Genomic DNA, 72089 nt, shown 5'->3' on the forward strand with positions numbered 1-72089 from the left:
CACAAGTCACAAACACATAAAAAAAATATTTTTTTATTTTTGGAGCACTTTGAGGGTTACACCACCCTTTAACAGACAGACGCTCGCTTGTCGCTGCTGCTTTGAGGATGCAAGTGCGGCTACAGCCCACACAATTCACAAAGACAGAAAAAAAAAGAATATTTTTATTGTTTGTGGAGCGCACTTTGAGGGTTACACCACCCTTTAACAGACAGACGCACGCTTGTCGCTGTTGCTTTAAGGATGCAGGTGTGGCTACAGCCCACACATTTCACAAAGACAGAAAAAAAAATAAGAATTTTTTAATTGTTTGTGGAGCGCACTTTGAGGGTTACACCACCCTTTAACAGACAGACGCACGCTTGTCGCTGCTGCTTTGAGGATGCAGGTGGAATCTAGACGGGATTTTAACCAGGGACACACTACCTCCATCAATTGTCTAAATCCCACTGCACTAATGGCGGATACCGGACCCACGTCTAACACCAACATAGCAGTCAAGGCCTCAGTTATACATTTTGCTTCAGGATGACTGCTGTCATACTTCATCCTCATCGCTAGGGACTGTTGGAGGGTCAATTGTTTAGTAAAAGTGGTGGTGTTCCTACTTCCTCTCTGGGATGATGAACAACTCCCAGCAGCAGCAACAGCACTAGGAGGAAGTGGTTCTTGATCTTTCCCTATTTTATTTTTATCGGAGAAAGTTTGGTCCTCCATTTATGTTATATTGATATATACGTGCGGCTAAAGCGCACACAAACACAGAAAATATTTTTTTATTTTTGCTGGAGAGTAGTGCACTTTGTGGGTTACACCACCCTTTAAGAAATGAGCCACCCGGCTCTTTACTTATGGGACACAGGCGCACGCTTGGCGCTGCTCCTTTGTTGATGCACATGCAGCCACAGTACACACAATTCACAAACACAGAAAATATATATTTTTTTGGTTTGGACTGGAGTGTACTTTGGGGTTTAAAGCACCCTTTAACGGTCAAGCCAGTCGCCCTTTACTTATGACACAGGCGCACGCTTGGCACTACTTTGTTGATGCACGTGCGGCTACTGCGCACACAATTCACAAACACAGAAAATATTTTTTTATTTGGTTTGGAGTGTACTTTGGGGGTTACAGCACCCTTTAACGGTCAAGCCAGCCGGCCCTTTACTTATGACACAGGCGCACGCTTGGCACTACTTTGTTGATGCACGTGCGGCTACTGCGCACACAATTCACAAACACAGAAAATATATATTTTTTTGGTTTGGAGTGTACTTTGGGGGTTACAGCACCCTTTAACGGTCAAGCCAGCCGGCCCTTTACTTATGACACAGGCGCACGCTTGGCACTACTTTGTTGATGCACGTGCGGCTACTGCGCACACAATTCACAAACACACAAAAAATATTATTTTTTTAGCACTTGGGGGGAGCACCCCTGATGGACAGAGCACCCCTTGGACAACACTACAGCACCCCTTTAGGACTGGGACACTGCACTGGACTTTGGAGTGGACACAGCCCCTATGGAGAACTGACTGCACAACACAGTCCAGCCAGCCCCTATGGACTTTGAAGTAGTGGACACAGCCCCTATTAACAACAGCAGCACAGCACAACACAGCCAGCCCCTATGGACTTTGAAGTAGTGGACAACAGCAGCACAGCACAGCACAACACTACTCTGCACTACACTACACTACACTACACAGCCCAGCCAGCCCTAACTCCCACCCTCCCTCTTCACTGTCCACAGCCGAGTGAGAAAATGGCGCCGACGCGGGTACCTTATATAGGATCCAAAACCCGCGAGACCCGGAAGGCGGGATGATGACATTTTGCCTCGATTTCAGATCCGAGTCAGGCGGGAAAAGTTGAGCCTGACTCGGATCTGACTCGGATCGGGTCGGCTCAGGGGGGGTTCGGATTTCAGAAATCCGAACCCGCTCACCCCTAGTGTGTACCCAGCTATACATTTAAATCTCCCCCAATCAGAAGAAATACATTTTAGCACCATCTAAAGTAACCAAGATCGATCATGTACACCTCAATTCTACTTTACATTTTCGGTACTTGTGTACTTTATGGACTTATTGCAAAGAGAACCCAATGAATGTTTTAAATGGCACCTGTGTACTTTACGTACACAAGTACTGAAAGTTGTCCCCACCTAAAGAAGAAGGTTGTCCCCTCGCGGGCTTGCTGCACTCGCCATGCTTCGGAATCGGTGGCTCGCTACACTCGCCACTAGTTGCGGTCTGGGCCGGGGGGCAGGGTGCCATGTGCCCTCCGGGCCGCAGCGCCATGCGGGCCGCGGGCAGTCTGTGTCTGTGTGGCACAGCTGCACCGTGCGTCTAGTGCTGACCGGCGGAGTTGTGTTTGTAACTGCTACACAGTTACAAACACACAGCCGCCGGCTCCAGCAGCTGTGTGTTTGTTTTAAGTGGCAGCCAATGAGAGTCTGTCAGAATCTCACTGACTGCCGCTGCGCCCACTGCAGGAGCTGCTCCATCTTCCAGCTCCTGCAGTGGGTAATGGGAGAGACGCATGACATCATATGACGTCTCTACCCATAATGCAGGGCGGCCCGACCTGGAAGGACAGACGGAGGAGTGGATGGCAGCGGCGGGAGCAGGGATTCAGGTAAGTGTTCTTTTTTTATTATTTATTACGTGTGTGTACTGTGGGAGGGGGGGACTACTACTGGGGGCACTACAAGGGGGGAAACTACTACTGGGAACACTACAAGGGGGAGAACACTACTGGGGGCACTATAAGGGGGAGAGCACTACTGGGGACACTACAAGGGGGATTACTACTGGGGGCACAACAAGGGGGGCTACTACTGGGGGCATTGCAAGGGGGGGACTACTACTGGGGGCATTACAAGGGGGAGAGCACTACTGGGGGTGCTACAAGGGAGGGCTGCTACTGGTGGAACTACAAGGGAGGAGACTACTACTGGGGGCACTACAAGGGGGAGAGCACTACTGGGAAAAAACTACAAGGGGGGGACTACTACTGGGGGTGCTACAAAGGGTGGGACTACAACTGGGGGCACTACAAGGGGGGCACTGCATAGGGGGTACCACTACTGGGGGCACTATATAAGAGGCTTACTGGGGGCACAAGGGGCACTGCACAGTGGGGACCCCTACTGGGGACACTATATAAGAAGCTTACTACTGGAGGCACAAGGGGCACTGCACAGGGGAACCACTACTGGGGGCATTGTATAAGGGGCACTGCATAGGAGGATCACTACTAGTGGCCTGTATAAGGGAGTCCTCTCCTGGGGCACAGGGGGCACTGCATATGGCCACCACTACAGGGGGCTGCTCCATATCTTTTACATTAATTCCATATGGACCCCTCTCCTCCCTGGAACACTTGAGGGGGGGGCGCCTAAGCACGCACATGCTCCGGGCACCATGTCTACACACTACTCCTCTGTCAGGGCCACCTGCATGCATTTGCCCCCCAGGCTAAAAGTTGCCAGCCAGACCCTGCTCGCCACAAGGTTGTATTCCCCCTATGTACCCACTTGGATGGTAGGGAATGACGCTGGGCACTGGCTGATGACGTCAGGGTCCTCTCCGTGAAGGGGATTTAGATATTACCATGATTGATAATAATAATGAGTGTAGGACACTTGGGTTCTCTCTGCAATGAGTCCGTACTCTCTGCAATGAGTCCGTAAAGTACACAAGTACCACATTTTTTAACAGTACCAGGTCCTTGGGTGTTCTTTTGTATGTTTTACTGGTTCATCTTAAAATCAGAACCTTACCATGATAAAGATAACTTTTGGGGGCTTGTAATAGGATTAATTGGGATTTAGCATAACATGTTTTGGGGCCACTAGGATCATTGGTCTCAACAGCACTTTCTTCTCTTGATTCCTGGAAGTTATGTCCCAGTTCCTTATGTCTGAACCAATGTACTTCATAAGTGTTTTCCACAGCATAAGTTGCTAATTATTTATTCTCATTTATAATGATCCATTGCAAACGTGTTTTGTTTGCACACTAGCAAAAAGGAACCTTTCTTTTAGTTTTATTAAAACATTTGTTTTCAAATACATTATACAGTAACTCCTGTTTCAGGGCCACATTAACAATGTGGTGGTTGGGACTACCTACTTTTAATACTTTTACGTATTTAGGGAGGCATTGTAGCTGATAGAGTTAGTGATGTACATGCCCACATAGTACTGGCCACTTCTACACAGTACTGGTCAAACCCACATGGCACAGGCCACACTCACCCAGTACTGGTCCCAGCTCCAGGCTTCTCTCAATAGGTCCTTGATCATTTTCAGCCTCAGGCCCAACAGGCACTGGTGATAACATTACCCTAATGTATATCAAATGATTTAATATTATAAGTTCCCAGGGAGCGCTTAATTTTTATAAATTGTCCATGGTACGCACCACCTATAGAGTGTCCAACCCAATAACAATTTGAATCTTTTCCTTTTTGTTGATGGTTGAAGGTAAATGTGATCTACTTCTGAAAAGAAACCCTCACACCAAGAATTCACCTGATAAACAGCAATCAGTCTAAAATGCAACCAATATATTTATTAATTGACAATGTTAAAATGTATTATTGAAAATGTTAAAATTCCAACCTTACATGACACAACATTGGTGTGACCTCTCTTTAAGGGGTCTATTCACTAAGCCTTGGAGAGAGAGAAAGTGGAGAAACATAAGCATACCTCCCAACATGACCCTTTCCAGGAGGGACACAATGCTCTACCCCTGAACTTCCCTGGTAAGAGGTGGGGCTGCAGCGCAGTTCAAAATTCAAATAGGGGAATCACAGCAACTGTCATTTCACACACTGCCAAACATCACTGGCTGGGACTCACTGGCAGTTGGTGTGACTCCCCTATTTGAATTTTGGACTGTACTGCAGCCCCAACTCTGGAGCCTCCACCAATCATAAATTACCAGGGAAGTCCAGGACCAGAACATAATGTCCCTCCTGGAGAGGGTCATGTTGGGAGGTATGCATAAGTACCAACCAATCAGATCCTGTCATTTTTCAAACACAGCCTGTAACATGACAGTTAGGAGCTGATTGGTTGGTACTTATCTTTCTTCACTTTATCTCTCTCCAAGGCTTAGTGAATAGACCCCTAAGAATGATGTTATCTCTTCAGCTACATAAACAATGCCTTTTCCAGAATAATGGAGCACCTTGATATAAGGCAAAAGTGATAACTAAGTGGCTCGGGGAATAATACATCGACATTTTGGTCCATGGCCAGGAATCTCCCCAGATCTTCCCATTGTGGTCAATCCTCAAGAGGCGGATGGACAAACAAAACCCCACAAATTCTGACAAACTCCAAGCATTGATTAGGCAAAAATGGGCAGCCATCAGTCAGTATGTGGGCCAGAAGTTGGTTGACAGCATGCCAGGGCGAATTGCAGAGGTCTTGATAAAGAAAGGTCAACGCTGCAAATATAACTCACACAGGCCAGGTACCCACTGTTGTTTAGTTTGTATGTGAAAATGCAATTTCAAATGACAATGCACTTGCAAGATAAATGCAAACACCTTTGCTATGTGATTGTGCTACTAGCATTCCAGGGATCATTGGAGGTCACTCTTTTGCACTTTACATCCGTGGCCAAAAGTTTTGAGAATGACACAAGTATTGGTGTTCCCAAAGTTTGCTGCTTCAGTATTTTTAGACCTTTTTGTCAGATGTTATTACAGTATAGTATACTGAAATAAAATTACAAGCACTTCAGAAGTGTCATAGGCTTTTATTGACCATTACATTAAGTTTATGCAGAGTCAATATTTGCAGCCATTACTTATACTACAAATGTTAATTTGCAGTAATGCTGCTGAGCCTGGGACTAACGTAAAATGTTAGCCTGTCACTATCAATTGTGGGGTCTATGTGTAACTCCTACCTGATATTACCCCTAGGTTAACCACTTTTTTGAAACCCAGGGGTAAATTTACTAAAGTTAGAGTTTTTAAAGTGGAGATGTTGCCCATAGCAACCAATTAGATTCTAGATATTATCTTCTAGAAGGTGCAAGTTAAATGTTAAGTAGAATCTGATTGGTTGCTGTGGGCAACATTTCCACTTCTAAAAACTCTCACTTTAGTAAATATACACCCCTGTCTCATCAACCTCACTTCTCCAGCAGCACCCTGGCTCGGTGGCTGAATTGCATCACCATACTGTAGTATGGTGAATGTGATTCATTAAAGCAGGGGTGGGGAACCTTTTCTCTGGCGAGGGCCATTTTGATATATAGAACATTATTAGCGGGCCTGGTGCAGGCTGCGCCCCCCTCTGTGTGACATCACATGGGGGCAGGGCCACAATCACCGGTGATTACAGCAATGCCCGCAGCATCCTCAGGAGCTGTAAGGGCAGCGGTGTGACCATCTGAAGCATCCTAAGGGCTCTCCAGGCAGCACTGCTGCATAGATTCTGCCTGTAGGGTGCCATTCTAGGCACCCTGCTAGCCAGATGAGGCTAGCAGAAAAATGCTCAGAGGGCCAGACCAAATGATTTAGAGGGCCTTGTACGGCCCCCGGGCATGAGGTTCCCCATCCCTGCATTAAAGGAAGGAAAGCAGAGCTTTTCGTATCTCTTAAGCAATACTTGTTGGTAGCTGCTCAATCACTTCAGTAATATCACTCAGGTGCATGTAAGGGAGGGGTTAGTCTATACAAGAAACAAAAATAGTAATCCCCCAGAAATCAGCAATAAGATTTGAAAAACTACATGGTGGTAGTAATTTCAGAGATCTCAGTTGCATATATTTGCAAAGATATGGCTAAGCCTCCGGGCCGCGTCACGGCGTCTCTGATACCAGAGGTCCCTATCAGAGTCCAGGGTGCAGAACCCCCAAAAAGCCGGCGAAGGTCAGCCACCCCAGTGAAGCACACCAGTGAGAGACTAAAGTGTTAGTATGGATTAATAAGCATAAAGCAAAAACTATGTGTAAATGGGTGATACATAAGTGAAAGGTGTAATTAAAATACTAAGAAAAAAAGAAAAATAAATAAATATATATATACACAATAAGAGAAAGAAATAATAAATATAAAATAAAATAATAATTTGAAGGTGTTAAAGTGCTAAATACAGTGTTAAAATGTGCCACCCCCGAGCATCCCAGCCATACCAACTCCAAGGGGCACTGCACCCGAAACTCATCCCCCAAACTATATCCAATTTGGGTCATATAATTGCCCAATATAAGGCCACATGATAATGGCACAATCAAATATACCTGAATTGAGAGACAGCTTACCTTGGAGTCACCCCTAAGTCCTCCTAATGGCACTCCAAGAACCAGCATGCCCTCCAAACGCTGGTCCCATCTATGCCTCTCAATATAGCAATACATGTTGGTAGCTGCTCAATCACTTTGCCAACTCCTCACTTCCCAGAGAGGACCACAGCTGAAGACAGCATCGCCGGTGACCGGGATTTCGGATCGCTTCACAGGAAAGGTAAATATACATGAATTGCTAGTTAGTCGAGCTACTGTATATATCGCATCAAACTGATGCGATATATAGTGAAAAGTAGCAATTCATTAATGCAAATCTACATGAATAGACCCCAGAGCTCTTAACTGTATTCTTCAAACAACATTGTTTCAAATAGCATTTTACATTACAAATCTCTTCACATTAAAACTATCATCAGGCTTATCAGGTGCTTACACATTCACTGTTGGACTATCTCTCTCTGCTTGACTTTATCCTTTCATTTTCTCATTCCTCCTATATTGCTTTAGAGTAATACCACTTTCACACAGAGAAAAGAACCTCCAGCTTTTACCCGGCATTTGATGCATGGGTTATTTTGCCTGTACCCCCTTCACACAGAAAAGCAAATTGCTGGGTCAAGTATTTGGACATAATAATTTGCAGATCAACCTGGGTAGTTCTTCTGTGTGATGGGGTCAACCCTGGTCACAATTCCCAGGACTTTGACCCTGGTAAAATGCAGCGTCGAAGTCCCGGGAATTTATATTAAATTCATAATTCATCGATGCATATTAGGTGATATTTATATCTTTATGATAATTACTCTTTGTTGAAAAAGTATTCTATTAATTTTTCACCCGTTTATATGTGTTTTTTATGATTTATGATTATTCTTGTTTGGCATTTATGGATTTTTAAGTAAATTCATCGTTTTTACTCATCTTATTGTTAATCAATGGGATGTAGCTGGCATCCCGGCGCACACAATGCTGGCAGTCAGTATCCTGGGAAATAGTATACCTGAAGTACTTGAATACTATTCCCAGTAGACTGGCCATGCTCTTCACTACTCAGCAGCAGTTTTCTGTCTGGCTTCTATGACCCTGTACTCAGCGGCGTCACTAGGGGGGTGCGGGGGGTGCGGCCCGCACCTGGTGTCACCCTTCAAGGGGGTGACACCAAGAAGAGCAGCACGTCACACCCGCGGGCCGCACACCCCAGGCACCACCGCCGACCATGCTGCTGGAGACACATCACTGTGCAGATCTGCCGCGCCGCGTGATGTCCGTCCTGGCTGCTGATCCTCTGGTCTGCCCGGCGGGGTGAGCTGCACTGCACAGATATTCTTTCACCGCGGCCGGCGTCCAGAGCCACACACAGGCACAGAGGATCTCTCTGTGCCTGTGTGTGGTTCTGGACGCCGGCCGCGATGACGTCATCGCGCACACCAGCTTTGCTTTCTTCTGGGAGCCGCTCAGCCTGCTGGAGAAGGAGGAGGGACTACGGACCTGAGCGCGCTGCGTGTGAAAAAAGAAGAGGCCACCCAGGAGTCAAGTGCACAGTGCGCACCCCACCTGGCCCGGACACACCCAGAGGTAGGTACTGAGTCACTGCACGGGGGGGCACAGTATAAGGGGGATTACTGGGGGCCGGGCCACCAATGGAGTTCCATGCTGGGACACTGTATAAGGGCACTACTGAGGCCATGGGACACAATATAAGGGCATTACTGGAGGCTATGGGACACTGTATAAGGGCACTACTGAGGCCATGCGACACTGTATAAGGGCACTACTGGAGGCCATGGGACACTGTATAAGGGCATTACTGGAGGCTATGTGACACTGTATAAGGGCACTACTGAGGCCATGCGACACTGTATAAGGGCACTACTGGAGGCTATGGGACACTGTATAAGGGCACTTCTGGAGGCTAATTTAGGCATTGAGTTTAGTTTGCATAACACTTATGTAAATATTATAATGTTTTACCTGTGATATTGTATTCTAAAGGTATAACGTTAGTTTTATTAGCTGTTTATTTTATTACTATTGCCATTGCATTTAGTGATAGTACAAAAACAGTACTAAGGATGGGGGGGGGGGTGACACCATGAGCTACCACACCGGGTGACACCAACCCTAGTGACGCCTCTGCCTGTACTAAAGAGTTGATTATGATGGCAAGGATCCTTTCTAGCTTACATGCAATCTTCATATATGTGTACTGCCTCATAGGGTTGTCTAAACAGCAGTGTGGACCCTGGGCAAATCAATGCACTCGGGCCACTACCCACCCATTCACGGGAAAAAAATTTAAATGGTCAATAAAATTAAACCCTCTACTACTAAAGTGAGAATTTTTAGAAGTGAGTTTTATAAGTGATGTTGCTCATAGCAACCAATCAGATTCTACTTAACATTTAACTAGTACCTTCTAGAAGATAATAGCGAGATCTGATTGGTTGCGATGTGCAACATCTCTTCTAAAACTCACTTCTTAAAACTCTCACTTTAGTAAATTTGCCCCCAGATGTTAGACAGCTAATAGGTTCACTGGGACAAAAGGTCATCAGGGACAAATGGTCGAATCACTAAAGGTCGACATGTAAGAAGGTCGACAGGGTAATAGGTCAACATGAAAATGGTTGACATAAAAAAATGATCAACACATGTTTTTTTTTGTGCCTTAATCTTCACCCTAACCCTCCCCTTGGTGCCTAACCCTAGCCCTCCCTCCTGGTGCCTAACCGTCGGGGTAGGTGTCTGACCCTAACTGTCCCTTCTAGTGCCTCACCCTAACTCTCCAGAAAGTGCCTAACCCTAACCCTCCCTCCTGGTGCCTAATCCTAGCTGTTGGGGTAAGTGCCTAATCTTAACCGTCGGAGTAAGTGCCTAACCCTAGTCCTCCGGTCCCTGCCTCTTTCTGATTGGTCGGTTGGAGCGGTGCTCTGATTGGTTGAACAGTGATCCCCACAAAGAGAATCACTAGCAGCATCTCCACCTGAAAAGTGAACCCACTGAATTCTTCACCAGACGGCACCAAAATACCTGATTGGCAACACTGTCGTCCACTACTGCATGTCTTGCAACCCAAGCAGCACCACATGGCCAAATAGAAAGCACAGCAGATAAGAGGGATGCCACTTACTGCACACAATTATGGTACTGTTAAACTTTACTCTTCCTTCCGGGTAGTGACCACCATTCGTCAACCTGGAGACTATACTTACCATGACACAGAAACTTTAAGGCACACAGATGCCCAGCAGTTCTGTGAAGATTCAGTGACTTTCCTCTAAACTACAGGAACTGCTTAAACCTCAGACCAGAGGTCACATTGTTCAGTTCTGTATCCAATGTGGAAAGTTTTTTACCCCATTGTTTCTCTCACCGTTATGTTGCTTAAAACAGGGCTGCAACATTGTATACACTGTTTGTCAGTGAACACACATATGTACGTATAACATTACCCAATGAAGATACTATTCAGCTATTCCAGTTCTCATCCGATTTTTGAATACACCCACACATGCCACAGATAGGGCTTGAGCTCAGTAGACTTGCTATACAATTGAAGTACAATCTGATTAAATAGGGTGGAACCCGTGAAACGTGTCATGAACTTGAGAACATAGAAACTGTCAAAAGTATGAAGAGTAATGTATTATTTTGGAAAAATAAATATATAATTGTCCAACACATGGTTGGATAATATTTATTGTTACCATAAAGATAAATATTAACATTTTCTTCCTGGTTTACCTGTGCCCAGAGTAACCATACTCCTGCTATTTCATTGTCAAGGGGATACTGGATTCTCTTTATTTCTATGAGGCTGCTTCTAAACTGTTTACCTCCACATTGACGAGTGGCACGGATCCCACTTAGCATGCAAATGTTTTTTTTTTAATGGTAATTAACTGTAGACTGTAGTCTAAACACATTGCAAGATCCAAGGCAACATGGATATGTTCCTGGCAGATCATGTCATACAAATCTAGTGGATTTTTTTATAGCAGGTAGCTAAAGTCATAGATCACAGTGTATCATTGGTTATAGCTTATATCGATTTTGATAAATAATTTGATACAGTTGTCCATGATAAATTAATTCAGAAACTGAAAACATTGTATGTGACTCCAAGATAATGGATCAAGATTTCCTAATGTACTGGAGAGCAATAGTTGTAATCACTAATATAATCTCATAAAGAACCGGAGTACCTCAAATATTGTTCTTGTTTTGTTTTATGCATTTATTAATTATATTACTTGTGGTATACAAAGGGAGGTATGTCTTTTTGCAAGTTACTATATAAAAAGTTTTGTCTACAGGTTTTGACTACAGGTCTTCAACTATAGCACGTCACCTTTCCTATAGAGCAGGGGTTCTCAAACTTTTTTGCTCTGGGACCCCGTCTAACAATAAAAATGATTACAGGACCCCAGCAAGTTACTGCAAAATGACTGCCACACATGCGTGGTCAGCAGACCGCTCATGCACAGTAGCACTATGGAGATGCAAAACTGAAGTGAGGTATCTGCTAATGCAGGGTCAGAACTATGGGAGACAATGGAGGCGCCTCCTCTATTGCCCACAATATAGTCACCCCACTTAAGGCTATTCTATATTAGTGGTTTTGTGCATAAGTGATAGATAGATAGATAGATAGATAGATATGCACTACATTTATTTTCCCTTTTGCTTTAGGAGGGCACCAAATTATAACTTGCCTCCGGGTATCTGGTATGAACTTACGCCACTGCACTAATGCGATCATTTCATTTAGATATTTCAGGGACGAGCTCCTTTTTGAAGCCCCTGTCCCTGCAAGGTGAGGCAGAGAGTGAGTGGGGAGACAGTGGGTGACTGGGGAGGCAAAGGGTGACATAGGAGGCAGTGGATAACATGGAAAAGCTGTGGGTGATAGGGAGAACCAGTGGGTGATGGTGGCAGAGGGTGGCATGAAAAGGCAGAGGGTGACTGGGGGGGCAATAGGTGACATAGGAGGCAGTGGGTAATAGGGAGAAGCAGTGGGTGACGGGGTAGGCAGAAGGTGTCGTGTGACGGAGAGGCAGTAGGTGGCAGAGAGAAGCAAAGGATGGCAGTGGGTGAGGGGGAGGCAGTGGGTGGCAACGAGAAGCAGTGGGTGGCAACGAGAAGCAGTGGGTGACAGGGGGAGGAAGTGGGTGAAAGAGAGAAGCAGTGGGTGGCAACGAGCAGCAAAGGGTGTCAGGGAAGACAGTGGGTGACTGGGGAGGCAAAGGGTGAAATAGGAGGCAGTTGGTAACAGGGAGAACGAGTGGCTCACATGGGGAGGCAGAGGGTGACAGGGAGAGACAAAGGGTGTCAGGGGGTGACTGGATGACAGGGAGAGACAGAGGGTGATAGGGTGGAGGCAGATCATGGCATGGAAAGGCAGAGAGTGACTGGTGAGGCAATAGGTGACATAGGAGGCAGTGAGTAATAGGGAGAAGCAGTGTTTGACAGAGGGAGGCAGAGGGTGTTGGTGGGTGACAGAGAGGCAGTGGGTGGCAGGGAGAAGCAGAGGATGGCAGTGGGTGACAGGAGGCAGCAGTGGGTGGCAAGGAGCAGCAAAAGGTGTCAGGGAAGACAGTGAGTGACTGGGGAGGTAGTGGGAGGCTAAGGGTGACATAGGGCACAGTGGGTAACAGGGAGAACCAGTGGGTGACAGGGGGAGGTAGTAGATGAGAAAGACAGAGGGTGCACTGCGTTTCAAGGGGGAGGCAGTGGATGACAGGAGGGAGGCAATGGGTTTTTAATAAATTATTTTTTTCTGTTCCCCCCTCCAGTTCCCACACTGTGTGCTCCCCTGTTCCCCCCGTAGGGTCTGTGCTCAGCACTCCCCTCATTCCTCCTCCTGCTGAAGTTTCTTCTCCCTACACAGCAATCAACACACATTCTGTGTCCTCCCACCCTGGCAGCAGCGGTCCCCCAGGCTGCACTTACTTAACAACATCTGCACAGACTGCAGAGAGAGTTTGGCAGCTGGCTCCTTTGAGTCTGTCTGCTGCTGAGGCTTGCTGCCTGTGTGGCAGTTTTTGCTGCTGGGCAGGAGGACAAGAGAAGCTGAGCACTGTGATGGGACGGGGCTGTCTGATGACTCCTTGGATCTCAGCCAGTGATCCGAGGAGTCTGAAATAACAGACAGTTCAACTGGTTTCACTCTCCTCAGCGGGGTCATCAACCTCACTCCATGTGAGTCGCGACCCCAAGCTGAGATGGCCGCGACCCACTTTGGGGTCATGAGCCACAGTTTGAGAACTGCTGCTATAGAGTACTAATTACTGTTTAATGCTTTAGAATGCCCCAAGGACTTCTAGGTCAGAGTAGTAAGAACTTATCTACTGTAAGTGTCAGCTAATGAAGAAATATGCAACTTGCAGTGGGTCAAAACATCAGGAGCAGTAACAATTATTCTCATTAGCAGTAAACAAATTCAAGAATGCATTAGGACCTAAACATTTTCAGAAAAATGAGCACAAACCGCCTTGAAAAGCAAGCATGCACATAAAAGTGCTCTCTAGCTGGACCTGCAAGTTTAAGGCCACCTGGAAAATAAATTAATTGTTATTTATGGAACCAGTAATGATCAAATGTTTCAATTAATGTATGAACATCAATTACAATGGCCTTGTTGGGATTTCTGTTTTCTCTTCGTTATCCACACAGCTACTACAGAACCTTGATAACAATGTAGCTATGTTAGCTATCTTTTCTAAGCATACCTCTGAATGATATTAGAAGTTTCAGAGGTTTACGAAGTGTCCTCAACAATATACATGGAAACTCTGTCTAAGAACTACTTGAAATGACAACATTGTGTAGTTACATTGAGCTTAAGCAGTAAAAAAATATATGACATAAGGCAATGGATGAGGCTCTGGGAAGGCGTAAAATGATTAAGATTTTCCCCTTCTCATGAAAGCCTATGTGATGCTATATACTGAAGTCAAAGTAGGCCAAGGAAGATGTAAAAACACCTCTGACTTCTGGTAACTGTCTGAAGCTAGTGTCTAAAAACCACAAAAAGGTCTCCCCGATGTATTTTCTCTTGCTGGTTTGTTCAGTCTTTCTATTTTTGACATTTTGTGATATAGTACAGGGGATTTCTAATTTTGTGAAAGATCCTAAACTATATTCCAAGGCCTTTAATAAGACTACTTAGGTAGTGTTAATGCCACAACAACTTTCACATATAGCTTGTATCTCATATTTACTTTACTCTGAGGAGACTGGAGTGGATGCAGAATGCTGGGGGAGTGGACACTATCTGTGGGACAAAATCTGTGTAATGGGTGGCGTGGCCTTAGGAGAGCATAGCTCCCAAGTGTCATGATCTTTGTGGGACAGTTCCAGTTTTAAGGCTCTGTCCCACCATCCGTCCCATGGATATAGACAACAAGAATATATAAAAATTATATAGATCATGCGCATACAAATTAATCACTTTTAAAATAATTCCCTTAGTAACGTTTAAACTTGCTGCTCCCACGGAATATTTCTAAAATATTCTTAATAAAGTTACTAGAAAATGTTATTTATGGAATAACTAGGAGCGCACATAAATACTTTAATCAATTTAATAAAAATATGTATTAATACATCAACATTTAAAAATACTTTACAATGTAAATTAACAGAAACATACAGTCTGCTGCAAACAGTTATCACTTTTCTATTGCTCCTATATTAGATGCTGTAGTGAAAAAAGAGGAAAAAGGCAGCGTTATAAAAGCCCATTTCAGGGCAGTTATTCAGTATCCTTGTTTAATTATAGTTCAATAGCTGATCATCTGTAACCCTTGTCTCCAAGCAAATGCCAAATAAAGCACCTGACTCAACCTCCTTTTGGGGAGATGTAATATCCACACTCAAATGCCCATAAGGTATCGTAGTGTTAAAGAAGTAAGCTTTAGTAAGGAGCACTTTCAACACTCTCATTCTGATCTTAGCACTCCTTAGTACATAGTCAGTGTGGATTAGTTCTCCCCATTGATTTGATACTGAGAAGCAATATGACGATGTCTGGCAAATACAATCTCTAAGAGGGAGTATACAGGTGGTCACGCTTCATCTGGCTGGTAGCACAAAGGGTATAGTAGACGGCTGTAACAGTTCCTGTAGGTAATAGCAAATAGGCAGAATTTCCTTAGATCCTTGACTAGTTTCTCCGCTGTTGTTAAGAATTTGTTTCTTCAGAAGGTGGAAAGGTATAGGCTTCTTAACAACAGTGGAGAAACTAGTCAAGGATCTAAGGAACTGTTACAGCTGTCTACTATATTCTTTGTGCTACCAGCCGGAGAAGCGTGACCACCTATATACTCCCTCTTAGAGACTGTATTTGCCGGACATCGTCAGTTTGCTTCGCAGTAGCAAACCAATGGGGAGAAACTAACCCACATTGACTATGTACTAAGGAGTGGTAAGATCGGAATGAGAGAGTTGAAAGTGCTCCTTACTAAAGCTTACTTCTTTAATACTGTGATACTTTATGGGCATTTCAATCTGGATATTATATCTCCACAATAGGAGGTTGAGTCAGGTGCTTTATTTGGCATTTGCTTGGAGACAAGTGTTACAGACGATCAGCTGTTGAACTATTATTAAACAAGGATACTGAATAATTGCCCTGAATTGGGCTTTTATAAGGCAGACTTTTTCTGCTTTTTTCACTATAGCATCTAATATAGGAACAATAGAAAAGTGATAACTGTTTGCAGCAGACTGTATGTTTGTGCTAATTTACATTGTAAAGTATATTTAAATATTGATGTATTAATACATATTTTTATTAAATTGATGAAAGTATTTATGTGCGCTTCTTGTTATTCCATAAATAACGTCCCATGGATATGTCTGTCCCATGAAGGCAATGTTGGGAGTAACTTCCCTTCTCTTCTGCTCTGCATATCATATTATTGGTTTACGTATAGTACCGTTTGTCACAGTAAACCATTTTTATGATAAAAATAAAATGTTTCATGTTCAAGTTGCCATTTATACATACTGTATATATGTATTGTTAAAACCATTATTTATCATACCCATTATGTGGATATGATATTGCTCCTCATATATCATAAACTCTATATAATTAAGAGGTGTTATGTAGGTTTAATAAATGTGCCCTCTATAGACCTAATTCTGAGTGGTAGATGCATATCACAAATTTGGCCACAAGTGCGGACATCCGCAGAAGCCAGATTTGCTACCTTATGCTATAGTATCCATCTGTCTATGTGATAATCCATCCATCTTTATTTGTATGGTCGCACCACCCACTGTCTGTTGCCAAAGCTGTGACTAGATCAGGGGTTCCCAAACTCAGTCCTCAAGACACCCTAACAGTCCTGGTTTTCAGGATATCCATACTTAAGCACAGGTGACTTAATTAGTACTTCAGTCAGTTTGATTATATCATCTATGCACAAGCATGGATATCCTTAAAACCTGGACTGTTAGGGTGCCTTGACGACTGAGTTTCGGGCCCCCTGGTATAGATAGATGCACCTTTATTTTGATAAACCAAAACTTTTTTTTGTGGCTCATCATGTGCTTGATGTACAATGCTGAATGTGCAAGGACTGAGGCGCCCACAATGAGTATCCACAAACCCGGAAATCCCACTTGGTTCGCCTTTAGAGACCAACCCCGTGCTAGGTGCAGCTTCTCCATCTGAGTATGGCCTCCTATATGATTGATTATGGGCCTGAGGGCTTGATTCAGCATGGAACGCACGGATGCAGATGCACACACCCGTCCACTGCAAATCAATGCATGTGCACGGAGACCGCAGTAAAAGTTGCAGATGCCCAGCCCCCTACTAAGCTGCACATCTCCCTTTACTCACAGCCTGATCAGCATTCAAGATAGCGTAAACATCGAGAACCATCAGAACCATTAGCATAATAGTGGTTGACCTGACCTGCCGCAGGATTTTGCCCACTTCCTATGTACAGCTTACGGTATGGCTGTATATGCCGCCGCACTGCTTTAATTATGCACGCCCCTATAACAGCGTTATAATGCCTACGTTTGCCTGACCACCCCCCGTCACCAATCACAAACAGCACTTCCTGTCAATCAATTTAGGAAGGGTCCACGTACACACTGCATGTAGTCTGCGTACCATAACCCGATCCCACTGGCTAGTTCCCCCACGCGCAGTGCGATGCATACGTATGCGCAGTGCAAAAACATCGGCCAAGTACGTGCGTTCTCTCCTTTTGCGTTCCTTGCTGAATAAGGCCCTGTGTACACAACCACTTTCAGTTACACTCCCATAAGAGAAAGCATCTCTGTGTGTCTGTATAGCCACTGCACTGGAATGCCTAATACATATCTAATACATACTTACATGTCTCATTCAGTAATACGACTCCATGCACAGACAATCGGGGACGCATGTGCAGTGCGCCTTAGATGCATGCGCAGTAGAAAAACATTGCTACACTGCGTCTGACATCGGGCCCCATGTATTGATCTGCTATACTACTATTCTGTTCATCTTGATCTTTTATTGATATTCAAATCTTAGTGTAAAACTGATGCACCAGTCAAGTGAATAACTTGCATTTGTATTTAGAGCTGCACATATCTTACAGTTAACTAAAAGATGTACATTTAGGACCTATATAAATCAGGTGCAAGGTTTGGAGCCGATTATGATAATTGTCATGTCTCTGTTTTAGATGCATCTGTTAATGAATAAAACAAACGTTTACATGGTTGTATTTTGCATTTCATACAATTTAAAATCAGTGCATGCAACTTAAGATTCCAAATAGGATATATGTATGCTGGACTCCAATATACATTTAACCATTTAAAATTTATAAAAATTAGGTTTAAAATATTTAGCTAAGTGTTTAAGATTCTTCTAGCAAAGACAGACGACCACATATATTTTAAAATTGTATGTATTGCATGATCTCCCAGTGATAAGTTACTAATACAAGCAGCAAAAACTACAGTGCAAAGATGTAGCTCTTTATCTTATACGAAAGGAAAGATTGGGGTGAGAACTAGGAGGCGGAACACAGAGGAGGTGTGAGGAGGGAGGGAGTAGTAAATATAGTAACATTATAGGTGTAAAAATGAGCATCAAACCACACTTCTGCTTCCTCCAGCTAAACACATAATACATGAAGATTAAATAACCAAAACCTATTACAAAGGACAGTTTTGAATCTTTAGTTCCCAAAATGCAGCACACCATGGACTATGGACAGCATCCAGTTTTTTGGATTAACCAGCATGAAAGACCTACAATTCTGACCAGTGCATCCATGCAACCACCGCCACCATTTCCAAATTTCAAGAGAAAGAAGCGCAAAGATGGAACGTGTGTCTGCCTTCTGATCATTTTCCTCCTGGTACTGTTGGCTTTGACAGGAGTTGGATTGGGTACTTATAAGATCGTAGAACTGCAGAAAAAGCTGGACCATGTGAAAGAGGTACTGGGCGTTGTGTTTTGTTGTTAGTAATCTAGTTACATCATGTATTTGTGTTACCAGCATTTTACAGAGTCTCTCTGATATAGCTAATTTACAAAACTGCGCTAATCACTCCAACATGACCCATAAGTGTTGTCCATCTGTTGGATTATCTGCTAAATCGTACCTGTATCTGGACATGGTCTTGGATCATTTAAGTTTATTATTAATTTATATTACTTTGAGAACTAAAAGGTAATCACAGTACCTTATCGGTTTAAAGGACATGCAGGAGTTGTTAAATAGGACTCTAAGTAAGGAACAGAAAAGCAGTTTTATAGAAAGAACACAGCAATTATTCCCTTTTTATTTGTCCTATATGTTTTTTCTTTGTATGCACATTTCATCATCATTAGGCAAGCCGTGGCTCTACAGCTGTTTTGGAATGAAACATCTTAAGGTGCCTACACACTTGGCTATGTGCTCACGATCCGACATTGTGTCCGATTTCCACTTGAACTCTCCCCAGCAGCTCCCTGGCAGTCGTGGGCATGATTTGGTGTTAAAAACTGTCCAATGTGACAAACGATCTATCGTGCCTCCTAACTATTCCAGTGCATCATGACTGAGATTGTCAGATCTGCCCTACAGCACGGCAGATCGGAAGATGCGATGTACGACCTGCAGGAACGCGCATCGGCATCGTGATCATGAGTGGACACTCACGATTTATGCATATTTTAGATGATTTGTCGGAATCGGGCAAATTGTGTAAAATATTGCTAAGTGTGTAGGCACCTTTAGGGGCTGTCGGGGCATGCTGGGACTTCTGGTTCTCCAAAAGTTGGTGTATTGTTTAGTTTTATAGAATTGATACATAGTTTCATTTGTCTCTGAAAAATGGTTGAGGATTAAATTAGCATTATTTTACTTTAGTCTCTGGGTATTTTGAAAACTCTCAAAATGGTAGATGCATATCACAAAATTGATGTAGTCTTGCTGTGAAGACAAGCCCATATTTTTCCTGTGCAAAATGTATTGTTATATGCAAATTACAAGATGATGTCAAATGTTGGCAGACATACTTTTGTACTGTAGAATAGATGGACCTTGCCTAATGAGGGTGGGTTGGATTGTTCCATATAGAATTTAGGAGATAGCTACAATAATGCAGTTTTGCTTATGAACACAACTGAACCAAGATGTAATGTTGTTGAATGAGCTATAAATAACGACTTGACAAGGGTGAGCACTGCACATTGGAAGCAATCCCATTAAGCACTAGAGACAAATAAACTTCTACATTTTTATACAACCGCTAATATTACAGGTAGAACCAGTTCATTCAATGGATGCCTTTAGAATGGTCTATGCACATGTTATGGAGCACACACTCTTCATATGTGCATATTTAAATTTAAATAATATCTCAAAATTGAAAATTGTAACACTTAAAAAATAAAGGTAGTTCAGTAAGGTTGTAATAGGGGCATCAAGTTCAACCTTTCAACCATTAAAATTGTGTTGATGGAAGGCAAAACAAAATATCATATGGGGAAAAATAATTCTTAAATAACAAGAGGATAAATTCCCTAGCTCACAGAGGGGCCTATTCATCTTCAGGGGATGTATGGCCCCCAATGATTAAGTAATAATCTCGCTGCGAAGGATACTTAAGTATGCAACTTGCAGCATGGGAAACTTTACACCGGGGCAATTCATCATTGCTCCGGTGCGGGGACAGCTGCTCTGAAAAGCAGCTGTCTCCCCGTGGTTACTAGCGCAGCTACAGAAGTATCTGCGTTACTTGCCTCTCCCCATCGGCATGGCTACTATATATATGGAAACAAGCGTTTCCGCATGGTTACTGGGCCGTTTATCATTAAACAGGGGTCTATCAAAACTATTTTTCCTTTAGCACACATGACTGGTTGCCAGCTGATACAGGTGCAGTCTTGTATTTTAGCATTTGTTATATTATCTACTTTTTTTTTCTTGGTCTATATGTACTTGAAAAATATTTTGGGATTAGATTTGCTATCTACAAATACAAGACTACTTTTCTGTTTCAAATCTGGAAATCTGATTTCTGTTTTACATGTTTTGCTACATTTCTTGAATTTCCATAATGAATTTTCTGTCTTTTCTAGTTTTAACACTATGGGGTCTATTTACTAAGCAGTGTTATAGGAGACAGAGTGAAGAGTGATAAGGTGCCAGCCAATCTGCTCCCAACTGTCATCTCACAGGCTGTGTTTGAAAAATGACAGTTGGGAGCTGATTGGCTGGCACCTTATCACTTTCTTATCACTTTTCACTCCTAACACTGCTTAGTAAATAGACCCCTATATCTGTTCTGTTTTTTCTTTTTCACCTCTTATACTCTCTTACTTAACCACATTGGTTTACATTTATTCCTAAAAATGTTATTACCTTTTGGTATCTATTGAAAATATTTTAGTACATTTCTCTGATCTACAAGCTTCTATGAGAGGATTAACTGTTGCCATTTATCAAGAAAAAAGAAAAAGACCATACAGTAATTAAGAAATATACAAAACTGTGCAAGAGATGTCATAAATAGTATATCAACATAAGTAGAAAGTATGATCAAAAACACCTGTATACATAAAATAGGTAACATAAAAGTCATCAGGAAAAGAAGAAGAAAGCAGTCAAAGGAATAGAAAAGGGAGAATAGGTGAGGGGGACATCTGAGACCACCTGGATTACATCTGTGAGACGGAAAGTACTAGACCTGGGTCAACAGTCGGGAGGAAGATCAGCACCCTAGAGACAAATGTCAAAAAGGTAGATAGCACACTTATTAGATGAGCCAGAGATCATGGGATGGACAGGAGTGCATGATAAGTGGGAGAGCTCCTAAATTCTACACACTGCATCCATGTGGCAAGGAACTCAGAATATCTATCTAAAGCGGAGATAAAAATGTTATCTATCGCCATGAAAAAATCTAATGACTTGGAACACCTTATCCCAGACCAACGGCCCCCCTTGGAAGCTAGGTCTGTATCCCATATTTCAGTAAACTGTGGGATATAGCCCATTCAGGAGATTTTATATATGCCTGTAATTGTGTGAGTTGGGGCTGTAGTATTCAAAATGAGTTAGTGCCCTGCCTACAACTGACATACCTCCTAAGGAAGACATTAAGTGGCAGATATGAAGGAAACACCAAAAGTCCCGGTCCCACAGAGGATGACCTGCTTGTAATTCAGTGAATGTCTTATATCTGCCTTTTAATTTCATGTGACCTGCTCTATTCACACCTGCCTCCAACCACGTGGACAAGTTATGGGTGGGGCTCAGCGGGAAAAGAGGGTTATGATGAAGTGGAGTAATGGGGGAAGCCACTGAGGAAATCCCATCCGCAGCTCTTACTTTCCTCCACACCAATGGTCAGATGAGAGCTTTTAGGAATTGTGGAGCACCAAGTAAGACATTTCAGGGCCACCCACTGCATGTCCCTCGAACCCCTAATCCATTCCATTATTCGAGTAAGTGCTATAGCTTTGTAGTAAGCTGAGAGCAAAGGGAGTCATTTACCCCCTTGGCGCTTGTGGCGGTACAAAATAAGGTGTTTGAATATAGGCTTCCTCCTTGCGGATTACATTATGTGCATCAGCCAGTAAGCTAGGAGAGAGACCACCAGGAATAGTCTGTAGCAGATATAGAATGCGCGGGAGAATGTTCATTTTTATGATGTTCAAACGTAGCAACTATGAAAAACACTGCCGGGGCCATGTGTCCAGCTCCTTTCGGATTGTATGCAAGAGCGTTGCATGAATGATAGAATATAGCTGGTGAAGTTGGCTCGACAGTGAAATCCCCAAATATTTGATATAGGATGACTTCCACTTAAATGGAATAGAATCCTGTAGGGCATTCACCATGTCGCCAGGGGCCAAGATGCCCTTTTAAATGTTTTAGCTCCATTATGTTTTTTTTTCCAAATCATGTCAAATGTTTGCATATTGAAATTACTTTTCCTAAATTCACCATCTTTTGTACAATAGATTTAATATCTGCTGTATTAGATAGTACTGTGCCCAGCTAATCACCAGTCAGATGGTTCCTCTACTGCTGTTTTTCTACCAATGAAAAATGCAATGAGTTTTTTTTACTTTTTTTTTTTTTATAAAAGATACAAATTGGATTACTTTACCAGAACTAATTTTTTCCCATCTCAGATTATATCTGGATTATAAAAATTGCCCATATTTGTTGATCTTTTAATATGCAATAATAATTATTTTCATTAGAATCATTTATGCCAGGTGGCTTATAACAAACCCCAATTAGCACTGTACTGGTGTAATTTCCTCTATGGATATCTATCTAAACTGTGATAATTGTCATAGCTATTCTATTTTTTACATATACACAAATACCTCCCCTTCATATTTCCTTGAATCTTTATAAATATACTATACTCTTTCAAACCCACTACCCAGTCACGACTTTCATCCAGATAAGTTTTGGCTATACCCTTTATATAACGACTCATCATTAAATCTAATTCACATATTTTGCTTAGAACCTCTTAACAGCCATATAATAGTTGACAGTGATTTGTCCCATCTCCAAAATGAGCAGTGGGAGCTGTGCGCCTCCCCCACAGCTCCAATCGCAGATATGGGATAGTCCACCAGGAGAGGAGGATCATAGTGGCGTCTACAGGAGGTATAGGGGGGAGAGGGTGAGATGGAGGCAGAGCGGAAACTACTGGATGGGTGTGGAGCGGGGGCAGACTGAGGTGACCCAGGTCCATATTACTAGTACATTATTATTATTATTATTATTATTATTATTATTATTAACATTGTGCTTTACTTATATGGTTGCCACAAGGCGCTTGCAAGCGCCTTACAAAGTATATAAACAGTATGATCAAAACAAGAAAAAAGAGATTTACATTGTTATATTTTTAATGCCACTTTTTTCTTTGCATCATTTCTGAACCCGTTCCACAATGTATTCCTCATTTCTCCTAATTAAGTACTTTTCCCTGTCTACACTATCTTGTACACTGCATCTATTCTCACTTTTCCAACTCACAGGTTCTAGTTGAAAATCTCCTCCAGCCATATACTGTAACCTTCCAGACTTTATGTTGTAGATGAAACTAAAGTAGGGAGAAGCACAAGAGGGTAGAGGGCCCTGCTCATAAGAGCTTACATTCTAAAAGGGAGGGGCAAACAAACAGGTATGACACAGATGGGGTAGATGGGGAGGAAGGAGCATGTAGCAGCGAATTAGGATGATAGCTGGAAGGCTTTCATGAAGTAGTGGGTCTTGATAGCCTGTTTGAAGGATTGCAAAGAGGTGGAGAGTCTGATGGGGAGTAGCAGAGCCAGCAGAGCCGTAGCTAGACATTTTGGTGCCCTGTGCGAGAAAGTTCATTGGTGCCCCCCCCCAACTTCCTATATAACAAAATCTGAGTCATCTGAGTGCCACCTCATTCCGCTACATTTCATTGGTGTGCTCATCGAGGTTGGACAAACGAGAGGGTAACGGACGTGGGGAGTGCCGGCCATTGCACACATTTTTATATATATATATATATATATATATATATATATACAGTAAGAACAAACAGGCGTCACTCCCAGACTGCTGTGCAAAATGAGTGTATTGACAGATCGACGTTTCGGGGCCTTTTAATACTGCCAGTGCCACTGCCAGTCACAGTCAGACCTCACCTGGCAGTAACAGCTCTTCGGTCCTGTAGCATCTGGTTTCCAGCCCTGGTGTGTGCTGTCAACTGTGTCCATACTCCACGCCTTTCTTTGCCAGCCACCCTCAGCACACAGGACAGCAGCCAGCAGCTCCTCTGTCCTCTGGGAGCCTTGGGCGGGGAGATGTCTTGACGTCATCACGTCTGCGTCTCTCCTGCCCGGCTGCCCTAATACTGTGGATGCCGGAGCCAGAGTCTTTATGTCATAAGGAGGCGGGGAGGCAGCGTCTGTCTGCCCTGCCTCTTCTGTGCTGGGCGCCGCGGACACGCAGCAGCGGCTGCCCGGCACTAGATGAAACAACAATAGAGAGAGATGGTGGGCGGTCGGTGTTCCGCCCTCAGCAATGTTGCGTTCTGTGCGGAGGCACCACCCTAGCTACGGCCCTGAGAGCCAGCAATACAGGATACGAATCAAAGTTGTAGAAGGCCAGCTACTCAGGATTCTAGCTTGAGGATGGCATTACCAGCAATGCAGGCTGCGAATCAGGGTTGTAGCGGGCCAGCTATTCAGAATTATATCTGGAGGAAGGCAGTACCAGCAATGCAGGATACGAATCAAGGTTGTAGCCCTGTAGCCCTTGGAACCAACAGGGCCACTGACAGGCAGAGGACCACAGGTATCAGGAACATGGACCAGAGGCTCACGCTGCAAGGCATAAGCTACATATGGCAGTGTCTGGCAGGGATGACTTCTAGATAAAGGGGAGAGGAGCCAACCAGAGGCCAAACCCAGACAAGCCCCGTTTCGGTGCTTAAAGTTGTCCTAGAGAAGTGGTGGAACTCACTGCCCCCCTTTGGTGCTTTTTCAATAAAGGGACAGTGCGCGCCAAAAAAGGGTGTGGTCTCAAGAGAAAGGGGCGTGGTCACACAATAGTATTTCTAATTCAAATTATGCCACACAGTAGCACAATCTTGATTCATATTACACCACATAGTAGTGTCCCTTATTTATGTATGACACACAGCAGTGCCCCTATTAAACAATGCCCACATTAGTAGTAGTGCCTCTTATAAAATGACCACAGCAGTATTGCCCCTTATGCAGTTCCCCCAGTAGTGTTCATGCCACTTATGCAGTGCCCACAGTGGTAGTGCCCTATATGCAGAGCCCACAGTAGTGGTAGAGTTCCTTATGCAGTGCTCCCAGTAGTGGTAGTGCCCCTGCAGTGCCCCTTATGCAGAGCCCACAGTAGTGGTAGTGCCCCTTATGCAGTGCCCCCAGTAGTGGTAGTGCCCACAGCGGCAGCACCTCTTATGCAGAGCCCACAGTAGTGGTGCCCCTTATGCAGAACCCTCCTAATGCAGTGTCCCTTATGCAATGCCCCATTAGTAATCCTCTTATAATAGTACCCCCAATAGTAGTGACCCTAGGAGTAATGCCCCCAGTAGTAGTGCACCCAGTAGTAGTGCCACCAATAGTAATGCCCCCAGTAGTAGTGCCCTCCGAGTAATGCCCTCAGTAGTAGTGTCCCCTGAATAATGCTCCCAATAGTAATGTCCCCTGAGTAATGCCCCAGCAGCAGTGCCCCCTGAGTAATGCTCCCAGTAGTAGTGCCCCCTGAATAATGCCAACAGTAATGCCCCCAGTAATAGTGCCCCCTGAGTAATGCCCTCAGTAGTAGTGCTGCCTGAGTAATGCCCCCAGTAGTAGTGCCCCCTTAGTAATACCCCAGTAGTAGTGCCACCAGTAGTAATGCTGAGTAGTGCCACCAGTAGTAATGCCCCCTATAGTGAAGCTGCTTAAAACCCCCCCAAAACCCCTGAATACTTACCTTAAGCCCCGCTCCCGTGTCCGCTGCCGTCTGGTCCGCGTGACTGCTCCTCTAACTATGGGAGAGACGTCATGACGTCTCTCCATAGTGCACTGCGGGAGCCAATGTCTCTCCCATAGTGCACTGCGGGAACCGGAAGCCGGAGCTCAGAAGTGGGCTACAGCCTCTGGCTGCCACTGGCGCTGTGAGGAGGGAGCCGGGCACCCGCTGGTAAGGAAATCTCAGCGGTTGCCTGGCAAATGGAGCCTCCCTGAGGCACAGGGCTAAGGTGGGTTGGAGGAGGCGGAACTGGTTCCGTCTCCAAATAGAAGCCCACTTTAACCCCTGCCCCCTTTGATAATAATTAAATACAGCTGGAGCGCTGCACGTCTCCTCTGACCAGCACCTGACAACCCACATCCCCCCACGGCCACCAGGCGCCCTGGTTGCCGGATGGAAGTATAGTGATGTCCTGGTCACCTAGCAATTACCGGGACCTGAAAAGGAGACGAGCTGCGGCGGCTTGTAACACTTTATGAAGGGTTATAAGGGTGTAAAAGTCATAACTTATACTTGTATAAATCGGTTTATTTGCATATGTGGCATAACAATCTTTTAATCTCAGGTTATTGTTTTACAAAATGCACAGAATCACTGTGATGTTGACTTGTTATGAAGCATAATAAGAACAAGCACTGCAGAAAAGCACTTACTATACATTATCATGGTAGTATTACATGTACATCTGACTCTCAATATGTCTCACAGTCTCATTATTCTACGAGTGGTGTTTTCATCTTTTAGTAAGTGATACTAATGTATGTTTTGCAACTAATAACAGAAACAGAAAGACAACACATACAATGAACCCCTATGCATTGTTCCCCCTAACTCCGGAATGCTAAGGGGACGATTACATTGTGGGGGACATGCCAGCAATGCCTGTGATTTAGAGGGCACATATGCAGCACTTACTATATAGCCCAGAGATCTCATATTTTTATAAACTCCTTTATAGTCTTGGTGTACCAGCACCATTGCTATGGCACACCATGGGCATCACCTGTAATTAAATTGACCCCTAAATGGTATTTCAACTGAGGTTATTAAAGTAGATATCTCATCCTGCTATTTGTGCCAGTGACAGATTAAGGTTTTTGGAGACTCAGAGCAACTAAATTGGCTACAGTTCGTTAAATTCATGTCAGTGATACTCACCGTGGCGTACCAGCCAGTCACAGTGGGTGTCGGCTAGATGGTGAATTACAGGGCTGCCATCAGAAATTACGGGGCCCGGGACTACCAAAATGTCAGCCAACCCCCCACCCCCACAGGATGATGGGGAGAGACAGTGGCTGGCAGGAGAGATAGGTGACTGGTAGAGATAGTGTGAGATGGCGAGGTAGTGGCTGACCGGAGAGGGTGACGAGAAGAGGTAGTGGATGATAGGGAGAAGCAGAGAGTGATGGGGAGAGGGTGATGGGGAGATAGTGATGCAGGGGAGAGGCAGAGGGTGATGCCAGAGAGAAGGTAACAGGGAGAGGCAGAGGGTGATGCCAAAGAGAAGGTAACAGGGAGAGGCAGTGGGTGACGCCAGGGATAGTGTCAGGGAGAAGTAGTGGGTGACGCCGGGGATAGGGTGACAGGCAGTGGGTGACAGGGAGAGGCAGTGGGTGATGCCAGGTAGAGGGAGAAAAGGAGAGGCAGTGGGTGACAGGTAGAGAATAATGGGGAGAGGCAGTTGGTGATGCCAGGGAGAAGGTAACAGGGAGAGGCAGTGGGTGACGCCAGGGATAGTGTCAGGGAGAGGTAGTGGCTGACACCGGGGATAGGGTGACAGGTAGTGGGTGACAGGGAGAGGCAGTAGGTGATGCCAGGTAGAGGGGGAAAGGCAGTGGGTGACAGGTAGAGAATAATGGGGAGAGGCAGTGGGTGGTATATAGGGGGCACTTGGCTGGATGGAATGAAGGCAGTGAGATGGTGGTGGGAGGGGGAACACTAGGCTGGAGAAGGGGTACACTGGGCTAAATGATGGCAGGTCACTGTGACTGGACAGGCTGGGGTGGGGTTCTTTCTGAGGGGCAGTTAGATGGAGGCAGTGGGCTGGTTGGGGAGGGAAGGGGTAGACACTGGGATGGGGGAGTCAGTGAGATGGTGGGGGACACTGGGCTGGATGGGGAGACACTGGACAGGATGAGAAGGGAGATCACTGTGACTGGACTGTTTGCATAGTACCTGTGCCAAATAGAATTGCACATGGTACATGTGCTGGGGTTTTGGAATTGCAGAGAGAGAACAGAGCAATCATTTGCAACACAAAACATGTCGTCTGTAGAACTGCTTTTCCACATCTTCTGTTTTGCAGCTCATTAGACGCTCTCTCTGCAATTCCAAAATCCCGGCACATGTACAATGCACAATTCTAATATATTTGGCACATGCACAGCATACACTTGACCTTACCGATATGGAGGTTTCTCAGCGATGAGGAACCTCTGAAGAAATTGATCCTCCCTGGGCAGATGGTGTCTTCACTTGGAATTCACTATTCATGTAGGAAATCCCATTGTCCGGAAAATACCTGTATGTGTAGGAATATAATGTCATTATCATACTACAAAGGTTCAACCAGACTCACCACTTGTGTCCCCTCTGGCCTCCTACCCATGTGTCACGCCAGCCTCCTCATCTATGCCCATGTCTTTCCAGCTACATACCCTATGTCATCTCCAGCCTCCTGCTTCCTGTGTCACCTCCAGATCCCTGCAACATTCCAGCTTCCTGTCCCGTCTCCCCTCCAGATCCTTATGTCATTCCAGCCTCTCTGCCCTGTGTCATCTCCAGATCCTTGCCCACTTTCCTCCCTGTCTTTCAAGCCACCTGCCCCCTTTCCACCTCCATTTTCCAGCCTTCAGCCCCCTTTCCACCCCCTAGTTTTTGAAGCCATCTGCCCCCTTTCCACCCCCCTTTTTCTAGCCTTCTGCCCCCTTTCCATCCCCTTGTCTTTCCAGCCTTCTGCCCCCTTTCCAGCCCCTAGTTTTTCAAGCCACCTGCCCCCTTTCCACCCCCCTTTTTCTAGCCTTCTGCCCCCTTTCCATCCCCTTGTCTTTCCAGCCTTCTGCCCCCTTTCCAGCCCCTAGTTTTTCAAGCCACCTGCCCCCTTTCCATCCCCTTGTCTTTCCAGCCTTTTGCCTCCTTTCAGCCCCCTTCTCTTTCCAGCCTATGTCTCCCTCTCTTACCTTTTGCTTGATCCTCTGTCAGCTGGTCCGGGACTCCCACGCGGCCGGCGGCTCCTCTCTTTGGCAGGGAGCGTGACGTGATGTCACGAGGTCAGAGTCGCACTCCTAGCAGTCCTTCAGGTAGGAGGAACTGTGTCACAGCAGGAACTGCCGCTGCGCCGCCGAGCAAGACAGTAGAACTCGGCGGCACAGCAGCAGTTTCTGCTGTGACACAGTTAATAATGGTGACTGATGTACGGCGTTGGCGGTCCTAGGAGCGGGCAGGGCCCCCAGAGTATCCGGCTTCTACCATTGTGCAGCAGCAGGGGTTAGCGGCAGGCGGGCTCCCGGAATGTCCGACCACGGCTGTGTAAGGGGCAGAGTGGGAGGACTTACCTGGGCTTGGGCTGTGGCAGGGGGTAGGAGTGGATGGGCGGGCCCCCCTAGTGCCCGGGCCCGGGACTTCAGTCCCGGCAGTCCCCCCCTGATGGCGGCCCTGGTGAATTATGATGGTCTGACTGCAGTCAAACACTCAGTCAGCCACTGGCTCTGCTCTCCACCTTCAAATAGAAAAGGTTTGCTTATACTCCCAGTGGTATATATGTACAATAGAAGGATTCCATCCATTCCCAGGGGACTGGGGGCAGGGCTGCAGAACCACAGTGCTGGCACCGCTCTCCTAATACATTGCATGCCACTCCATCCCACCAGATCGGGAAAGCCAACTTACTGAGGTGTACGGTAATAACATCATGCCACTGAAATAGGTTTTGTATTTGGTGCAGTACCTCTGATAATGGCAGGACAGATGTTCAAGATGAGCAGCGATCCGGCTGGCCATGCACGTTATCAAAGGCAGTGCACCAAAGCCAAACCTATTTCTGTGACATGACATTGTCACCATACACCTCCACAAGTTGGCGATCAATTTCAGCTGCTGATGTGCCCTTTAGATGCAGAAATCTGCTCACACTATGCACCTCAATGATTGACCATGTTTCTCTATATGCAGTTTGCAGTTATATATACTTGTGATGTGTTGAAGAAATGGTCTGTGTCTGTATAATATACCGTGTATATACCGATAAACAAGAGTCCCCATTAGTTATGCATACCTTTTCCTTCTCTTTGCAGTATTCCAGTAACGTAAAACTATCCTCTGAAAAGTTCATAGGTAAGATAATATTTAAATATATAAAAATGTATTATCAGGTCACATTTATTTTCTATATATATGACAACTAATGCTGGTAAATTTGTATTCTTCTCTGTGCAGGACAGAATAAATATCAAGAGAAAAAAGTAGGCAGACAAGCTGCACATGTAACAGGTAAACTATACAAATGTTCTTTACAGTACATGTTTTAAAAGATAAGCATAATCTCCTTTTCAAAAGAGCCTATTCAATAAACACACTGATGTCATAATGACCTTTTTACAAAATACAATATTATTAGTAGATTTTAAGGAGAGTTGTAAAATGTAATGATGTGATCAATACCCATACGACATTTTAAGATGGTACATAAAATAGATATTAAACATTGTCATTTATTTACTTAAAATGTACCAAATTTACTAAAGTGCCTTTTCACAGAATGTTTTTTTGGCATTTGTACTTGTCATTTGAAAAATATGCTATTTTCGAAATGAGAAACCACACATACAATGGCAATATATTAATATATTAGACCACCAGTTCAGAAACCACCATCCTGATTACACCATCAGCTCAGTCTTGTGAGACAGCTTTTAGGTTGTAGGAGACTAGAAACAAAAAAGGAACCTTTTAGTAAAGCTCAGTAGATGCACTAACTATAAATGAACCAGTCGTTTTAGTCTAAGAGATAGACCTCCTAATTCCTTCAGTATCAGTATATTTGCTCTACTGTAAGAATAATAATGAACATCAGGCACTCAGATATGGGAGACACACAGAATCATTAACCACCCATCTGGATTCTTGGTTTAGCTCCCAGTTTTCTATGGGGGAGAATGATCAAACCTTCTAAAGAAGACAAGTGGAGGTTTTGCCCATAGAATCAGATGCTAGCTGTTATTTTATAGAGTGTACTAGATAAGGATAGCTCGCAATGGAGCCCACTGGGGGGGGTGGGCTCTTAGTACACAGAACTCCCCCCTGAAGGACCACTTTTTATCCCACGTTCATAGCCCCACCCCATGACAGCATTATGCGGCAATGTGGGGGTCTGTGGGGAGGGAGCAGAGCCAATTTGTTGCAATTCTATGAGACTTGCATAATTTTGGTCCCACGCACTCCCCATAGATATGAAAGTCACAGCATCATCCGTGGGGAATGGGGGGGGGGAGAACTTTTATGATGCAAAGTGCCTAGCGTCGCCCCCATCAATGAGCTCCTGCCTCAGCTCCGAAAATAAACGAAAGTGTGTGCGCATATATGCACATGTGTTCTATGTAATGTATGTGTGTGCTATATAGTATATACAGTATATATATATATATATATATATATATATATAATACATGCTCAGACAAGGAAAACCTCCTACGAATTCCTGGCTACAGTCTGGTTGTTGTGGGCAACACCTCCACCTGTCCTCTTTTGAAGGTTTGATAACTCTTCCCCTATGTGAGAAGGTCAGGAAAGGGGTTGCGGGTATGGCACAGAAAAGGCCCGCCTAGATAGAACTTCAATAGAACATATCTCCCAATTGCTTGCCAAACAATGCTGAAATGGGGACAGTAAAGAGTATTATAGTTAGAGATGTGTGCTGATTCCTGTGTTGTGGTTTTCTATCTGGATTCATCTTCGTATTTTGGTTTTGCAAAACCACTCTCAACTGTTTTGGTTTTGGATCTGTTTTTTTTTTTAAATGATAAAAAGTTTTTAAAAACAGCTAAAATCATGTCATTTTTGTCATCAAAAACCCAAAGATTTAAAATCCAAATTCCAAAGGATCAGAACTGCAACTCGGAACTGTCCAGATCTCCTCAAGAGATCAGAACCGCGACTCTGATTTGTCAGGATTCACGAATCTCGGGTCATTTCGGATTTCTAGAGAACTGAACCGCACATCTCTAATTATAGTCTGCCAGGATAGGTACTGACTTCTCTATTATATCAAATTTTAATGTGAAAGATAAAATTACCTGGTACCATCATGGAATGCGGAAAGTGTAGGCTATAACATCTCAATAATACAAATGCTTTTCTTTGCAAACTGCCATATATAGATTGGGGTTTTCAGCCTCCAAATGGCAGGATATTGTTTGAATCTGAAAGGCTTTGTTTGGTGGTTTGCAAACAGCCCAATTAATTACCACTTAGTAAATTTACCCCTAAGTCTCTATTTTATATAATACCTGGTTATACAAATTACTCATTGACTTTTTTATAAAACAAAACAGATATCTGTATTTTTCTTTTTTTTGCTTTTCTTTGTTCATATAAAATAACTTACTGGTTGCTGAGATTATAGCATGTACAGAATGCTTGCTGATTGCAATAGCAACTGTCATGCATGGAACATATTTATTAAAGGACACCTATTCTTTACACAAAATAGGGGCAGGCATATTGCATGCAGGACCAATATTAATTCAAATGTAGCTTTTTATTAATCGATAAACTCCATATTGTTATTTTCCAGGAAAAGAAAGCAAAAATTTGCCCTTGGTTTGGGAGGACAAAAATGGACGTGCCTTTACTACTGGAATTCAGTACAAAAACAGAGGTCTAGTGGTGAATGAAACAGGCCTTCATTTTGTCTATTCCTCTGTCTACTTCCGGGGAACAGAGTGTCCTAAGCAAGATTTGACGCATATTGTCTACAAGAAACCTTTACGGTATCCAGCTGAGATGAGACTCATGGAAAACAAAGAGTATCAAACATGTAACTCCCCTGTTAAATGGGGAAGACACAGTTACCTTGGAGCAGTATTTAACCTTACCAGTTATGATATATTATACGTCAATGTGTCCAATGTCAATTTAATCAGCTCTGATGAAACGAAAACATTTTTTGGAATTTATAAACTATGAGAGTGTCTGAAAGTATTACAAATCTGGCATTAGATTCATTGGGATTGTGACATTGTTTTATGAAGGGAACCTTCAGCTAACTAATTCCCTGTGTAAGGGAAATAATTTTTTATCTCATGGTATTGCAAGGTATTACTTTAGAATTTCCTCAATCTACAAATTTCCTCCAGGTAGTAGATGTGCAATAATATCCTCAAGGTTGCTTTAACATAGAGATTTTAACTGGTTTCCATGTTTTAATGGATATGAATGTAATTTCCCTTTCTGGAATTAAGAAAATGTGAAACCACATCAATGAAATTTTAAAACTTTTTCTGGCTCAATAAAATGGGGATTATTAGATAGGACATGATTGGACTTAAATGTTGCCTCTAAGTAATAATCATTTCAAAAAAAGGACAATAAATAATGGATTTTGCATTTGAATTACTAGAAATACCTCTTTTTTTGGCTTTACTGGAGGAGCAAGAATATTCTTGAAAATAGCATGCATGGATTAAAGAAGATATTTATGATGCTTCAGGAATGCTCATCTACAGTAAGAAATCTGCTAACAATGCAAAGCATTAAGCAAATACAAATGTGATGGAAGAATGAAGACCGCTGATTGCGTAAAGCGATGACAGATTTCTTGATGATATAGATGCAGAATGACCCTGAGAACAAAATGTATTCTACAGAAATCATCATGGGAAAATTCTGTATTGATCTAGGTATACAGAAAAGCAATGGTACCAACAGAAATTTGGAACTATAACTAAATCAACCAGTATTGTAATGATCTGAATGGCATAGGTTCATGAAGTGGCCCAACACCACAGTTGTATAGACATGATAATTTCACATGTCAGTATTTCACATATTATTCCTGATGCTGAGACAATGTGAGGCAATCAGGGCAAATTCCGTCTGACTATGCACATATGTAGTACAATATGCTCTCATACTAGCAGAAGATATGGACAGATAGCCTCGAAAGGAAGTGATGTTGTGGTTAGTTTAAACCTCACACTTGTAATCTTTATTTGCAATGATATATTTTATTATGTAGTGCAAAATAAATTTTAGGTGATTAATTTATTTATAAACAAGTGTATGGCTTTTGTACATTAATAAACTGATAAGCTATGATTGTTTCAGTTGTGCCCAATTATAGTTAACAAGTGAAAGATATAAAGAAATTGACTTCTGTGGGAAAAAAATAAACCAATAAATGTATGGGTAAAACTGAAATACCAAGATGAGTAAGTTTGCTGGTAGCAGCTGTACACTTTTATAGCATCATTTCTTATCCTCACTCATAGCGATATTTTCAGTGGTTCCTATTTTATTACTAGGTCTCAAAATCATATATTTTGCACTTTAACCTAAAACTTCATAAAAACCGTACATATTTGTTAATATACTACCAGAAGCACAGTGGATTTATCACTACTCTAGTTTCAAATATTCACCTGCACTAATAATGGGCCTGATTGAGAGTTGTACGATATGCCGATGTTTTTGCAGTTAAGCAATAATCGGTCGCACAGCGCATGCATCAAGGTACATTACCATGGTTGCTCGCAGTGTGATTGATTGTTAGAGAGCTTTGGAGGAGATAACTGGGCATCCTGCGTCTGCGGTCCGGTACCCAAGAAACATTGCTTTGGTTCTGCACGACCATAGGGTTAGTCAAGACTGCTAACATCAACTGATCTGAGACCGATACTGAGTCTTTGCACGCAGATGCTTGAATTTGAAAAGATGCTGGTAGGTGTCTCCATAGACATCCCGGTGACTGAGACGTTTGCATATTTTCGCACAGCAGGTGTGTACAGGATCGCAGCTGCTGTGGCAATAGCATCATCTCTGAATCAGGCCTAATATTCTTGTTGACAAGGCCTGAGCGAAGTATTACAGAACCAAAGAGCTAAGGCTAAGACTGCATGACTGATAGTGGATAGTGATCATGTCAGATGCAACCATACGGCACTGTCACATCAGAGCTCAATGTCACATACTGTACTAAATTGTGTGACTGTGATTGCCATCTTGCTCATATAGCCCACGCGCTACATTACATCTCTAAGTGCTGTGAATTGAATTTCATTTGAATGTAAATGATCCGCTATTATAGAGAAACAGACTTTAATGTAAGCTATGTTATGAATGGCCAAGAGCACCTGTCATAGGGACAATTAAGACAGCTATGTACATTCTAAGGTAGGGTGGGTATGGGACACCAGTATCCCGGTGGTCAGAATCCTGATGCTGGCATCCCAACAAGGTTAGGATACTGACGCTTGCAGGTAAGTATCCTAACCCTCCCCGCAGCCTAACCCTAACCCCCCCCCCTAGTGCCTAACCATAACCCCTATCCCTCCCCCTAACCCCAATACTTACCGTCGGTATGCCATTGGTCAGGATGCTGGCCCCAGGATTCTGACTGGTGTCGAGATTCCGGTACTGGAATTCTGAGTGCCAGCATCCCAACAGTCAGGATATAAACTACATCCCCCTATAAGTGTCCTTGAAGCACTTTTCTATGGTTAGGCTAATGTCCTGCTGTAAAGTAGCCCTGAAGGAAAGATTTAATAGTTTGTATGAGATTAGACAAACATGCAAAAGTGTCTTTTACTCAGAAATTATTTAGAACAATTAAAAAAAATTAAAACTGTTGTTATGCTCCGAATTACAACCTAGTACATTTGCATACAAGCAATGGCTAAACAAATATTAATTTAACTATATCATAATGAAATATATTGCATATACTATATGGTTAGTCAACTATTAATTAATTACCGAGCTATAGGAATTTTAAAATACTGCACTTTCCCTATCACTGTGAGCCTCATAAGAGTTGAATGCAGCTTATGTAAAAAGACAGGCATGAAATGCATCCAGATCAGCTATCTGCATATGTGACCAGTAAAAGAAATGGCTGTGTACCCACAATGGGGATCCCTTTGTGAGTATTGCAGTATAGGCTTTGTAGTAAGGCTTGCAAGTAAGAAATGCAAATAAATACTGTACATATAATATAGCAGCAGCACAAAACATTAAGCACAATCTGCTGGAGAAGGTGATCCACAATCAGCCAATCATAAACCAGTTATTGCTGCTGATTCTCATCATACTCAGTACATGGTTTGTACCATGAGCAGAGCACCCATGCTGGCAGGTGTACAGTACTGTATATGTATCTGTTAGCCCGTATTTTTAAAAGTGTAATTTTTTTATTGCAATTTTTCAAGGGTATGTATTAAAAATGTCTTGCCCGGACACTAGGTCTGATAGGAACCTATCCCTTATGCTATCACTTTACTTCTGTGTTTGGACCTAGCATTCATACTGCATGTGCAAATGGCAGTTAATAGAAAGAGATGGAAATGTGGAAATGTAGCCCATAGACTGCAATGGTTAATGCTCATGGATGGACTGAGGCTGTAGAACAGCCCCTGCATCCCTCTGTGTGTATGTCATAGTTGTGCGAGCACGTAAAAGGGTCATGGCTACACTTCACAGAGCATGGTCATGCCACACTGGCACATGTCACGAGTCACGCGGCAAACCTTCCTCTCTGCATGCTATCAGAGCAGAGCGCCAGGGGACAGAGCTGATAGGCCAGGCTTTCAGGCCGAACTGTCCCATCAGGCCATCAACCTTTCTGGCCCTGTTAACAATAACTAAAGATGGAGTTAACTATCAAGTCAGTGTCTGAAAAACATAGTTTTCCAGAGGTAAGTACCTCACATAATTTAGCAGCCCCATAGAGACCTCCAGAGGCTGTTTTTTTTTTTGAAAATCTGAGAAACTGTGATTACCCATTCATACATACTGGGGATGTTGAGATATAACAAACGTCTGAGACTTACAATGTAGTGGCGCTGTTATATAATCCGTTTGTGTGTTGTCAGTCTGTATACAGTTATGTACTTGAACTCTGTTACAGGAATGTTCCAGAAGAAGAAGAAAATGTGAAGATGCTGAAGTAATGCTGTTTATGTAATGCTGATTCCCAGGTGGAGTGACCCGGCAATCCAACCAAGGTAACTTGCAGGGTTTAACACGGGAATACACCGTGAAACCCTGCAGTGTAAATGGCGCAATCCGGGTCACGATGACCTGGTTCGTGCCGCATGCATGCCGATTGGCCGGCTTCAGTGGCTCTTGGAGATGACGTCATCTCTAAGCGTCCACTTCAATGCCGGAAAAGCTGGGTCACTGCAGACCCGGCACCTGTGTGAACGGCGCCAACTCAGGAATATACTGGGTCAGCGCCGGGGAATTTCCGAGTCTGATCCAGATTGGAACCCTATTCCAACCTCCGGATCAGACCCGTAATTTAGGTATAAAAGCAGTATTACAATGTCACAGCCGCTAACACTGTAACGCAGTATTTCGCATGCAGATATAACCACGGTCACACACAGAATATCTATATTCTGTGATAATTTCACAATCTCCTTGAAATGCTTTTTCAAAAGTAGGCAAGTATGGTGTGTTGTGAGTGCAATATATTAACCTTATGTCCTTGCATGATATAAACAGAGGATGTGGTCATCTGTGCAGTAACATAATAAAATAGCTGTCTGACAAGCATTTCCTTCCTCAGAACAAATAGTTTCCATTACTAACTCAAACTTTTATTACATTTTTCTTGTAGTTTAAGTTTGGTGTTAGTTGTGCTTTCTATAGCTCAAATCTATTATTATTATTATTATTATTATTATTAGTCTTTATATTATTGTATTTGATCAATAATGTACCACAGTGCTCCATAGCACTGTACAGTAGGGAAACCAGGATACACATAAAACAGGAGTATACAGGCATACAGGGTAAACAAAATAAATGCAGACATTAAAACAACATGTAAGGAGGGCCCTGCTCATTCTAATTGGAAGAAGATATATCTGAGTCAAGAGAAGCAAATGTGGCTCAGAGTAGATATTGTGAGTAAGCTGTAAGATAGATAGATAGATAGATAGATAGATAGTATACTCTTTTTATATCTATCTGTCTATCTATCTATCTATCTATCTATCTATCTATCTATCTATCTATCTATCTATCTATCTATCTATCTATCTATCTTTCTGTCTGTCTGTCTTTCTATCTATTGAATCTATGCATTGAAAATCTAAAATTGATCCTAATATCGATCGATCTATCTAACTTTGGGTGATTACTCTGTTAGAAAACCAAACCACGGATAACCTTCTTGGTATTCAGGAGAAGCCATTGTGTATGACACACTAAGCAGTGAACACGAATAAAAAAACTGACAAATGTTGAAATGAAATTCATAGAATTGAGGCTTGCATTGCTACAGAACATACTTTATGGTTCAGGAGACAGAACACTTGCACTTAAAACACAATTTCAAAATGCTAGCATTACACAATGAATCTTGTGTAACCTGCCGTGCTAATAACTGCACCAGGACCCAGAAGCTCTGGGAGGACCCTGCCGTGACTCCAATATGCATTTATTGCTTGTATTTATTAACTGCTGCTATCATTCGCCAGCTTTAAGGTAGCACTGTAGGCTAGGCAGCATCTATTTTTGGCAATTTATGTTTTGGTTTTAGATCTGGTTATTTTGGTTTTAGTTTTGCAAAACTACTTTAAAGTTTTTTAAAACAACTAAGATCATGTAATTTTTGCAATAAAAAACACGAAAATCGGGTTTAAAATCTCTATACACTATAGTACGAGATATAGAGAAAATAAAACCTGCGCTCAGTCTAGCAAATATAATGTAGTTGGAACATTTTATTATAAATACTGGTTCAAAATACAACTGTTCTCACATAAGGCTAAACTAAACAGACCTGGAAACTTAATTTGCTAATATGTTATATGCAGAGGCAATATTTAATTTAGACCATATGGAGCTACGTAGTAACATGATGGATGCACTGTGCCTCTATGCGGGGGGGTGGGGAAAGAGGCCTTATCTTATCTCCACCTCTTAGGTGACAGTGCAATATGATCGATTAGCTTATACAAGGTTAGTAGTATAGAGCACACTTTTCCATCAAACTCAAAAGTGACAGGTGTCCCGCCCACTCTCCTCCCATAACACGCCCACTCTCCTCCCACACCACACCCACTTTCCGCCCTAACCCGGCCCTAAACCCGCCCATATCACTCATCCTGACACTCCCTGTTTTACGCCCCTTTTTAGATAAAATGTCATATAAATTTATATCCTATTAATATCAACTGTATATTATAAATTTTATATGCTGTTGATAATAATGGGCTATCAAATTAATATAGCATTTATATAAAATGCCTAATTCGTAATTTGTTGACAGCGTATAATGACTATTAACCCTTATAAGAGTAATAAGCGCAACCGCGGCGTGTTACGTAGTACGGTTTCACAGCGCTGAATACAGCAGTTAGATATATAAACGTATTACAGGACTTCATGTTCAGTTATAATAATACATAACACAGAATGATTAAGTGTACGCTGTGTGAAGTGAACCCCTTGTTTTGAGAATTTGCAAGATCACGTACAGTGAATACATTAATAGATGCTTTACAGATGTTCATATTCATATATAACCATATTACCACATACCGCAGGACGATTAAGTGTACGTCGTGTGAGGTGATTCCCTCTAACGTATTGAGAATTTTCAAGACCACGCAGTGGGGAATACTTTAAAACCAAGGGTGAATGGGTGGAGTGCAATCCACAGCACATTTGTTTGATGTTATGCTCAGATATGGATTCACACTATGTATCCAGGGAGGGGGCTGCGAATGTAAAATTGTGCTTATGTGAAAAAATCTAAACTATTCCATCAGCTGTTTAGGATGCTGAATTATACAAAAGAAATAAGAGATAGTTATATTTATGTATAAAGTTCAAGACACTATAAAAGGAATAATAAAGACAATGTTGTGTTTTATATATCTTTTATCTCCGATGCAGCGACCCAGCTGTTAAATTTTGCGGAGTATCTGCGCCACTTGACCAGCGCGGATTTCCAACCTCTGACTGTCTTATTTTTTTAAATCTTTTCCACTTTGTAAGTTCTATTATAGTTTTTTGGTATGGTTTGAAGCTCTTCGGGGTAAAAACTATCCGTTATAGTTTCTCCGTACAGATCCGTCAACGTATAAAGCGGCTTAAGACCTTTAGTGTTCTCTCCATGTATTACAACTATTTCCTCAGAATAATTCTGTTCGTAGCCTTTCTGAAATATATCCTTATATATGGAGATGCATACATGCTCACCGATGGCTAAACGCGGCGGGGATTTACAGGCTTTAAAGTAATCTCCGGACGTGGTCTTGAAAATTCTCAAGGCGTTAGAGGGGTTCACTTCACACGGCGTACACTTAATCGTTCTGTGGTATGTATTATTATAGTTGATTATGAAGTCCTGTAAAACGTCTATATATCTGTATGTATTCAGAGCTATGAAATAACGCCACATCCGTGTTTTTAAAGTCCTATTAAAGCGCTCTATAACCATGCTTTGACGTCATTATTGGTAGTAAAATGATGTATACCATATTTTTCTAACAGCTTTTTTAGGATTTTGTTGAGAAACTCTTTACCACGATCAGTTTGCAGCTTCTTCGGTATGTAATCATGATGGAATATTTTTTCAAATGCATTAGCGACCGCTGTAGCGTTCTTATTCATTAGGCTTACCGCCCACGCTCTCTTACTGAAAATATTGATAATGGTTAGTATGTACTTAAAACTATTGTTGTACTTCGCGAGATCTATGAGCGAGACCAAGTCGCATTGCCATTGCTGGTTTATATCAGATACGCAGATCATGTTCCTTCTATAGTTTTTCCTGGCCGGCTTATGTCAAATATAAGCATCTTGATCACGCAGCCATTTTTTAATATTGGTTCTTTTAAACCTGCCTTTATTTGCAGCATAAAACTTATCAACGCGGCTATAACTGCCCGGATTTAATACCGTGTAATACGCTTTTTTCATTCGCATTTTTCCGGCTAGCCGCGTGGTGTCACACGCCAAGGTATTTGTTTGTAGACTTAATCAGCTTATTACTCTTATAAGGGTTAATAATATTCATTAAATGCTGTCAACACATTACGAATTATGCATTTTATATAAATGCTATATTAATTTGATAGCCCATTATTATCAACAGTATATAAAATTTATATACTGTTAATATTAATAGGATATAAAATTTATATGACATTTTATATAAAAAAGGGGTGTAAAACAGGGAGTGTCAGGAGGAGTGATATGGGCGTGTTTAGGGCCGGGTTAGGGCAGAAAGTGGGTGTGGTGTGGGAGGAGAGTGGGCGTGTCATGGGAGGAGAGTGGGCAGGGCACCTGTCACTATTGAGTTTGATGGAAAAGTGTGCTCTATACTACTAAGGTTATTATAGTGCTCCTTGAAATGCCTTGCCATCAGTTGACCCTGATCTATACCTTGTAGTAATGGCAGTATAGGTGACCTATGTAAGGCCATTCTTTCTTTGAATTGCCATGTGGTTTTGTATATGTAGAACAAGCCACATGGACAGCGTATAAAGTACTATAGATCACAAACCTGCTGTTCCAAGGCAGTACATAAAGAATTATAGTGGATATACTGCACTGTAGGTGTATATAATAAATTGGTAAATTGCAAATGTGCCATAAAAAGATTGGAAATATATATAAAAACATATATGTGTTTAATAAAAATTAACACTAGTAAGAGACCTTCAACACAGAAGTATCAAATTCATACAGAAAAATAATAAAACAATGTACCAACCAATTGCTACTGTCCTTTTAAAAAATAATTACCAGTGTCTTTAGTTATATTGCACAGAATTTATAATTGTTTTAAATACAAAAAAAATAACGTTTACAGTTAGGCTATCTGGATTTCCATTGTGACAAAGGGCAAAATGACGGGAGACGCTGTGTATCATGACATTTACGATGTTCCATCCATTTTCTCCAAATCTTATTTTGAGGTTTTGAGTAGTTCTACCAATATAGGTTAAGTTGAAACTACATCGGTTTGCACAGCTATATTATATTATCACGAGACTACTAACACACAGTTCACATTGTTATTTTATTCTTTAAAACAACTCTAAATTCTGTGCAATATAACTAAAGACACTGGTAATTATTTTTCCTTTTTTTTAAAAGGACAGTAGCAGTTGGCTGATACATTATTTTATTAACTTTCTCCGCATTTGATACTTCTGTGTTGATGCTCTCTTACTAATGTGGTTTTTTTATTAAACAAATATATGTTTCTTTATAGATATATTTCAAATCTTTTTACGGCACATTTGCAATTTACCAATTTATTAGATACACCTACAGCGCAGTTATATCTACTATAATTCTTTGTGTGTTTATTGGCTAGCAACCATTTTTTAACCACAGCGCGGTGTTATCTATGGTGTAATTATTGAAAACATTGTTGTTTTTATATTTATATTGTTAGTGACCCAGTGACCCTTTCCAATCGCTTTTTGGCTATAATATTTTCTCTTTTTCCAAGACAGTACAAGTCTGATCTCATACCTTTTGCCAGACCGAGGCTGCAAAAGACTCAGCAACTAAGTAACTACATATAGTGCAGCCAGGGCTGGCTCCAGGGGTTGGAGCACCCTGTGCCGGCCCTTAAGAATGGGTCCTACATCGCGCGCGGCGCAGCCATGTGCAATTAAATTTTGGGGCATGGCCTAATTACCATAGGTCAAACTCCCTATGTGACGTTATCTGGAGGCGTGCCCTCATGGCACGCCTCCAAATAACATCAGGCTAGGGGTAAAGCCCAGCACTCAGTCACTGGCTGGGCTTCCCCCAGCCCTCTCCCGTCAGTGAATGGATGCCGTGCGCATGCGCGTGGCATCCATTCACACCCCGGGGGTCTGGCACCGTTGCACAGCTGCAGCGGTGGGGGTCCCCAACGTCCCAATTTGACCACCCGCGGGCCACCTCAGCCCGTGGGTGGAACAGCAGGACAGTACTGGTTGTTTGGGAGGGGTGTGCCCTCTATGGGTGGTACCCCTGTGTAACCGCACAGGTCGAACACACCTAGAGCCGGCCCTGGACGTCGCTGAGTGGAGCAGCTGTTGAGTAAAGTGCACATTAAATTCAACCTCCTGCGTGCTGGAGCCATTCTCTACTCCCCCAGTCCCGGCCCTGCTGAAATCGGGATGCTGGGGAGGGGTGCAACCTCTACAGGTGGCGCCCCTGTGCGACCGCACTGGTCGAACACCCCTAGAGCCAGCCCTGAGTGCAGCCTAGGCACTTATGACAGCCTGTTTTTTCTAATTAGAAACTGGTTGGTCCCGTCAGGTGTAGTCTGGTAATGTGGTTATGCACAACCCAATCTTTGATGTTCCTTGCTCTGTGATAGCATGGCATGAGCTGCATGTTCCTTAAGGCAGGTAATTCTGTATCTAAAGGTAATATAGGCCACATTTCTTTGGCTATTTTAGGTGTCAGGGAGGTGCAAGAGTTAAAGTTAGAGAAGTAAGTCTTTTCTGATTATATTTTGACTTGCAAGGTTTTAAAGTGTCACTCTGTGGGATAGCTAAGACTTTTATTCTTGCTTCCAATAAGTGAGTATATGCATAGCCTCTGAATTTAAATTTATAGATCTATTAGTCCATTCCTTGTTCGTACATACTAAGGTCAGCTGTGATTCTATGAATCCTCTAGAGTTTGGAAAAGGGTAGGCCTTCTCAAGGGATCCCGGATGATTACTGTTGGCACTTAAGATGGTCAGCAACATTTGTTGTGCTATCTCAGCAATTCTAAGTTAGCTTGGTGATAACTAGCCTGGAACCCTGACTGCAGTGCCAGGAGGAAACTGCTTGGAAATGTTTTCTCAGTTCACCTACTTGAAAGACAGAATGGGAGGTGAGTCGATATCTGGAAATAGCAGAACATCTTATGGAGTCTGACAAGGAGACTAGACACAGGCCACAATCCCCGAAAAGAATCCCTAGCTTGATAGAGCAACTAATCCATGACCTTTTAAGGTATGTATGTCATAAGGTGGAAGTATTCTATTTATGCAGGGTACAGTACTGTTAGTTTAGAGCTACAGATTATCGCTCACTGACTATTGCAGGCTTATGAGCATCATAGGTTTTAGTAAGCAGTAGCCTACACCGGTTCTTCTCAGTGGCTAATGTCCATCCACATGCAATGCCTGGCATCCCCATTGCTATTTTCAGGGAATGTGCCCCTCTTCTTCCACCCTCCTTATTTACCTGTGCATGTTCATCTGAGCAATCTCTGATTTCGTGTACACCCGGAGTGACTGAAAAATATTGGGGTGTCAAAATAATAGAGTAGAGGGTTCCACAAGATGTATACAAATTCATACAATATGAGGGAATAATAAGTCTTTATGATGCTGTTCAATCACATGTTCAATGGTAGGGAATATAGATTGTAATGTTAATGGACAAATATTCTCTGTAAAGCGATGCGGAATATGTGTGCGCTATATAATAACTGGTAAGAAATTAATAAAGTTGAAATGTCATTTGATAAAGGGAACTGTGGGCCTGATTCAGAGCCGGACGTTCTGACCAGAGCGCTCGCTCTGAATCAGGGCCATCCTACATGAAAATGGAGCGGCCTCCTGGCCGCTCGCATATGCTGTGGGTGGTCTTGACCATCGCGACCATGATGGTCTTGACCATCGCGACCATCGGGCTTGCGACGAGACCCTGCGGTAGGGTCTTGGTGACCGCGAGCCCTGGAGTGATTTTGGCTCTATCAGAGCCAAAATCACTCCCACTGACATCACTAGTGATGTCAGTGGGGCCGGACCCAGACAGTAGGCATTCCCATGGGAACGCCTCCGTCTGGCAGCCACGCCCCCGGCACGCCCACCAAAGGGGGCGTGCTGTCAGTCACCATCGACAGCACGCCCCCTTTGGTGCGAGACCCGGAGCGACAGCTTGGCTGTCGTTGTCCGGGTCTCGCGCATGCGCACGGGGTAACATCGACCCGCTTGCGAGCGTCCTGCACTCGCGAGCGAGTCTGAATGACCCCCTGTGTTCTCAGATCTTACTATTGACCATGAAACTTGAAGGTACTTTTACATCTCTAGTTATAGTCCCTGTAAGTTCCAATTGTCCTCATAGGGGGAACGTGGTCTTCCATGACATGTGTGCGAATACTGTAACGGCTCCAGAAACATTCAGCACATCTATGGTTTATGCTCTTTGTAGAGTGACCCTTATATTAAGAACACCTATCCTATAAAGGTTCCAGGTATTTTATTGCTTGGACGTGGATGAACTTTCCTTATCGACTGACAATGGGAGAGAATTGTGGCTGACAATGGGAGAGAATATGACAATAACAAGGATAGGGAGAAATGACAATTAAAATGCCCTATTGATTAATTCCCTAAACTATCTCCATTAACTGTTGTTAGACTGTTTATTTGTTTCTCTGAAGATAAAATATCAGCCTCCACCATATTACTAACTGAAACTACACCTCCCAAATACTTTCACTTGAAGACAAGTCTCAGTTAATTATACATTACTCTAGTCTTTTCTAGTCTTTTATCTTAGTTTATATTCCTACTCCTACATACAGTAGCTCTAAACCACCACATTCACCTACTCGTTTTTCAAGTTTAGGAACATTTTATTAGCAGAGTTAGCAGAGATCTGGATGGAAGTATTCTGGTTTGTGTATGATGATATATCAGGTGCCCAGTAGGTGTATGAGTGGCAGTAACTCCACACAACAGGCAACTTAACCAGCTTTCAGGTTTATTAGCCAGGTAGAAACAAGTAGCTTTAGACACGGGGTTAAACAGGTACAAAGTTATAGTGGCAGATGCAGCCTGGAGCGTATAGGGTGATGCTAAGCATTGTAGTGTGCCAATTTGTAACAGCACATATACCCTAATCACTAGCGCACGCAGGGGGGGTTTCTGAGTACCCAGAAACCCCCCCTGACGAACCCAGTGATTGCAAAATACGCTGAGCGGGTCCTGCAGTGTATGGCTGTGCTACGCGCAGAGTGCCGCTGGTGCCATCCCCTTAATCAGTCCCCACCACGCTGTGTCTCCTCAGCCAGCAGGCAGCTCCGTCCAGCCAGACAGACACTAGCTGGCCCACGCTGCCTCCTCCCGGGACTCGTCAGGCCCCGCCCACTGCCCCTGAGCAGCAGCAGCGAGGCCCGCACACAGTCTTCCCCTGCTCCCAGACTGGATCCGGAGCGACGGCCTCACGTAGCCACTCACTGTTGGAGCTTGAGACCCGGTGGGTGGAGCGCAGCACGGTGACCACAGGGAGTCTGGCTCACACAAGGGCAGCGGTTGCACCACGCCACCCCCGCGCTTAGAAGATGGTTGAACAGACATACCGGTACAGTAAGGAAGGAAGGTCAGTACACCCGGCTGCACAGCACTCCTCTTTCTGCATCAACCACACAGTACTCCTCTCTCACATACACACAGTGTTTTATATATATATATATACATGATGCATACATGTGTATATATATATATATATATGATGCATATATGTGTGTATATATATATATATATATATATATATATATAAAATGTGTGTGTGTGTATATATATATATATATATATATATATATATATGTGAATATATATATTTAATGTGTGTTTGTGTATATTTATATATATATATATATACACATATACAAATGGAACCCCCCCCCTAAAAATCCTGAGTTTGCCCCTGCTAATGGCATATAGCAGTAGGCTCTTTGATGTAAGTGGTGGTGCAATAGGATTTTGGACACACCGTGGGAGCCTGGATGGCACTATAACAGAGTAGAGTCTTAGGGCACGTCCTAACATGCAGGATGCCGAAGAAGAAAGGCACGCAAAGAGGCTGAACTTGTGCAGTAGCGCATGTCGGAGGTCAGACCTCCTGAAGAGCTGCGTTGGCTCCTAGTGACCATCAGCTCTTACCTTATGGATGGAGGCAGCACTGTGCGGCCCTGATAAAACACATTGCACTAGCAAAGGACTGCATTACTTATTATTTTCTTATATTTTCTCCTCCAAGTTTCTCTGTCTATCCTATGGCTATAGTATGCATTTCTTTTGTCTAAAATTCCTCTAATACTTTTCATAATTCTTTTTTACTCTATTCTGTGTGTTAGCAATAGTAGAAATGTAGGTAGGTGGATTTAAACTTAGAGGACCTGATTCTGAATCGAACGCAAGAGAAACGTTTTGTGGGTGTGTAAAAAGAATGTCATGGCTACGTTACGCCTCTAATACAGATGTGTACTCATACAATCTTGCTGCAGTCGCATCGAACAGCCGCTCCTGGTGTGTCAGGTTCAGTGCAACTCTGCTAGCACTGAAAGTCTTTTTTGCCTGAAAATGTGTCTTAGATACAAAGTGATGTTACTACTAGGATGCACCAGAAAACACTTGTATATCTTTTTATGTGAACAAAATGCACTTGGGGACTGCGCACAGACGTAGTACAAACAATTTTTGTAAACTTATTAATTGTTTTACTTTTTCTGTAAATGACCACTGTGGAGTCACAATGCATAGTTGCATATATCGCAGTGGGGTATGGACTGCGGAGTCACAGTGCGGCACCACTGTCTAACAGTAAAGATGCATACACACAATCGATATTATGCACGATTTGGCCAATATTGACGTATCGGTAAGACAGATTGTGCATAATATGTGCAAATTGTGTGTCCACTTATGATGCCGATGCACGTACCTGCGGGTCATCCATCGGTTCTTCAGATCTTATCTACAGCAGGTAAGATCTGGCAATCTCGTTTCGATCCTGAACTATATGTTGTTCCAAGCCGCATACGACACTGATGTCACTGGACACAAATGCATGCACTTATCAGTGAGATCCGTCCATGCATCTGTGTAAAAAAAATACTAAAAGTGTAAAAAAAAACAAAAAAAATTATGTAGCCCCCCCTCCCCCTCCCAAAGCACAACCAGCCCTGGGCTTTTGAGAGCCAGTCCTGGATGTGAAAATACAGGGGACAAAAGATGTAGGGGTCCCCTGTATTTAGCACAACCAGCACTGTGCTCAGCTGGGCCGGTCCTGGTTTTGGAAATACAGAGACAAAAAGAGTAGATGTTCCCTGTATTTTCCATAACCAGCACTGGACACTTTCTAGCGGGGGAGTAATGCCACAGCCAGGAAAACCCTTTTACCGGGTCCCCGGCCAAAGCATTACCCCTAACCACTAATCAGCCTAGGCCAGGGATCCCTGCAGAGGCGGGGACCCCCCCAATAAAGGGCTCCACCTCTCCAGGGCACTCCAGGCCTGGGCTGATAGCCTAGGGCTATCCCCGGCACCCCTGGGTAGTGGGTGCCGAGTTGATTGTGAATAGTGTGGTGCAAATGAAAGTAAAAATATTTTCTTTTGCAGGTGAACTACAGGTCCCAGCAAGCCTCCCCCGCATGCTGGTACTTGGAGAACCACAAGTACCAGCATGTGGGGCATTATTGGCTCGCTGGTACCTGTAGTTAACCTGCAAAAGAAATATTAAAATTAGCACAAGACATACACACCGAGATAGTACAATTTTATTAACACATACATGCACACTCACACACATACTCACCTAGTATCCCTGTAGCCATTTACATCCACTTGTCCAAGCAGAAATCCATACTCACCTATTCCTCGTGTGGATCACGTCCTTTTCTATCCATGTAGTGTCTTCAGAAAAAAAACAAAAATGAATTGACCCGGACCCACGAACTTTAGTACTGTCCTCTAAGGACAGTACTACCCGAATGACTGCACAGCCGCGGGATTGCACTATAGAAATCCCACTGCTGAGCTTTCATTGGCTGAAAGAGGCGGGCCTTCCGCTTCTCAGCCAATCAGCAGTTCCTAACATTGAAGTCAATGGTGAGAACCATTAAGGTAATCTTAGCGGTTCTTACCATTGAAGTCAATGGTGGGAACCGCTCACTGGCTGAGAGGCAGAAGGCTCGCCTCTCTCAGCCAATGAAAGCTCAGCAGTGGGATATCTATAGTGGAGGTGGAGAGGATGAACACAGCACAGCAGCCACTGGACACGTTAGCCTAGACTGGAGTCAGTGTGAATTGGTGCCCAAATCACCGTGGGAGGGACTTATATAGAATCCAAAACTCACGAGATTACGACTCTGGGATTATGACGTTTTGCCTCGATTTGGAATCCGAGGAAGGCAGGAACATCCAAGCCGCCGCTCGGATTCACTCGGATCGGGGAATTTCCGGTGGGCTCGGTTTTCAGGGAATCAAGCCTGCACATCTCTAGTAAGGACACATCTGTATACATCTTTTACCAGAAGTGAATATTAGCAGAACAGTGAGCTGTGTGCTGTCATCTACAAAGACATGTCTGCAGACACAGGACCCCTCATTTCGGGCTTCAGTAACCGGCAAACTTTTAAGGTCAACAAACGGAGGCAAGTAACTACTGGTGCAAACACCCATACACATATCTATCTGCTTTGTGACAAAGCTAGCGTTGTGGACAAAGATTTATGGACACCTTCTTAGAACAGACAGTGAGCATGGGCGTAACTACCATAGGTGCAAGGGGTGCAGCTGCTATGGGGCCCAGAACTGAGGAGGCCCATCTTCCTTGTCAAAGTAACATGTGTTATATACATTTGTACCATTGGGTGTTACATGGGGGCCCTTACACTTTTGCTATGGGGACTTCAAATACCTAGTTACGCCACTGACAGTGAGTAAGCCTTCTCAGTCTGCACACTCACTTTGTGCACACTAATCAGCTAATATCACATACTTCCTTTGGAACTATCAACTTTACCATATTTTCAGAAGCAAATTATTGGAACTGCTGCTATAACCTAGTCTGACGTCACTAGGTTTTTTTATTTACATACAATTTTGTATATCCTGTTGGTTTTTTTTATTCTGTTTTATGATATAAAGGGGTCTATTTACTAAGCAGTGTTAGGAGACAGAGTGAAAAGTGATAAGAAAGTGATAAGGTGCCAGCCAATCAGCTCCCAACTGTCATTTTTCAAACACAGCCGGTGAGATGACAGTTGGGAGCTGATTGGCTGGCACCTTATCACTTTCACTCTGTCTCCTAACACTGCTTAGTAAATAGACCCCAAAATGTTATATGTATTTAATGTACTTGTGTATGTTTTATGAGTAAAGTATAATACTCTTAATGTTTAAAACAAGGCTCAATTTGTTTGATTTATAGTAACACCAGCGCTTTATACATTATTTTTCTTTGTCCTTTCTTTGATGAAGCTAGTCACATCTCTCTGAGGCTGCTGTGTTGTTTATATAAGAAGGTTCCATACGATCAACACAGAACATATTTGGCTCTTTAATAAAGACGTTTAGAATTATGAGTGACAGGTTTTGTTGGCCATAGGGTGGCCTAGGAGAACTTGGGAAGTGGGACTAGTTAATCTATTTAAGATTCCCTGCATATGGTCTAGGCCAGTGATTCCCAACCTCAGTCCTCAAGGCACACTCACAGTCCTGGTTTTAGTGATATCCATGATTGTACACAGATGTTTAATCAAAATAACTGAGGCACTAATTAAGTCACTTGTGCTCAAGTATGGCTATCCCTAAAACCTGGCCTGTTAGTGTGTCTTGAGGACCGTGGTTGGGAACCCCTGGTCTAGGCCTTTTAGTTCTGGATTTATTTCCCTTCCTGCCATGTGATTGTGGTTTCTGTGGTTGAGTATTTTCCCTATGTCGGTAAATAGAACATGTAGCTGTTATAACATATTTTAGGTGTGCTCATTTTATAAAGTTTCCTATTTGAACCCTACCTAACCAAGAGTGACAATACAATTCGTCTGGTTGAGACCAATGTGTATGGTTAGAAGGGGAGTTGAACACCGGCGAGTGGGTCTTGATTGCATGCGATTGTTGTTTTTAATCTAATAATTTAATGACAAATAAAATCTGACCAGTTGTAACAACACACAGATATCTGCAGTTGTTTATATCATTTGTTGGTTAAGTTGCTATTGTTGATGCATTGGACTCTTGGGGGACTCAGCCACTAGGAAGCTTAAAAACTATACGGGTCTCCAGCCTGTGGCCATACCTATGCAGGGGGATGAAGTCAGGAAGCCGACGGTCGCAATGCCGACCACCAGATTCCCTATGCAAGCTTTTGCTAATACAGATCATGCATTATCTTTTACATCCCCTTTTTAACTTTGGCAGGTCGATATTTTTACCATATCAAAAAGTGAAGTGAGATTAGGTCACTTAATTAAAATATAATTTATTGTTTAATAACTAGTATTGTTAATGCCCAATAAGATACTTATTAGTAGCAGTGTACTATAATATGTTTTATGAAGTAAGAACTTGTACTATACACTAAAATAGCATTATGCTTGCATGGAGTCATTGTATTTGACTTAACTATACTTAAGCAGTATTTTAATTTCAACACATTTTAGTAAAGCTACTAATTAATGTTATACATAGTTTATTGCTTTGCTGATGTTTTCTAGAAAAGCCATATAGTATTTCATATTAGATTAACATTTTTATAGATCAGAACTTCATTAAAATAATTGCTTTCTGTATGCTTCATAAACGGACTTTTCTAAAAAAAAAAAAAAAAAAATCCATCTGTCTACATGATGAACAATCACAAAAGCTATACATTATCTTAAATAACTGAAGTTCGGTGGAATGATCTCCAGAGTTTTATTGAAAATGTACTGCGGTCCAACGTCTACGTTTTTTTTAAATGAAGGTGTTAAAATGCACATTGTGCTTCCTGGAAGCCTTTGTGGTCACTCGAAGCTTTGCTGAGAAACAAGTGTCAAAAAGCTGTTTCATACCCCTCTAAAGATTACAGAAAATAGGTGGGTCTTTGAGGTGGAATCATGTTAGAAGTTCTTTCGATTTGAAGTGACATTTTAAAAAATAGTCGAGTCAACTAAATTTCTAGAGATTGGGGTGGGCCGCATGGTGTAACAGTTGTCATGTCGCATTATGAAGAACCACCGAAAGCAGAACTGTTTTTATTAATGAATGAGACACTGTATGAACAACGGTGCAGTGTCCAATAAAGTGGTCATTTAAAATAAGAGGTATCTATATAAAAGTGGCAGTGCAGCTGACTTGCTGTTCCTTAGCATAGTTGTATGGTACTTCTACAAAATGTCTGATACTATTAATCCACCTCTGTACAATGTGTATAGTGCAACTATATTTAGAAATAGCATACTTGGCACTAGAAGAAAAGACCAGACTTAAGATCAAGCATAAAGATTAAAATCCCATATACTATTATTATTTATATTAAAATATCTATTATCTATATTTCTAGATCTGGTCAACAAATGACACAACCACTTGCCAATTTGACCACACACTTTGGGTTGACAAACTTGCTCAGATGTGGTTGTTTATTACTTGGGGAACATGACCACATCACTTCCACAGACCATATGGAAAGACGTTACCAATGCACAAAGACCGATGACAGCTGCATTTCCATGTACATGCAATGATGATCTAAACAATTGAAGATTACTGGAAATCACATTCATTTATTGGATTACACATGATGCAACATGGTCTTACGTCTTTTATTACCATTTATTTATTAACATTTTTATGCTATATTCAGTTGTGCTTTACAATTGGGAACATAGTAATAAACAATGCTGGGTAATAACAGACAGACAGCGAGGTAAGAGGGACTTACTTCCAAGCTTACCACCTGTAGGGAAATAGAACTTTGATATGTTACTGTATATTAAGTGCTACATATAGAAAGTGCTTAGTGGGCTGTAAGATGCAGTTGTACAGCAATATTGGCACCACTTTTGACCTGGAATCAGACCGTTCTTTGAATATGGCGAATATGGTTTCTAAAAATTGGATTATTCTTAAATTTTATATTCTTATTTCTTAAATAATGCTTGTATTATATATTTCTTCCAATACAGTCATCCTACTCACATATGAATCAATCTGGAAATAATGTAGGTCTGTAATTGCAAGGGATTTGCATGTCATTTATACCATTTCTGGAAGAGCTGAATCACACCCATTGTATTACCTTATTGATCAACTGCAGTTTGTTTAACAACGCGGAATATTCTCTGTTTGTGTCTAGTAGAGAAACTAAATTGACTGGTGGATGGAAGGAGTCCTACGTTAAAAAGGGCATTGAACACAGGCAGGACTGAATTAAGGTTGGGCCCCAGGGCAACTATCTTGTGAGGGCACCTTTCTGATAAAATTGTCAATAAGACACTGTGTAAATGCTCCCAGCACCACAAATAAGTTGAATATACTGTAGTGCCCCCAGTTCACATTATGCCAAACAGAATCCCAAGTTAAGATATGCCACAGTGCTCCTATGCTAGTGATGTAGCTATGTGTGTGAGCCCCACAGTGTGAGGGAACCCTTGGGTGACCGCCTCGGCCGTCCTGTTGTTGATCCGGCTCTGCACACAGATGTACAGATAAATGATTTTCAAGGAAGTATAGATCAGTGAATCAATATAGAAGTTTAAAAATTCTACACATTACATTGATTTTTGACCGGCCGATATATATCGCCTAGGGTGTAACCAGCATTACCCTTTTCAAGGACAAATTTTGTATCAATAAATGTAACCTCATATTCCTTTGCAGTTATTGTCAACTTAATGTTTATAATGCAGCAGCTCAAGCTGTCTTGGAAGCACAAAAAGCTGTCCGTTAAATAATGCTCATCTTACTGTAAATTATATGGATATTAGAAGCTAAAGTCAAGTTTTGTGGCCATGCTGTAGACTGAGTACCTTTATTCATACATCACACGTTGTAATACATAAATTGCCCATATGAACATTAAGTGATGATATCTGTTTATACTGATATTATATACAGAAGTATACACAAGGGTTAACACACTTGCTGCTTTCATTTCTAAGGATATTGGAAGTAACCAAGTGGTTGCGTGATCATATAAAAATAAAAGGGGTTGTCGGCCAAGCAGAAATCTGTGATGCAATATAGCAGTAATATTATTAGGTTTAGCATGGTTAGACTGTGCACTTGCATTTTTCCTTTTTCTGCTTGTAGCACGGATTCAGTATGATTTACCGCCGTCCGGGATTATGTCCGTCGGCTTCCCGACTGCTTCCCTGTAGCACTGCTAGTTGCGCTATTCAACTAATTTAAGAGATAATATTACATTTATTCATCACTATAAAAGATCTCTTCAAAAAAAATAAAAACAATATTACAATATAATTGGTGGCAATTATCCTAATTCATATAACAATAAACAGCAAAAACACAATTTTATCACAAGTTAATACATAATTGGTAAAGCCCAATGAAACTTACTAGTAAGTTCATGCACCTGGATAAATGGAACCTGCCTTCACAAGTATAAGGATCTTATGTCAGACTCTTTACTTTATTTATTTATCAATAGTTTCTTATATAGCGCAGAAAATTCCGTTGCACTTTACAATTTGAATCAACATTTAATGATTTACATGCAATTAGTGATATATGGCCAGTTTTTCATCCACTTTACCAGTACCGTATAGTTGGAAATTCGTTAATATCCACATGTATGCCTCCCAATTATGTAGCATATATATCCAGAACTCTGTGTATCAAGCAAAAGTCCAACTCTTATAGGGTATGCAAGTCCTTCTTACCTCCAGCTGCAAGTACTTTCCTATTATGCAGCTAAGGAGCAAAAGTCCAAATGTTTTTATAGCTGTCCACAATTCAGCAGGACCAATACTGCCAAAATAAAAATTGTCAGGTGTGGCATGGAACATTGGAGAGACAGACAGGAGATCGGAGACTCACATCGCAGAGGAAAGTGACATCATCACTAGGTACCTGCTCCTTGCTGTACATTGTTATCAGATGCACATACCCACTGACTGACTGGGAGAAAAACACTGCTGATCCAGACTGCCAGGAGGATAAGGTAATGAAAGTGTAGGGACAGCTCAACTTACCACCTTCTCCTTCATCATTGGCTCTGGATCCCTGGGGGTAAATTTACTAAAGGTCGATTTTAGCATTTTGAGTGATTTGAGGTGCGATTTTAATTCGATTTGTATTCAATTTTGCATTTGGGTATCTACTAAAGGCCAAATCGAATGTAAAATCGAATTTCAAATCAAACTTTAGTCAAATCGACCTCAAATCGAACATTGGGAAAACATTGGCACTTTTACATAGCTTAACACACAAAACCCTTATTAACTATAATTCGATTTGGAATCGACCTCAAAATTGGACTTCAGATCGAACTTCAAATCACCAAATAAATAGATCTGCTTCATACTTTCGATTTGAGCATGAACAGGTCGGATTGACACAGATACATGCAGACATCAGTGAGATGCCTGCATGTATCTGACTGTAACAAGCAAATAAAGAGGTAATTGTAAAAAAAAAAAAAAATTGACATGAGGTCCAGCCCCGGACTTGTACAGGGAAAAAATTGCGTAGGGTCTCCCTGTACTTACTGTAGTTCAACCAGAACTGGGCTATGGGAACCAGTCCTGGTTCTGAAATTACAGGAAAAAATTTGCGTAGGGTCTCCCTGTATATCAGAACCAGCCCTGGACCCTTTCTAGTGGGGGACTGATGCCACAGCCAGGAGAGCCCTATCACCGGGCCCCCCAGCTGCAGCATCAGCCCTGACCACTAGTCAGCCCAGGCCAGGGATGCCTGGGTAGTTGGGGACCCCTCCAATAAAGGGGTCCCCCTCTCCAGGGCACCCCTAGCCTAGGCTGATATCCCGGGGCTATCCCCGCCACCGCTAGGCTAGGTGGGGATAGCCCCGGCTAGGGGTGCCCTGGACAGGGGGACCCCTTTATTGTAGGGGTCCCCAACTCCCCAGGGATCCCTGGCCTGGGCTGACCAGCGGTCGCGACTGATGCTGCGGTTGGGGGGCCCGTTGAAAGGGCACCCCTGGCTGTGGCATCAGCTCCCCGCTAGAAAGGGTCCAGGGCTTTTTTTATTTATAGGGGTGCCCCTATGCAAATAGTTTACCCCTATAATTAAAACCAGGACTGGCCCTGCAGCCACGGTCAAGGGCTGGTTCTGTGAATTACAGGGAGACCCTACGCAAATTTTTCCCTGTAATTCCAGAACCAAAACTGCTTCCCATAGCCCAGTATTGGTTGAACTAAGTACAGGGAGACCCTACATAATTTTTTCCCTGTACTTAGTCAACCAGGACTGGGTTTGAAAAGTCCGGAACTGGTTGTGTTTTGGGGGTGGACCTCATGTCAATTTTTTTTCACTTTTAACTATTTGGTTGCTTGTTACAGTCAGATACATGCAGGCATCTCACTGATGTCTGCATGTATCTGTGTGAGAACGAACTGCTCATGTTGAAAGTGAAAGCATGAAGCAGTTCAATGCAGTCAGGGATTTGCAGTTCGATTTAAAGTGGGATTTGCCGTTCGATTTGTACATGAACATTTCAATTCAAACAGCAAATCACTGTTCAAAACTGAATCAAATCGAATTTGTATTGCAAATCGCAAAACAAATCGACCATTAGTAAATCTGGTAAAAAAACGGGGTTGTCACAATGCAATTTGAGTCGGTTTGAGGTGAGCCAAATCACACTTCAAATCGACCATCAAATCGACCTTTAGTAAATTTACCACTTGGTCTCCACAATCAAATCCTAAAAAGGAGCTTAAACATTACAATATGGTTTTAACCACACTATTTATTTCCCTCGTTATTTTATTAGATTTTTTTAAACATTTTTTTAAACACCTTATTTGTCAGTATCAGTGCCTATACACATTTTTAATTTAATTTAATTTAATTTAATAGCACTCGTGTTATCAAAAATGCAAGCAATCAAATCTAACTGAGTAGCTGAACAAAACATTAACAAGCGCAGAACATATTCATTTTCTACATCTTGGGACCAACACAAAGGAGGCTGCCCATACATTTTCTGGTTTGTCTACTTCTCCCTTTTGCAGTGTGCATCAGGTCACAATTTATGTTATTAGAATAAATAGGAAATACAGTGGTTACATTATTAGTGCTGGTTCTGTTTTGCTTCTGTTCTTTTTTCCTTTTTTGGGGAGGAAAATATGAAGCTTTGTTACAGACCACTGGCTGATATTTGTTACCTTCCATCCCACAGATAGTGATGTTCCAGATGTGTGGGTAACTGTTCATTACAGTATCTATACAAGTTCCTCAGCTGTGCAGGAACCTCATATATGCATCATAACCACAAGATTGACACCCACCAGCTATGATCACTTTGTTGTTAACTGTATGTAACAACAAGGCTTGCTAGAAAACACCACTCTACTAAACAAGACTAAGGTTTTGATTTTCCTGGATACTTGAGCAAAACTCACACTTGGAAGCTGTTTGAAAAAATATAATTACAATATAAATATTTAATATTATAAAAAAAAAGTGATAATGCATTAGCAATAAAGGGAACAGAAATAGATATTGTACTTGTCTTGTGCAAAGAGAAAACACTAGTGAACTTAGCTTCTTCCTTTGTTACCCAGACTAATGTTAATAATGCTCCCAATATTGTCCTTTAGAAAACAGGGGGCCTGATTCAGAGCCGGACGCTCTTTCAGAGCGCTCGCTCTGAATCAGTGCCCTCCCTCTCTTTTTTTAGAGCAGCCTCCTGGCCGCTCGCAGAGCTGTGGGTGACCACCCACAGCTATAGCGAGCGGCCAAAAAGATGGTCGCGATGGTCAAGACCATCGCGACCATCGGGCTTGCGACGAGACCCTTGTGGTAGGGTCTCGTTGCCGCAAGCCCTGGAGTGCTTTTGGCTCTATCAGAGCCAAAAGCACTCTCACTGACATCATTTGTGATGTCAGTGCGGCCGGCTCCAGACGGTAGGCATTCCCATGGGAACGCCTCCGTCTGGGCAGCAACGCCCCCGGCACGCCCACCAAAGGGGGCGTGCTGTCACTCAACATCGACAGCTCGCCCCCTTTGTAGCGAGACCCATAGTGACTTCTTGCCCGTCGCTATGCGGGTCTCGCGCATGCGCACGACGGAGCCGGCTCCCTCGTGTGCATGCGCACTTGGCCAACATCGATCCACTTGCGAGTGCTCAGCGCTCATGAGCGGGTCTGAATCAGGCCCAAAGCACCTTTATACCAGGCTTGCCTACCCTACCGATTCGGGTGGAAGCCTCCCGATAAACGGGTGCAGCTCCTGCCCCCCCGGTACGGCAGGCAAGCCTCCTACCTGCTGCCAATCACCCCCGCCCCCCCGCCAATACCTGTCAAAACCACACAGCGGGGGGGCGCTGACACGATTCACACTGAATTGCGTCATCTTGGCCCCGCACCCGGCTTCACAATGCCAGTTTTTTCGGCATTGTGTAGCGGGGGTGGGGCCAAAATGACGCGATGGTGTGGTCCCGTCCCCTGTCACGCCCGCAAAACATCATCTGCTTGTCCGGCCACGCCCCCTTTTACCAGCCACGCCCCCTGTCCTGCCGATCTGGCTGCTCCCTCCCGGAAGGAGCAGTCAGATAGTCGGCAAGTATGCTATATACAACATATATGATAGTTTGTCAGCATATAAAATGACTCCAGTGAACATCATATATTCTAACTGTTAAGTGTGTGATAACTTTAAGTCACCCAGGGGTGCCTTTTTCATCCCTTACAGTATTATCAAATACAGGGGGCACAGTAGGACATATGTGCATTAAATATTTTAGCTGGCACTAATAGGCTAACTTGCCTACTCTCCCAGAAGTTGTGCGAGACTCTCGATTTTCAGGTAGCCCCCTGCATCCTCAGAAAAGTGACTGGATCTCTCGCATCTCATCCACTTCCTAGTGTAGTGGGAAGAATGGTGGAGATAAAAATAGGAATTGCTAATCCATATGGAGGGGGAAAGGCTAAAATGGCTCAAAAACATCATTTAATCCCACCCCCTCTCCACAGACCAGCAAATTGTGGCATTTTTTCAGAGGAGATGAAAAAAAATAGGTAAATCTTTGATTGCAGCTAAAGGAGAAATAGAGCTTCCCAAAGTGGCATAATCAGACAATGTGGTTCTCCAGCATGGACACTGGTTAGAAATAGATAAGTGTAGAAGAAAGAAAAGTAAGATCCTGGGTTTCAACTTTTTAACCAGTGTTATATCAGAAATGACTAGTGATGGCTCTATGTTTGACATGAATCGAAAGGTAGTACAATTCTTTGCTCACTATAAAATATAAGCTATAAGTAGGGTTATCAACTTTTCATTTACAGATTTCCAATAAGGGAAAGTGATAAGGGGCGTGACCTGGGGTGTGGCCAGAACCACAATATGGTTACAACCATGCCCGTTTATATGGCATTGAGGCCACACATGCCCCTTTATATTCCCTCAGAGCCCCTACATTCCACTTTATATGCCATCAGAGTCTCCTCCATACTTGCCTACTTTTGAAAAAACATTTCAGGGAGATAGTGAAAGCAACATCTATGAGCGCGCCATGAAACTGATTTACATACAAATGTAAATGAGCCCCAAAGCTGTTATTAAGATCTACTTGGTAATGGAAACGCAATTAAACTAATGATCCCATTGGAATTTATATATCTCTGTTTTTTTTATATAACTGCTTCATAATGGGGATAAGATGCAATCAGGCAGATGACTAGACTCTTCAGGGAGATTGATGCTATTTCAGGGAGTCTCCCTGACAGTCAGAGAGAGTTGGCAAGTATGGTCTCCTCATGCATCTTATATGCAATAGCTCTCACTCTGCAGCCAGTCGGATTTCAAGAAACCTTCTATTCAGGATAACTTTGCCTCTGGACTATGGACACATCTTGTGATTTTCTAACTGTCTGGGGCAAATCCTGAACAGATAGCAAGACTAGCTGAGAGCCCATAGGAGAAAATACTGGTTATAGCCGGGCATGTCAAGACAGGTCTACTGAGCTAGTGTGATATAGTAGATGAGCCAAAATATAACAACCTAGTGAGTAATAACAGTAATTACAAAACCTATATTTGAGACTGCAGATGACCCCTTTGTACTGTAATTCCCAAAATTCTTTTCAGTACTAACATCTTCTCTCTGGTATGTATTTTAATATTAAGTCAGGACAGGGGTGTTTCTTGAGAGGAGGGGGCTTGTGTGCAGTTTCCAACACGGGCCCCCTCCTCTCTGTCTGGTGGCCGGCAGCGCACTGAGCTCTGTGCGGCCAGCACCGGAGTTATAGACTCTAGGCACTAGAGTGCACTCAGAGTCTATATAGTATGCGCAGGTCACCGGGAAAATGGCTACGGCGCCCATTTTCCCTGTACTGAACATGCGCAAATGACGGGAAAATGGCCACACCGGACCCCTGCGCTAACGTGGGACTGCAAAGAGGTAAGTAAAACCATGGGTGCAGGGTGCGGTGCGGGGTCCCCCTGCACCCATTATAGATACGCCCCTGAGTCAGGAACATTAGCAGCCATTAGAAGGTTTTTAATACTGTATCATGATATTTACAATGATTAAGTAAATCAAATTGGGATGGACAGTACATATCAGCTCCTTTGCTCCTCAATCTTCTGCTGCCCCCACCCCTCTGCTACTCTTTCTACCTTCCTCGGCTCCCCCTGTGCCATCATCATAAGCATTATGCTGTGAGACCCCCTTCTCGCTGCTGCAAATTGGAACCAACATGTCCCTCCAGTCGGTTTATGCTCAGTGCTAAGAGGCTATGCAGATAATCTGTGGCTGAAAAACCTGCACTTACAGCTCAATAATTCCACAGCCAAAGAAGAGAATAGTTCCTTACTGAGGTGCAGGAGCCTGGCTGCCTTGCTCTGCTCCATCACGGGTCCATGCACCAGAAAACAGTGGCGTAACTACCGTAGGTGCAGGGAGTGCGGCTGCCATGGGGCCCAGACTGACCCAGGGCCCGACCCTCCCCCTTGGGTGCCAGGTCTCGGTCTGTGGCACCCTCCACAACCCCCCCCCCCTGGCATCAGTCAGTGAGGAGAGATGGAGATGATCAGGAGAGGAGGTGTGCCTGCCCTGCGCAGCGGAACCACAGAGCAGATAAATTGAGTAGTTTAGAGTGAGAGGGGTGCGGAGGGGGCGCGAACCAAAGGGGGTGGGGTCCTAGAGGGCCCTGTGAAAATTTTGCTATGGGGCCCCCTAGGTCTAGTTAGGCCCCTGCCAGAAAGAGTTATGCCAGTCAGATTTCACCACCCATCCGGGATTACCATGGATATGTGGCAACCCTAGCTATAAACATATATGAACATATATCCAGCATTCTTCAAGTTCAAAGTGTTTTTTTTTAAATCCATTACACAGAAACAAATAGTCAGTAGGTCTTCAAACAGATGAATTCTTGCAGTGCTTATCCTGGAGCGGTCAGCGTGAACATACAAAGTAAGTAATCTTCATAGTATCAGAAAAAAATCATTAAATTAAATGGCATGGGCAGTCTAGCATAAAATTTCAAACTAACTTTTTTATTTAAAAAATAAAATAAAAATAAGGCATAAAAAAATGAAAGTCTCACTACAATTGCGATGCTAGGCATCTCACAGAATCATCCGCTCCTTCTTTTGTAGTTTGAAATTGTATTTATTGTACTGTCCATGCTATCCAATTATACTAACTATTGCACTTTTCTCAGTGCTATGAGACATCCTGCATTGCTGCTTAGTGCTGAAATGTATTACAAAGAAGGTCGCTGGAGACTTGCTGCGGTATCTCTCTGACAATCTCTCTCCTGCCTGTACTGCATCAGCTTAGTGCAGTGAATGGCTCCTATATGGCACGGTGCGCATACGTGAGATCATGGTGAAAAACAATATGTATCAGCAATGGTCGCTTGCCACATTCCTTTGCAGATATGCTTCCATCTTATCGAAGTCACTTGATACACGTCAGCTGAGAGTAACAGTAGAGATAACAAGTAGTTTTCCTATAAGATCCTTTTTCAGTGTTTAATTCTAAATGCTATGGGCCTGATTCACTACAGCTCACTATTGCGATCACAGCTTTGATTATCACGCAGACCCACTGTGAAAATATGCTAATATCTGCAAACGCAAAGCCAGCATAGAGACGCCCACTACCACTAAGGCACATCTGTAATACCTTGCAGTCCTGTGTATACAACGGGAACATCGAGTAACATCGGCCCCTCACAAGCAATTACAACTGGTCTGACCTCGTCGCACGAAATGAGCACTCAAGCTGCGTATGCCGTCACAGTGGCTAATTTATGCACGCCCATGCAACGGCGTTCAAACGGACAGGCACGTCTGTGTTTCTCCTAACACTCCTCTGTCACCACCCCCAAACACTGAAATCCCGTCCCTTCATCTGCGATGGGTTTGTATCTGCGTAGGTGATCTCAGTGCGATCGCAATGTCAACTCACGCATGTACACTGTGGTGCATATGCTGAATGTTCCATCGGCCGATCTGTGCACACTGTGGTGCATATGCTGAATGTTCCATCGGCCGATCTGTGTACACTGTGGTGCATATGCTGAATGTTCCATCGGCTGATCTGTGTACACTGTGGTGCATATGCTGAATGTTCCATCGGCCGATCTGTGTACACTGTGGTGCATATGCTGAATGTTCCATCGGCCGATCTGTGTACACTGTGGTGCATATGCTGAATGTTCCATCGGCCGATCTGTGTACACTGTGGTGCATATGCTGAATGTTCCATCGGCCTATCTGTGTACACTGTGGTGCATATGCTGTATGTTCCATCGGCCGATCTGTGTACACTGTTGCAGTTGCGATCCATGATGAATCAGGCCCTATAATTATGCCATTGAGCAAAGTATATTCCTTCCTTTGTTATCAATTGATTTGTGCCACTCAGCAGACTAGTTGAAATAAAATGTTCTTAGCTGTAGGGATGCAAGTGTACCATGTTCAGGGGCGTATCTATAATGGGTGCAAGGTGTACGGGGCACACGGGACCTTGGGTCCAGGGGGGCCCCACACCGCACACCCTGCACCCATAGTATTACTTACCTCTCTGGAGTCCCACGACAGAGCGGGGGTACGGTGCTGTAAAAACAACTGGGAAATGGCTGCCGAGGCCATTTTCCCGTCATTTGCGCATGCGCAGTACAGGGAAAATGCAGCTGTGGTCATTTTCCCGGTGACCTGTGCATACTCTATAGACTCTGGGCGCACTCTAGTGCCCAGAGTCTATAACTCCGGCGATGGCCGTGCACAGCTCAGTGCGCAGCTGGCCGCCGGACAGAGAGTAGGGGGCCCGTGTCGGAGACTGCACACGGGCCCCCTCCTCTCTTGAAACGCCCCTGCCCATGTTGTTTTCTTTCCAGCAGCAAAATCTAATCAGAGATCAAGCAAGAGGCTTTATAGGGATAAAGTTAGTCTTTCATTATTGAATCGACTGTGATGGAACTGCATAAAACACGCATGGTTGTTCTCCGCACAGTGAAGTGTTTAATGGTAACAGAACTTGACTTATTGACTTAAATGTAATAATGAGGAAGTGTCTGCGGTTTAACCAGAGCATGGTAAGATGCAAATTTTATAACCCTTATTTCCTTCTCTATTTGGAGTTTATAAAAAAAAAAATCTGTTTTCTTGTTTGATTGGCTGCACAGAAATCATCACACACGGAAACTAGACAGTAACGGCATATTTTATGGGAATATAATTATAATAATTGCCATAAGCACTAATTTTACAAAATAAAATTAGGACTAGCAATTGGAAACGGTACTAAACACATTTTGTTGACTTTACTATAATTACAGATTCTCATTATAAATACATGTAAATATAAATATAAATATATATACAGTATATATATTTTTTCTTAAATGAATGGCCCAACTGTATATCTATTGTGTTAGTCAATTAATACACCTAGATGATCTGGAAAACATGCATTGTTAGGGTCCATGAGGACCAGGTTTGAGAATCATTGTGCTACAGGAAATAAGGCCCCCATACATTAGCAACAGATTGTTGCAATTCCCCAGAAGCCGGGGTCGGGGCCTCAATGAAATCCAACATGTTGGATTTCCCTGATTTGACGATCTTAACCAAAATATGATTGGGATCAGCAAACTGGGGATTTTTAACATGAAGAATTTCCCTTACAGATCGGCGATCATCAATTGCCTCCGAATGGCTGTTCCGGTTTGATCAGGGAAGTGGGAAAATTGAAGGCGGATGTATGAGGCCCTTAATCTCTGCAGTTAACAGCTATTGTTGCTGTTATGAGTGGAGCACTGACTCATCACACAAAGACAGGGCGGCCATCAGAAATTGTGAGACCTGGGACTGACAAAATAGTCAGGGCCCATGGGCCCCCCTCCTTTCTACCCCTCTTCCGCTAAGTCATGACTTACCTTTTCTCCTTGAAAAAAGCTCCTTCCTTCTGGCTTCTTCTCCTCCAGGTCTGGCTCTCACTGTTCCTCAAGTGCCTCTGCTCCTCTGACCTCTCCCTTCCAGAGGTGCGGCATAATGTTCACACTTATATTATAATATATACTTATATTCAGTTCACACTCACTGATAGAACATAGAGCTGTGTATTTTTTATTTTTTATTTTTTGGTCCAGACTTTGACAGGTGCATATAAAGGTTTATTTGCACATGTCAATATATGTATATATATATAAAATCCCACACGGATCGGCACTCTCCTCAATGGATTCCGCTACTCCGGTGCCCTCAGGATAAATCCATATACACCACTGATACAAACAAACTGCGGCTCTTGGAGATTTGCGAAAATAGTAAATCTTCTGTGTTTGTGAATTGTGTGCACTGTACGTGCATCCTCAAAGCAGCACCGCCAAGCATGCGTCTGTCCGTTAAAGGGTGGTGTAACCCCCAAAGTGCACTCCAACAAAAATAAAACATTTTCTTCTGTGTTTGTGAATTGTGTGCACTATACGTGCATCCTCAAAGCAGCAGCGCCAAGCGTGCGTCTGTCTGTGAAAGGGTGGTGTAACTCCCAAAGTGCACTCCAACAAAAATAAAACATTTTTTTCTGTGTTTGTGAATTGTGTGCACTGTATGTGCATCCTCAAAGCAGCAGCACCAAGCGTGCGCCTGTCCGTTAAAGGGTGGTGTAACCCCCAAAGTGCACTCCACAAAAAAAAAAAACCTCTTCTTTTTTTTCTGTCTTTGTGAATTGTGTGCACTGTAGCTGCACCTGTATCCACAAAGGAGCAGCGCCAAGCGTGTGCCTGTCTGTTAAAGGGTGGTGTAACCCCCAAAGTGCGCTCCACAAAAAATAAAAGATTCTTCTTTTTTTTCTGTCTTTGTGAATTGTGTGCACTGTAGCTGCACATGCATCAACAAAGGAGCAGCGCCAAGCGTGCGCCTGCATCCCATAAGTAAAGAGCCGGCTGGCTCATCTCTTAAAGGGTGGTGTAACCCCCAAAGTGCATTAGTCTCCAATAAAAAAAAATATATATTTTCTGTGTTTGTCTGCGCCTTAGCCGCACGCATATATCAATATAACATAAATGGAGGACCAAACTTTCTCCAATAAAAATAAAATAGGGAAAGATCAAGAACCACTTCCTCCTAGTGCTGAATCTGCTGCCACTAGTCATGACATAGACGATAACATGCCATCAACGTCGTCTGCCAAGGCCGATGCCCAATGTCATAGTAGAGGGCATATACAATCCCAAATGACAAAGTTCAGGAAAATGACCTTAAAAAAAACATTTAAATCATCTGAAGAGAAACGTAAACTTGCCAATATGCCATTTACGACACGGAGTGGCAAGGAACGGCTAAGGTCTTTCCCTATGTTCATGACTTAGTGGTTCAGCTTCACATGTCGATGGAAGCCCTCCTCCCTCTACAAAAATCAAACGAGTTAAGCTGGCAAAAGCACAGCGAAGAAGATATCACAAATCCCCAAGGAGAGTCCAAGTGTGGTGGCGGTTGCGATTCCTGACGTTCCCAGCACTGGACAGGAAGAGGTGGCTCTTTCCACCATTTGTACGCCCTCTGCAAGTGCTGGAAGTAGCACCCACAATCCACTTGCTGATATGCAAATTGAAGATGTCACTGTTGAAGTACAACAGGATGAGGATACCGGTGTAGCAGGCGCTGAGGAGGAAGTTGGCGAGGAGGATTCTGATGGTGATGTGGTTTGTTTAAATCATGCTCTGGGGGGGACAGTTGTTGTCCGTGGCATGAAAAAGTCCATCACGGTCATGCCTGGGCAGAAAACCAAACATTCCACCTATTTGGTCTGGCAATATTTCTATCCAAATCCGGACAACAACTGTCTTGCCATATGTACCATATGTAAAGGTGAAATAAGTACGGGTAGGGACATTAACCACCTAGGAACATCCTCCCTTATACGTCACCTGCAGCGTGTTCATAAAAAGTTACTGTCAAGTTCAGAAACTTTGGCTAAGACCGTAAGCAGTCCAGGGAAACCTAAATCCCTTTTTCCTGTTGTATCCAAGCGCCTGCAAACCACACCGTCAGCTCCCTCCTCGTCAATTTCCTCCTTAGTCAGGATCGGAAGTAGTCCTGCAGGCCATGTCACTGGCATGACTGACTCTCCTATCCGGCATTCCTCCGGAGGATCCTGCATTGCTACGCCTACTGCTGCCACTGCTGCTGTTGCTGCTGGGAGTCGTTCATCATCCCAGAGAGGAAGTAGGAACACCACTACTCTTACTAAACAAATGACCCTCCAACAGTCCTTAGCGAGGAGGATGAAGTACGACAGCAGTCATCCTGAAGCAAAACGGATAACTGAGGCCTTGACTGCTATGTTGGTGTTAGACGTGCATCCGGTATCCACCATTAGTGCAGTGGGATTTAGACAATTGATGGAGGTAGTGTGTCCCCGGTACCACATCCCGTCTAGATTCCACTTCACTAGGCAGGCGATACCGAGACTGTACAGAAACGTCAGAAAAAGTGTCCTCAGTGTCCTGAAAAATGCGGTTGTGCCCAATGTCCACTTAACCACGGACATGTGCGCAAGTGGAACAGGGCAGACTAAGGACTATATGACTGTGACAGCCCACTGGGTAGATGTATCACCTTACACAGCAACAACAGCAGCGTCACCAGTAGCAGCATCTCAGAAACACCAGCTCGTTCCAAGGCAGGCTACACTGTGTATCATCGGTTTCAGTAAGAGGCACACCACCGACAACCTCTGAGAGAAACTGAGGGAAATCATCGCCCAGTGGCTTACCCTACTTAGACTCTCCTGGGGATTTGTGATATCTGACAACGCCACCAATATTGTGCGGGCATTACATCTGGGCAAATTCCAGCACGTCCCATGTTTTGCTCACACAATAAATTTGGTGGTGCAGAATTTTTTGAAAAGTGACAGGGGCGTGCAGGAAATTTCTGGCCACTTTCGTCATTCAGCGACTGTGTGCCAAAGACTGGAGCGCCAGCAAACACTCTTGAACCTGCCCTGCCATCACCTGAAGCAAGAGGTTGTGAAGTGGTGGAAATCAACCCTCTATATGCTTCAGAGGATGGAGGAGCAGCAAAAGGCCATTCAAGCCTATACATCCACCTGTGACATAGGCAAAGGAGGGGGTATGCACCTGACTCAAGCGCAGTGGAGAATAATTTCCATGTTGTGCAAGGTTCTCCAGCCCTTTGAAATTGCCACATATGAAGTCAGTTAAGACACTGCCAGCTTGAGTCAGGTCATTCCCCTCATCAGGCTTTTGCAGAAGCAGCTGGAGAAAGTGAAGGAGGAGCTAAGATGGATCAATTCCGCTCGGCATATGGGACTTGTGGCTGAAGCCCTTCATTCGCTTTGCCAGGATTCGAGGGTGGTCAATCTGCTGAAATCAGACCACTACATTTTGGCCACCGTGCTCGATCCTAGGATTAAAGCCTATGTGGTGTCTCTCTTTCCGGCCGACAGAAGCCTGCAGAGGTGCAAAGACCTGCTAGTGAAAACACTGTCAGCTGAAGCAGAATGTGACACGTCAACAGCTCCTTCAATTTCTCCCGCAACTGGGGCTGCCAGGAAACAACTTAGGTATCCTAAGCAACCCACTGGCGGTGATGCAGGGCAGGCAGGACCAAGTTTGGACATTTGGTCCGGACTGAAGGACCTGGCAACAATTTCTGACATGTCTACTGCCACTGCATATGATACTGTCACCATTGACAGAATGGTGGAGGATTACATCGGTGACAGCATCCAAGTAGGCATGTCAGACAGTCCGTACTTGTACTGGCAGGAAAAAGAGGCAATTTGGAGGCCCCTGTACAAACTGGCTCTATTTTACCTGAGTTGCCCCCCTCCAGTGTGTACTTTGATACAGTGTTTAGTGCAGCCGGGAACCTTGTCAGCGAAAGGCATAGGAGGTTGCTTCCAAAAAATGTGGAGAAGATGATGTTCATCAAACATTAATTATCAACTCTTCCAGGGACACCAGCCTCCAGAACGTACAGAGGGACCTGTGGTGGTGGTTTCCAGTGGGGACAAATTAATACTCTGTGAGGATGAGGATGTACACAACACTGAAGAGGGTGAGGAATCGATGGATGAGGAGGATGAGGAGGATGAGGATGACATCTTGCCTCCGTAGAGCCAGTTTGTGCAGGGACAGATTAATTGCCAGCTTGTTTTGTGGGGGCCCAAACTAACCATTCATTTCAGCCACAGTCGTGTGGCAGACCCTGGCGCTGAAATAATTGGTTTGTTAAAGTGTGCATGTCATGTTTATACAACATAAGGGTGGGTGAGAGGGCCCAAGGACAATTCCATCTTGCACCTCTTTTTTTTCTTTGAATTATGTACTGTTTGGGGCCTAGTTTTTCAAACTACCATCCTGTCTGCCACTGCAGTGTCACTCCTAGATGGGCCACGTGTTTGTGCCACCCACTCGTGTCGCTTAGCATAGTCATCCAGCTACATCGGTGCAACCTTTTGGACATAAAACACTATTGTGAGGTGTGAGGTGTTCAGAATAGACTGGAAATGAGTGGAAATTAATGTTATTGAGGTTAATAATAGCATAGGAGCATAAAAACCCACAAATTCTGTGATTTTAGCTGTTTTTATGCTTTTTAAAAAAAAAATACAGATCCAAAACACAAAACCCAGAACCCAAAATATGGAAGGGTGGTTTTGGCAAAACCAATCCAGATCCAAAACATGAAGAAAGATCCAGATCCAAAACCAAAACACGAAAAGAGGCCGGTGTACACCCCTAATATATATATATATATATATATATATATATATATATATATATAGTGCATCTGGAAAGTTTTCACTGCGCTTCACTTTTTCCACATTTTGTTATGTTACAGCCTTATTCCAAAATTTAATAAATTCATTTTTGTACTCAAAATTCTACAGACAACACCCCATAATGACAACGTTTAAAAAGTTTTTGTAAGATTTTTGCAAATTTAACACAAAAAAAAACACTAAGAAATCACCTGTACATAAGTATTCATGGCCTTTGCCATGAAGCTCAAAATTGAGCTCAGGTGCATCCTGTTTCCACTGATCATCCTTGAGATGTTCCTACAGCTTAATTGGAGTCCACCTGTGGTAAATTCAGTTGATTGGACATGATTTTGAAAGGTATACACTAGGGGTGTGCACCGGCCACTTTTCGTGTTTTGTGTTTTGGTTTTGGATCTGGATCTTTCTTCGTGTTTTGGATCTGGATTGGTTTTGCCAAAACCACCCTTCCGTGTTTTGGGTTCTGGGTTTTGTGTTTTGGATCTGTATTTTTTTGAAAAAAAGCATAAAAACAGCTAAAATCACAGAATTTGTAGGTTTTTCTGCTCCTATGCTATTATTAACCTCAATAACCTTAATTTCCACTCATTTCCAGTCTATTCTGAACACCTCACACCTCACAATAGTGTTTTTATGTCCAAAAGGTTGCACCGAGGTAGCTGGATGACTATGCTAAGCGACACGAGTGGGCGGCACAAACACGTGACCCATCTAGGCGTGATACTGCAGTGGCAGACAGGATGGCAGTTTGAAAAACTAGGCCCCAAACTGTACATAGTGCAAAGAAAAAAAAGAGGTGCAAGATGGAATTGTCCTTGGGCCCTCCCACACACCCTTATGTTGTATAAACAGGACATGCACACTTTAACAAACCAATCATTTCAGCGCCAGGGTCTGCCACACAACTGTGGCTGAAATGATTGGTTCGTTTGGGCCCCCACAAAACAAGCTGGCAATTAATGTGTCCCTGCACAAACTGGCCCTACGGAGGCAAGATGTCATCCTCATCCTCCTCATCCACCGATTCCTCACCTCTTCAGTGTGTACATCCTCATCCTCACAAAGTATTAACTCGTCCCCACTTGAATCCACCACCACAGGTCCCTCTGTACGTTCTGGAGGCTGGTCTCCCTGGAAGAGCTGATAATTCATTTTGATGAACATCATCTTCTCCACATTCTGTGGAAGCAACCTCCTACGCCTTTCGCTGACAAGGTTCCCGGCTGCACTTAACACTCTTTCGGAGTACACACTGGAGGGGGGGCAACTCAGGTAAAATAGAGCCAGTTTGTACAGGGGCCTCCAAATTGCCTCTTTTTCCTGCCAGTACAGGTATGGACTGTCTGACATGCCTACTTGGATGCTGTCACCGATGTAATCCTCCACCATTCTGTCAATGGTGACAGTATCATATGCAGTGACAGTAGACATGTCAGAAATTGTTGCCAGGTCCTTCAGTCCGGACCAGATGTCCAAACTTGGTCCTGCCTGCCCTGCATCACCGCCAGCGGGTTGCTTAGGATACCTAAGTTTTTTCCTGGCAGCCCCAGTTGCGGGAGAAAATGAAGACGGAGCCATTGACGTGACAAGTCCCGCTTCAGCTGACAGTGTGTTCACCAGCAGGTCTTTGCACCTCTGCAGGCTTGTGTCGGCCGGAAAGAGAGACACCACATAGGCTTTAAACCTAGGATCGAGCATGGTGGCCAAAATGTAGTGGTCTGATTTCAACAGATTGACCACCCTGGAATCCTGGCAAAGCGAATGAAGGGCTTCATCCACAAGTCCCACATGCCGAGCGGAATCGCTCCGTCTTAGCTCCTCCTTCACTTTCTCCAGCTGCTTCTGCAAAAGCCTGATGAGGGGAATGACCTGACTTAAGCTGGCAGTGTCTGAACTGACTTCACGTGTGGCAAGTTCGAAGGGCTGGAGAACCTTGCACAACATGGAAATCATTCTCCACTGCGCTTGAGTCAGGTGCATACTCCCTCCTTTGCCTATGTCATAGGTGGATGTATAGGCTTGTATGGCCTTTTGCTGCTCCTCCATCCTCTGAAACATATAGAGGGTTGAGTTCCACCGCGTCACAACCTCTTGCTTCAGGTGATGGCGGGGCAGGTTCAAGAGTGTTTGCTGGCGCTCCAGTCTTCGGCACGCAGTCGCTGAATGGCGAAAGTGGCCAGAAATTTTTCGGGCCACCCAAAGCGTCTCCTGCACGCCCCTGTCGCTTTTCAGAAAATTCTGCACCACCAAGTTTATTGTGTGAGCAAAACATGGGACGTGCTGGAATTTGCCCAGATGTAATGCCCGCACAATATTGGTGGCGTTGTCAGATATCACAAATCCCCAGGAGAGTCTAAGTAGGGTAAGCCACTGGGCG

The 72089-nt window shown here is 43.3% G+C and overlaps 1 protein-coding gene across 1 annotated transcript; it reads left to right on the forward strand.

Annotated features, from left to right (window-relative positions):
- Positions 1-18492: 18492 nt before the first annotated feature.
- FASLG (Fas ligand) lies at positions 18493-33704 on the forward strand. The gene is made up of 4 exons (XM_088481862.1): positions 18493-18744; positions 30585-30624; positions 30727-30780; positions 33083-33704. Exons 1-4 carry the CDS (start codon positions 18493-18495, stop codon positions 33472-33474), a joined length of 738 nt encoding a protein of 245 aa, XP_088337988.1. The 3' UTR covers positions 33475-33704.
- The last annotated feature ends 38385 nt before the right edge of the window (positions 33705-72089 follow it).

The sequence above is a fragment of the Taudactylus pleione genome, unplaced genomic scaffold, assembly GCF_031769625.1.
Source record: "Taudactylus pleione unplaced genomic scaffold, aTauple2 ptg000017l, whole genome shotgun sequence".
NCBI lineage: Eukaryota > Metazoa > Chordata > Amphibia > Anura > Myobatrachidae > Taudactylus > Taudactylus pleione.

What these genes read in the sequence shown, in the direction of transcription:
- FASLG (XM_088481862.1), top strand. Translation starts at nt 18,493, where the DNA reads ATGCAGCACACCATGGACTATGGACAGCATCCAGTTTTTTGGATTAAC. An exon ending in AGCTGGACCATGTGAAAGAG is followed by an intron (nt 18,745 to 30,584) that starts GTACTGGGCGTT and finishes TTCTCTTTGCAG; the next exon opens with TATTCCAGTAACGTAAAACT. An exon ending in ACAAGCTGCACATGTAACAG is followed by an intron (nt 30,781 to 33,082) that starts GTAAACTATACA and finishes GTTATTTTCCAG; the next exon opens with GAAAAGAAAGCAAAAATTTG.